At 42.1% G+C, this 54,278-nt stretch overlaps 2 protein-coding genes across 2 annotated transcripts; one reads left to right on the top strand and one right to left on the bottom strand.

Moving 5' to 3' along the window:
* The first annotated feature begins 11,203 nt into the window (after nucleotides 1-11,203).
* Nucleotides 11,204-13,528, top strand: LOC118478596 (piggyBac transposable element-derived protein 4-like). Its single transcript, XM_035972505.1, has 2 exons — nucleotides 11,204-11,916; nucleotides 12,376-13,528. The coding sequence occupies exons 1-2, from the start codon at nucleotides 11,204-11,206 to the stop codon at nucleotides 13,526-13,528; spliced, it is 1,866 nt and encodes a 621-aa protein (XP_035828398.1).
* Nucleotides 13,529-27,555: 14,027 nt separating this feature from the next.
* LOC101850911 (uncharacterized protein SYNPCC7002_A1628-like) lies at nucleotides 27,556-47,607 on the bottom strand. The gene is made up of 8 exons (XM_035972504.1): nucleotides 47,596-47,607; nucleotides 45,289-45,503; nucleotides 42,585-42,676; nucleotides 35,014-35,207; nucleotides 32,659-32,787; nucleotides 31,927-32,065; nucleotides 31,027-31,169; nucleotides 27,556-29,049 (listed from the first exon to the last, which is right to left on the bottom strand). Exons 1-8 carry the CDS (start codon nucleotides 47,605-47,607, stop codon nucleotides 29,026-29,028), a joined length of 948 nt encoding a protein of 315 aa, XP_035828397.1. The 3' UTR covers nucleotides 27,556-29,025.
* Nucleotides 47,608-54,278: the final 6,671 nt, after the last annotated feature.

The raw sequence follows: 54,278 nt of genomic DNA, 5'->3' as shown, positions 1-54,278 counted from the left end.
CCCCCCACAAAAAACTGCATAATTATGAGAGTATCGCGTAAACTTGAATTTTACGTGCGTAATGTTATAATTCAATTACACAGACCCGGTGTGAAAATACCCTTCTGAAATCATCACTTTGAGACATTCGTGTGATTTAGCAGCTTCTGTAAGTCTTAAGACTACAACTACAATGCAAATGTCAGCAGAATGAAAGGCAAATATGCCATGTACATATTGCGTGGTCCTTGCATAATCTGCATTGGACACTTTCTGACAAAGAATTTAATTAACTTCTGGCCCCTGTATTCACCTGCACCATAACATTAACACACGGCCACATAAAGATCGTTCTCAATGTGACCAATAAATTTTTTATTACGTCTCGTCTAAGGGGACGTAATCATGAAATTGGACAAGAGCACTTAGTTATTTCCCTTTACACGTCACGTGTAAATTTTGTGGTACATGTCCAACAGTGCTTGTCAACAACCTTTTCACTTTTCATAACCGCCCGCTTTTGCCATCATAAGTCTTCCAGAGCCTATAACACAAAGTACTCAGGCTATAAAGGAAGAGGCAGACCCCGTAAAAGATGATAGATTGAGGGAGTCCAGGGAAACCGTGACAAATTATAATTAATATCCCAATGGAAAGAGCTGCAGAGACGGTCCTCCGTAGAAAACTTGATCTCCCATTGACACTTAGCAACAGGAAGAAAAAGTTTTAAAAAGTAAGATTCAGAAAGTAAAATTTCCGTACCGCCCCCAAGTATAAGGTCATATGAGCGCCAGAAGATTAGAGGGGAGGGGTTACAAGAGAATAACAAACATAAAACAAGAAGAAGGGGAGAAAAGGACGACGATAGATGTTTGATAAGAAAGAAGGAGCAAACCACGCCAGAGCACCTGCTAACCACCAAGTGCTAGGAAAAAGTAAAGCAGACGGACAGAACCAACAGAGGGAAGAAAAGAAACAGGACCCACCAACGAAACCCTCCACCCGCCCACTTACTGAACTTAAACAAACAAACAAATAAAAAAAATGAGTTTTACAGTACGTGCAACACAAATGATTCATATTATAATAAGTACCAAACATTTGACGTGTGAAAACTAGAGTAACATAAAAAAAAAAGAAAAGGAGAAGTAAGGACGATAGTTTATCTATCTAAATAGGAAAGAAAGAGGAAACCATACACGAGATAACCCATCAACCACGAACAAAAAAGGGGGAAAATGGAAAACTCACACGAATAAAACAAAGGTACTCAAATGATGAAAAGCTTTGAACATATGTTTTATTTTATTTATTTATCCTTATACATGTACATGAAAGACACCTCCCTATATCATAACATAACAGCAGAGCGCAAATTAATGCATTTCATGATTGGACATTGCAGAGTCTGAAACTTATCTCACATATCACCACACTTGAAAAAAAATAACAAACATAATTCATGTTCTTCAAGCATGTCCAATTTTTACAATCATTTTTTTTTTAATTTCCAAAAAAGAACACACAAACAATTAGGCTACAGACACGCGTGCGCGCCTATACACACACGCACACACATAAACACAAGATTTCATAATGGCCATTGGCCTTTACAATAAATTGTAAATACCATTTTTAACAATATTTAGCCCAGCATGTATCCTGGCTGGGCTGATGTACTGGAGGATTGTCATGCTACTGTTTGGAGAAAAAAAAAAGACATATTTATTTCCTAATCAGTCTTCTAATACAAAAAGACGAATCCCGGTTCTTTCCTCCTTCAGGATACTTCCCGACAAAGTCAGTCTTGTTGGCTTTAGAGTAATCGACGTCAATAACGTCTGGCAGACTCATTTGTCGTCAGATCAATTCAGTGTTTATTAAAACCCTCTTCATCATCAGTGACAAAGGCAAAAATAGTTAAATTAATGTTATTAAGAAGACAAAAAGAGACAAAGTGAAATTGGTGGAAAATTGTAGTCATTTTTGCAAGAACCAGTCTTTGCAACACCAAAAGCACTTTGTCAGTTTCAAGGACAAAATGTCTGCTCGGAAATTCAATGGGCTCAATCAGAAAGAAAACATTTGAGATCTGATTTCTAATTAAGAAAAAAAAGCAAGTGCTAAAGAGTCAAGACGCTTTATAAAAGACTCAGTCTGAAAAAGAAATGCTAGCTTTTCAGAGTAAGTTTCTCAAAGAAGATACAGACAGGTTGATTGAAGGGAAAAAACCTCACAAATTAGAGAGACTAGTTGAAAGAAGAATTAGCCAAAAGAAAAATGATCAGAAAATCAAAAGTCATTCAAGTATTTGATATTCAGAACAGTTTGGCAGCATCAAAACGAATGGAGGAGGAGCTAAAACAAAGTTAAAAAATTAATCTTTTGTCTTGAAAAAGATCTTGAAGAAAAATTAAATATCAAGATGACAAAGAAAAGTCTTTGAAAGAGCATGAAGCTTCAGTACATAAACTGAAAAAAAGAAAGATGCAGCAGAGGAACTCTCCATTTACACTTCATTAAATATGAACAACTTCAAGCAAGGCGGCAGATTCCTCAGGACATTCCGACTGGTCTGAGAGAATGTTGTTCAGTTCAAGGTGCTTTCTTCACACTCTTTTGGACGGAGGCATTTGCGCTGCAAATCTGCACATACACCAATGAGTAGGCTACTTTGCTGCCATGAAAGAGACTTGTCCATCTCTAGGGAAGAACTGACGTGACCTGGAGCCAGACGAGTTTTACACTTTTCTTGCCTAACTAATGTAGTTAGATAGAACTCCTATACTTGATTCATACTGGAGCACTAAGTCACTAAGACATTGTTTCATGGATTGTGGGCGAGAGGCTTTATGTCTATTATATATATATTAGATACAAGCAGATTCCATAGGGATATTTTAACTTAGCAATCACAGGACACAAGATAGGACAGACAAATTGACAAGAGAGATTTTTGGTGGAATTAATTCAATTCGCAGGAAATGTTAGAAACTCTGAGTGCCTAATGAACATATCAGTATAGATGAGAGGATGGCTGCTACGAAGGGACGTCACAGGTTTAGACAGTATATCAAAGATGAGCCCACAAAGGGAGGATTTAAGTGGTGGCTTTTGGAAGATTCGTCTAATGGATACATATACATGCAATATTGATGTCTCTTTGGGGAAGAGAGATAGTAGTAAGAATGGTCTGGCCTACATTAGTAATTGTTAAAAATTGTAGTGAACATTTGTATGGAATGGATACTTTTTATTCATCTTTCCATCTTTTCAAAGAGTTACTTAGGAAGGTATTGCCACTTGTTGGACCATCATACCTAATTCTGGAGGTTTTCCTCAGTTTAGGAAGAATGTTAAAGAGTTCAACAAAAGTATTTGTGGTCCCAATACGCCCAAAGCCTACCCAAATGAGCATGCGTGTACATGACAGTCATGAGGAAGAGGATCCATCAGCAGAGCGGAAAGCCAGGAAGGGAGGGAAGCCAGGAAGGGAGGGAAGCCAGGAAGGGAGGGAAGCCAGGAAGGGAGGGAAGAGGAAAGGGGTGTCGAAAAAGGGGATGAAAAATTAGGCTTTTTTCGTAAAACTCCAAGAAGTTCATGCAGTTTAATATTGTATTTATATATATATATACGACGGATGGTTATACAGTTTTTCATCCGTGCAATGTTTAAAATGGAATCACGCAGGCGCCACTTCCGCATGCACATGCCTGACAAGCCAACAAAAAGGGAGTTTATCTTTTGTTATATGTTGGCTTGGGGCACATGAGTTTTTTTCAGCAACTTATGTGACAATCAGTAGGGTTTTTTTCCTTTTGTTTTTCATTACTTTTATTTCTTACTTTTCACTAGTTCAACCCGAGGCAGAGAAGAGCGCCTTGTTCTATTTTGAACTGTTTTGGAACGCGGCGTTCTGGACCCACCTCGTCGACCAGACGAACCTGTATGCGGCCCAGGAGAGAGGAAAGGGCCCGCAGCCACCAAAGGGAACTTGGGCAGCTGTGACTACTGCAGTCATGAAAGCTTTCAAGGGTATGGTGAAGTTTCTTATTATTTATTTAGTTAGTAGTAGTAGTATAAGGTTTTACGGCGCTCGCAACTGCTAAGGTCATATGAGCGCGCGAAACACAAGTTGTTCACCTCTGCGAAAGTTCACTTCACGACTGGTAACTAATTTACTTTAAAATGCTAAAAAGTTAAAAATATTCAAATTCGGTGTAAATACATTTGTGATCTAAAACAACTTTTAAGTAACATTAAAAATTTTAAATAATATCAGATTCACTTTACAACTCGCCATAAAGGCCAATGGCCTTTATAAAATTTAAAATTCTGCTGGGAACAATGACGGAGAAAATATCCTGCAATTTCTTGCATTTATAATATTTCCTTCGGATCTCTCCAAAGTCTAGACATTCTGTTAAAATGTGTCTAATGGTAAAATCTGTGTCGCATCCGACACAGAACGGCTTCTCCTCTCCCTGTAGGAGGTATTTGTGAGTCAGGGCCGTGTGTCCGATTTAGTTAGTTAATTTTAGTGAATGAGCAATTTCAATATTACATTGCAAGATTTTGTATTGATTTTACAATAGACGCCATTCCCTGTGATGTCGTCGTCATGGATTTTCTTCATATTTATTTGCATTGTTGCTGATAATTCCATTTTGACACAAAATTTATCCAGGGATGCCACTCAACTTTTTTGAAAATAGCTGAAAGTCCACGCCCCACAGTCACGCTAACATATGAATATCAATTTGAAACCCCAATTTCTTTTTTTTAAAACTATATATTTTATCTCGATCTCAAAAACGGGATAGCGGATCAGGATCAAAATACCGGAGGTACCGGAAAAAAGCGGAAAAGTGGCATCCCTGTTTATCTTTCATAGACAGCTGAACATTTATACATCATGAATACTATTTTGTACAGGGCTTTGATTCTCCATGGGAGTTCTCCGGCTGCCGAGACGGGCCAACTACTGGAGAGGAAAGAAACCCCTCTTGAAGGCGGAGTTTGGTCGTATGATGTCGCGCGACAGATTCGAACAGATTTGGCGGTACCTCCACCTGAGCGACAACACAGCTCCACCGTCCAATCCACCAGACAAGCTAAGGAAAGTGAGATGGCTCATCAAGACCCTCAACACCCAGTTCAGCGCAGTCTACAAGCCGAGTGGAGTTGCAAGTGTGGATGAGTCCATGGTCAAATTTAAGTGACGGCTTGGATTCCGCTAGTACGTGCCGGCAAAACCAACGAAATGGGGCATCAAGTTGTGGGCTCTCTGTGAGAGCACAACAGGATACCTCCACAGGTAGGACATTCAAAAACTTTTTTTTTCTCACAAAATTGAACCAAATGTTTATGTTTCCATGTTCCATCACCTTTTTATCGTAAACGTAATTTGAAATTTTTTAACACTCTTTTTTTTGGTGTAAAGTAAAGCAAAATACACACTTACATCATACCAAATTTATTCTAAAGAAATTCTCACTTTGTTAAAAAAAAAAAAAGAAAGTGTAACAGGAACAAATGGCAAGTATAAGGAATGCATTTCATTTCAAGTATTTTGCTCGCAGCGGTGAAACTTTTAGCGGCTGCACCACAGACACCAGTATTTCATTTTAAGTATTTTGCTCGCAGCGGTGAAACTTTTAGCGGCTGCACCACAGACACCAGTCCAGACTTGTCATTTTTACTTTGCACATGCAATATATGCAATGCTTTTCTTTCTTTTTCCTTTCAAGATTCAGCGTCTACTGGGAAAGGAGAAGGGAGAGGGGACACAGGAGGACAGGCGGAAGGGGCTGGCGTACAACGTCGTCATGGACCTCGTAAGGCCCTATTTTGACACCAGTAAGTATATTGCAAAAAAAAACTGCAGGTCCTGTGTAGCATTTTTGCCATTGTTTTCGTGAATTTTGACCGTCAACATGGATCAGTACGCAGAAATGATAAATTCTGCCAAGAAATGTGGGATGAAAGACGATGAAGCGAATCACCTCTTGAATGACTACTTCACGACTACAGCTGACGATGAAGATGACGAGTGCGATTTTCATTCTTCTTGTAAAGGGATGGACAGTGAAGACGAGGATGGTAGTAGTAGTAGTAGTATAGGGTTTTACGGCGCTCGCAACTGCTGCGGTCATATGAGCGTGCGAAACACAAGTTGTTTACTTTTGCAAAAGTTCACTGCACGATGATGGGAGGTAAGCAACTATGATGCCATTTCAAGGATTATGGTTTTATACAATGTTTTCAATCACTTTCATTAAGATCTAGATCTAGATGTCTAAATCTAGTCTCTGTGAATCTAGGATAATTCTAGATCTAGATAGGTGTCTAGTTCTACATTCTTTACGTGATATGGACTCATGGTTCCTTTTCACTCTTTTCATGCAGGCTACAGACTTGTGTCTGGGTGGACTTTTTTAAGGACGACGCCGAGCAAAGACAACCCTGCACCAAGGAGGACTCGTAAAGGTATAATCGTTGTTGTTTTTTCTTGTTGTTTTCCTTTATGTCCCGGTGCAGGGCTCTGTCCCCTCCACACCACCCCGCCGTCTGGGAAGTGCCGAGAGGCGGTCCCATAAGACCAAGACAAGACCGGACCGCCACCACCACCACCTCCCGAGATGCCTCACAAGACAGACTGTCGGTTTGACGATGATCCTGACCCACACCCCACCGGGACCCTAACAGTCACCCTCACTGGCCGGTACTCCGCCACCATCCCCGCCGCCACTATCATGCAGAAAATAAACGAAACACACCCCGACCTGCGGCTCAAAAAACATTACCAACTACAGGAATCGTACACCATCTACCTTGAGCCGCAGACAGGGTCGGACTTCCAGCGTTTACACTCAACGGTCCTGAACGAGGTGGCGGAGGGGACGGACGCCCTCCTCCAAATCACCGGCCGTGAGAGGAGGAAGATATACCTCCAATGGGTCCCGGTGACTTTCTCTGAAGAAAATATCAAGCGAGTCGTCAGGACCTTCGCCAAACCAAACTCCCAAATAGACTTCCTCCCTAGACGATACGGTTCGGACGACCGTCACACCATCCTAGCGGAGGCCGACCCCGACGACGTCCCGCACTACGTGAGGATCTCAGGCTGCGGGCCGGACCCGCTCAATATAATGGTCACCCTCCCCGGACGTCGCATAGCCTGCCTACACTGCGCCCGAGTGGACCATTATTCAAATAAACGACGACACTCCTGCCACCAAGACCGCCCCCACCACCACGGAACCCGCGACCTATGCTGACCGACTAAAAGGACGACGCCCCACCACCACAAGACCGCCACAAGCAACGACAGCCGACACCCCTGCCACCACTGTGACCACCGACACCACCAACGCTCCAACCACCGAACACGAGGTTTGTATACATTTTGATTGGAAGTGTTGCTCTGACCTCTTGTGCCCCCCTCTCAGTATTTCTACGTTTATGCTTGGTAAATAATACTTCAGTATCAATATATAATCGCAAGTAGACCAACAAAAATTGCGTGGAATCAATGCCAATGCCCTTCCAATGACACTAGATCTAGATTTAATGTCGGTAAGTGACATCGACTGGAAAGAAACTATAAAGAGACAAAGCAAAGCTAGATCTAGTGAACATACGCAGAATAGCCTATGACACCCACACTGTGATTGTCAGAACTAGATTCTAGAGTGAATGAGTGTAATGATATGGGACATAATCCATCACAGTTGCTTGTCCACTACATTATCAGTTGTTTCCCTTTCATTGTAAACACTCCATGAGCAGTTTTCACATTGTCTTGAGATTCATGGCTTCTGAGAGCATAGGGTCTGGGGTGTATATAAAGCTGTCTTTGTGTCTCTAGTTTTTTGTGTTATTGGAGAGATGAATAATTGAGAATTACGGGCCCATGAGACTAGGGGGCGCTGGGTGGGCCGAACAGAGTTGCCGCCCCGTGACACTAGGGGCGCTGAAACATGGGTATAAAGGCGAGGCGGGAATTCTGTGCGCCCCTTCTGATCCGTCTCAGTTCTGCTAGAGACCAGAGTGGCCGACGTTGTCGTAGCTGCCGGCGAAGTGACCTCTGAGGGCCTGTCGACGCGATCTAAGCCGGCCAGCGCAGGCGCGTCACCACCTTGCAGATCCTCACATCTTCTCCTACCAGTGAGTTGACGCCAGTCGGTAAGTACAGTCTTTCTACCTCGCAGTCACATTTTGGGGGGTCATTTGACTGGTGAAGTGAACCTTGCTACATGGTGTCAGAAGTGAGTGAGTGAGACAGAACAACCACACAAGAGTAGGATATAACGTGGAGAAACCTCACGGTAAGAAACATGAAACCACCAGTTAATTTCCACTTTCATGAACCGATAGCATGGGCTTCGTGGAGACAAACTTTTCTTAGTTGATGAAGAAAAGTGAAGAAGTCCAAGAACTGTGCCGGACGGAACAAGAATCAGTTCTTGTTGCAGTAGGCCTACCTCGTCTGGCGAGTTCTGACTGGCCAGCACTCATCGGTGAGTCTGCACTTTTTGCCCCCGGGACACCATGATCACGACGGCGGTCCTCCCAGTCTGGTGAGTATTGAGCCATTATTACCCACTCATTTGTTCTTATCGTTTTTCAACAGCAGCCATGATCTTCAAGACGAGTCTAAAGTACACCGACCGGCCAGAGCTGATACGACACGAGGCAAACACTTACATAGTCAAGCTAACCGGAAAGGGTGCGGGACGCATCAGGAACCCACAGATAATAGACGAAGTAACGACCAGGTATGGACTGCAAGAGCGAGAAGTGGTAAGCATATATAGAAACCCAACGTCTTTCAATATATATCTCACATTTGTCGACTCAGTACCAGAATCACTACTTCATGACACACAATTCCAAATAGATACCTACACACACGCATATATCCAAAAATTAACTAGGGAAAAAAAAAATTGTACCTGTCGTGGGTGCCCCCATCCTTCCCACCAGATGTGGTGGAAGACATACTTCACACATTCCTAGACAAAAACAAACCAATCAAAATCTTACCACAAAAACTCAATCCGACGCCACAGTGTCAATTCCCTCCGGGAATTCCAGTCAGTGGTGGAGAGTTCTACCAGGAAAGGAATGTTCCCACCTACGACAGGCAAGCCTTTTTCAAGCCGTGGTCCAGGTCCTTTCCTGGTATCAAGAAACTCCAGCACTTTTTTATTTCAGGAGAGAAGCCAGGATATGTGACAGCAAGGAGGAGTGTGGAGGGTGAGGTGGCGGAGAGGTTGGTGTTGAACCCTGTCATTACGGCTTCCGGTGCGACTCTTCCTCCTGTGTTGTGTTCGCCAGGGCTCTCCAGGGACAGACCACCCTTGGACTTTTCAATTTGCTTAGAGTATTTCCTTGGGCCAGTCCTCACCTTTTCCAACACCACCCACCCCTTCTTGCTTTCAGCAGATTTACAAGTCTTCATGGACAATTTTTACTCCAGTTGTTTACTCATGGAGGATCTGGTGGGCAAGGGGATACAGCCAGCTGACAACATCCGAGCAAACAGGAGAGGCCTGTCCACTGAAATGCTGCCCAGAGCCCTCCAGTTGCAGAAGCATCAGTACAGAGTGGGGCAATTCAACGACCTGACCTTCTGCAACTGGATGGATACCAAGAATGTCCTGGTGCTTTCAAATTTCCATTCGCCGATGGACACCGGAACTGTCATGAGACGGAAAGGAAATTCGAACCAGCGGGCCGTCACTGTACCGAGATGCCTTTCTGACCACCTGCAGCACATGACAGGCGTTGATCTAATGGATCAGATGGTTGGATACTACATCATCAACCACAGGTACGTCTTTTCCAATTTTGGTCAACTTCGTTCCAATTTCCAAAAAATATTTTCATGTGCCTTTTGAAATTTCACATTACAGGTTATAGTTAGACTTCATTCCACTAAATTTACTTCACAGCTCCTGACAAAAAATGATCCCAAGATTTTACTTTCTTTTTTTTCGTGTTTTTTTTTCTTTCTTTCTTGTAGTTCTTGTAAATTGTGTTTTTCCTTTCAGATGAGCTGCTTTCACTTCAACTTCGTTCCAAAAAATTACTTTCTTGGGCCCTTTGAATATTTCACGTTACAAGTTTTATTTCAACTTCATTTCACCGCATTCATTTCCCAGATCAACAAAATGGTGGAGACGGCTATTTTTTTATTTAGCGACAGTGTCCTCCCACAACGCCTTTGTAGTTGCCAAGGCAAGCAACAACAGACGCTGCTGGTCCGGATTTCAGGACTTCAGAGGACATTGCTTCATAACTCATCGGAGGAACAACAAGCAGCAGGGAAGCACCGCAGACACCGCAGACTTCCGCAGCTGGGTCCGGTACTTCTTCTCACACCTTCCGGGTGCTTTACAGAAATAAAAGGAAGCGCACCACCAACTTCGGGTGCCTGTAGTGTGCCCAGCCTGTACACGAAAAGTGCTTCTTCACTCACGTCCGATATCCGGATGGCGGAGGCTAACCGTGTGTGATGTCATGCCCTGTAGACATTGGTGTGTGCATATATAGTGTATATATGTTTGTGCATTCAGAAAGGATTATATTTGGCATTCGCGGAGCGGCAGATAAGGTAAGGGAATTTGCTAAGCTTATTTTCTTTTTCCTTTTCTAATTTATTTATTCCCCAGGAGAAGATTGCAAAGCTGCAAGTGTACTTTACTAGGGCTGTGAAGAGTGTTGCCGGCAGCCGGGTTGCAGGTGACGACATCTGTTTCACTGGAGCCTCGGAGGAGGACATCAAAGTGATGGCCGAGGCCATCGAGGCGTCGTATTTCCACTGTTGTTTCCACAGATGATTTTCCAAAACAAATGTGTCCTGAGGGACCCGACTCCTGGTGCTTCTACAACAGGGCTCAAGCCAGGGACGAACCAGTCCCTGAGCACAAGAAGCACCAGACATGTTTTTTAACACTTTGCTGTCTCATCTCGCCGTACGGCGAGCCGGAAGTATTTCCGTTCGAGGCGCTTCTCGCCGATCGGCGATTGTGTACCATAACAACGGGATCGCGATGACTAGAACTACAATGTCGTTCATTGTAGTGACCTCCCTTTCGTGACATGCGCACTTAATCTAAAGAGTGTTTACTTCCTTTTGTTTCGCAATAGTTAGCAGGAAATTTAGCGTCACTCGGCCACTTTTCTTCGAGTTTTCGAGCAGTGAACACGTACGAGAATGAGCGACTCTACTTCTAGATCTGGATCTACGGTATTTCGCCAGGACAGTGACTCAGGGCAGTCTGCTCCCGATAATGCCAGCGATATTTCTTGGCTTAGTTGGGATGGAAACAACGTACAAGCGCTTGAATCGGAAGAGTCTGCTAGTCCTAGATCTACGACATCTTCGTCTGACGAGCAGCAGCCGAGCACGTCTGTCGCTCGTAGATCTAAATCTAGTTCTACTCGCACGACCACAGCCACAGCTCCTCGTCCAAGTGCTAGGCCTAGGGCTAGGCCACAACCAATCCCTGCGACAGCAAACACCTTCAACTTCGATTTATTCGACGCAGGGGACCGTTATGTGAATGACTGGCTACCAGACTTTAGCCAGCAGCCAGGACTGTTGGTGGACACTGAAAATTTCAGGTGTGTTGATTTTTTCAGCTTGTTCTTTTCACCAGCTGTGATTGACCTCCTGGTCACACAGACTAACTCTTATGCTGCCCACTGTCTTGACCCCTTGCCAGCAACCAACTATTACAAAAAGAGGTGGTCTGACACTTACCGCGAGGAGATGCAGGCTTTCATCGGTTTGCAAATCGCCATGGGTCTCAACCCCAAGCCCAGCATCGACGACTACTGGCGTTCGTTCTGGCTCGTCGACATCCACTTCAAGCAAGTGATGTCAAGGCACCGCTACAAGCTGTTGTCGGCCTTTTTTCACTTCAGGTAAGTAGATCTAATAATTCTAGTGAAATACCCTACTGTAAATCTAGATTTAGTAGATCTAGATCAGATCTTTCTAGGCATTCTAGGTTTTACATTAGCTAGGCTATGATAGACTGGATCTACATTCTAGTTCCAGTTTTTATCAAGTGATACATTCACCGCTAGATCTGAGATTAGGTTACCATTATATACTTTTTTATGTAAATGTTCGTCATCCGCTTTTTTTCTCTTTAGTAGGCTACTTAGGCCTAGAGCTAATTATTTTAGATGCAACTGAATGCTGCAGTGGGCTGGCCTTGCCTCCGTTACTTACCATTGTTGATTTGTCTTTCTGTAAATTTTTTAAACTGCTTCACATTGTTCACCTACGAGTTTTGCAAATTTTTTTCACCCTCTTCCCCCCAATACCCCAAAACTTATGCTTGCTGTTTTCACTGATAACTATTTCTTTTTCTCCAGTGATGCTGCACAGCATGTGCCACGGGGGCAAGCTGGGTACAAGCCACTGCAGAAGATCCACAACTTCCTTGACCTCAGCCCGTCCTTTCTGACTGCCTACTATCCTCACCAGCAGGTCAGCATTGATGAAAGCATGGCTAGGTTCAAGGGAAGGTGCCACTTCAGACAGTATATGCCGGACAAGCCAACGAAGCGGGGGTTCAAGTGCTTCTGTCTGTGTGATTCTGTGTCATATTACTGCCTTCGCTTTGTGGTGTACACAGGTAAGGACTTTTCCCCTCTCCCTGACGGCAAAGCCTTTACCAATCACCTGGTCGAGACCCTCCTTGACGGCTACCTGGATAAGAGCCACATTTTGTTTTGCGACAATTTTTACAGCTCTCAGGGGCTCTTCAGGGAGTTGCAGAATAGACAAACGGGTGCTGTTGGCACTGTGGTGGAGACACGGAAGGGCTTTCCGGAGCAGCTGAAAAAAGTGCATCTTCCCCTTCGGAAAGGAGACGATCCCGTCTTCGCCAAAGCTGGCGATCTTGTCGCGACGGCCTGGCATGACACCAAGCGTGTGTGCTTGCTGAGCACCGTTCACAGCAACGGTGTGATGCACAAAAGAATTCGCTGCTCCAAGACTCCCGGAGGATTCCGCGCAGTCCAAAAGCCGATTCTAGCGGAGTCGTACAATAGCTACATGGGTGGGGTGGATCACTTTGATCAGCTCCACAGGAATTACCACTACCCCCACAGGAGCTACAAGTGGTATATGGCCTTGTACCACTACGTGAAAGACATGTGCCTCGTAAATGCACACATACTGTATAAAGCGGACGGTGGAACGGACAGCGTCAAAGACTTTAGGTCATCGGTGATTGATGCGCTAGTCAAGCCGTATATGGGCATGCGTCCGGGTCGACCTCGAGCCCAGCCAAACCCCACTGCCGAACGCTTGTCTGCTGCCCAGCTTGGGCATTTCCCGGCTAAATTCGCCGACGCCAAACACCGCCCTCTGTGCAAAGTTTGTTCGACCATAAAGAAGCGGGCCCAGACAAGGTTTTACTGCCCACAGTGCAACACTGCCTTGTGTGTCGAAAGGGACTGTTTCAGGATTTGGCACACTGCTGCGGACGTCAGGCAGGCGCGGCAGCAGCTGGAGTTGTAGTGCTATTTCTTCACTTGGATCAAGCCCACATATTTGGATTATATTTTGTCACAGTGAGTACATTTAGAATCTTTTGTAGCTACATACACCACAAGCATGCTTTGCAACACTTCAAATTCAAATTTCTCCCATTCATCCACAACTACAATCCGCAATACATGAACATACACATACATATCGTGTTCTCGATGTTGTGCTTTTTTTTTCAGCCTAAGTGTTGTGCTTTCTTTCAGCCTAAATGTTGTGCTTTTGTTGTGGAGACAAAAAATTATATATTTTTTAGTCAGTTTTCATGTAAATATTACATAATTTATTCAAAATAGCCACCTTTGTCAAGTCACAGGATAAAAATGACAGTGAAATTTCAAATATTATTCAATTCTCCAACAGCCCTGCAAGTTCTATAACAGTAGATTATCATGGTATTGAGTAATAAGCCTTTTTGTTAGACACCCCCAATCCCTCTTTTCGGTCCTCCGTTTTCACCTTTTGGGGTACCTTTTTATAATGGCTCTAAATTGCACATCAAAATCATCTAGCCACCTTTATTTGAATTTATTACTGGCCATGGATGTTCAAATCACCTTTTTAGGGCATAATATTGAGGATATGGTGTGTTTGTGCTTTTTGTAGGGGGGGGGGAGTACATTTTTTTGTCAATTTTCAGGTAAATGTTACATAATTTATTCAAAATAGCCATCTTTGTCAAGTCACATGATAAAAATGATTGTGAAATTTCAAATATTATTCAATTCTCCAACAGCCCTGCAAGTTTTATAACAGTAGATTATCATGGTACTGAGTAATAAGCCTTTTTGTGAGACACCCCCAATCACTCTTTTCGGTCCTCCGTTTTCACCTGTTGGGGTACTTTTTTATAATGTCTCTAGATTGCCACAAAAATCACCCAGCCACCTTTATTTGTACTTTTTTGTAACCAGAGATGGTCAAATTGCATTTTTTGGGTATACTTGTGTGGGTATAGTGTGTTTGTGCTTTTCAAGGAGTGAAGGAAGTGACTTTTTCTTGAAATTTCAGGTAAGTGTTACATAATTTATTCAAAATGGCCGCCGTGGTGACATAATTTTAAAAAAAATTTTTCACAACAAGAAACCTCATCCACTTGTGCACCCATCCTGAAAATTTCATGGTGGTAAATGCATATGTAATAGAGCAGTTGACATTTAAGTCAACCCACTTGTTTTCTCCTGCCATCCGCCCATAATGTTTGTGGAGCCAAGGGTTTTTTCACTCTACTGTATGTGGTGGAAAAGTGTTAAACACAACTGTCGCTTCCTATGTAAGGCTGGTATACGACCACATGACAGACCCGAAGCTACTTGCGGGCTGCATGATGGGTAAAACCCAAAACAATAATGAGGCTTTCCACAGCCAGATATGGCTTCGGTGCCCTAAGCACATTTTTGTGGACAGGGACCGGGTTGAGACTGTCACTGCCATGGCAGTGTGTGAATGGAACCGGGGTACCCACAACTGGATGTGGAACCTTCGGCTTGAAATTTCTAATTGCAGTATTCTTTTGGGGAAAAAGGGGGATGAGGAAAGAATTAAAATCTCTGACACATATGACAAGTCAAAGGCTGAAAAGCGAGCTGCAAAAAGAACTGCAGCTGCAAAGGAAAATAACCTCCCTGAAGCCCTTGAGGTTGAAACGTTTGGATCTGCTTCATATGCACCCGGGGCTTCGGTATTCTAAATTTTGTGTCAGAGATTTTCATTCTTTTTTTAATGTAAGTTTACTTTGTTCTTGTTTGTTTGTTGTATTTTGTAAAAATAGTCTGTCTCCAGTAGTGTTTTTTTTTTACTCTAGTAGTAACATTTTACATTTATTTTCAGCAATTTTCTTTTTACACAACTTATATGAGGTATACATCATAACTTTGATATTTCTGGTGCTCTCATTGGCTCGCTCTAAAACAAATAACCGCAAGTGTCTATAATCAGACCTGCCATTCTATGAAATCTAAAAATCAGGATTCTAGAGTAAAAAAATCAGGATCTGGTGAAAAAAATCGGGATCAACGGCAAATCAGTCATAAAGGATACTGGGGAAGGGGGGGGGAGGGGTCCTGGTTCCCTTTTATGAGGCAAGTATGCAAGAGAAAACTTTTGCAGGAAGAAGTTCACGTTTGGGCCTCTAAATAGAGGGAAAACTGAAAGACAGCATTACTCGAGTCGGAGTTCGATAGACTGGGGTAGCGCAGGTTGCAGTAAAACAAACTTTCGTCGTCTTGAAAATAGCTGACATATAACTCTAATCATCCCTCTAAAAGCCCACGTTTTCATACAGTAACAACGTTTGACTTCCATCGCATATACACTCAAGGCACCCCCCCCCCCTCCCCCCGAAAAAAAGATTGTGCCAAGGTTGTTCGTTTATTTCTTTTTTCTTATTCCTTCATCCTCAATTAGATTCTACATGTATCACGGCACGCACTTTACGCCCAAGTGTAAAAAAAAAAATCACACGCACTACTCACACGTACGAGGCCATGTCACGTGTTGCAAATGAGCGTTTGAAAGTTCCACTGACAGGTCGGATGGGCCCGACTAACCAGAACGAAGCTTGCTTTTAAAGCAACGGCAGAACAACGAATAGCTTATTCTTAGGCCCATGTCATAATTGTTACAGTAATCAGGACATCATCGGACAATTCTGGTTTATAAAAGCGAAAGTAGATCTTGAGCGTATCCATGTCGGAATTCAAAATCGATACTACGTCAGTTCTAGTTGAAATAACGTGCGTGAGTCATCTGCTAGATTCGGCATAGATGTTTCAGAAAGTAGCGTTCCAAGTGCCTGACGATAAAAAATCCAATCGGTGCTTCCAAGCAAAAGAGATTGCAGAACTTTTTATATTTTTATACCTAGAATCGGACGCAACAGACGCAACGACAAAAAATCAGGATACTGGCGATCGAAATCGGGAAAATCGGGATGCTTGAGATTTGGGGCAAAAAATCGGGATATCCTGATTAAATCGGGATAAGTGGCAGGTCTGCTATAATTAGCACCGGAAACCTCCGAGGGGTGATGTCAATACCAATAATACCGAAAACACATCCGCGCATGCGCACAGCTATACTTTTTGTCACATCCGTAAAAGCGCCGTAAAACCTTATACTATACATACATACATCCGTAAAGAAGAAGACGCTGTGCAGCCCCCCTATCTGCCAGTTCGTTTTCTGCGTGTCACGCGGACGGACTGTTTCACTTCGCTTGTGAAAATCTTTGCGCAAAGTGTATTGTTTTACAACAATGGCATCTTTCCATGACGATGTGAGTGAGGGTAGTGATGTTGAGGTTGTAGGGTTCAGCGACAGCGACGGGGGTGATGTGATGAACGGAGCTGTCAACTTGCCTGAGGCGCGCGGCGGTAGTGTTGGTCATCCCAACGATCCTATTGACCGCGTACAACAAGGTGACGACGACTGGTTTCTCGGGATGTTCGATGACACAGTGAAAGTCGACGCTATTTTTCAAGACAAGTGGACGACCACGAATCTACAGCCACGAACTGCTCGTGAATTCAGAAGTATGTAGTATGTAGCGCCATAGAATTATAATTCTTTCCTCGCTTCTTACTGTTTAACTGCCTACTGTATTTGTATCTCTGTACATGACCATTGATTGCATGCTTGGGTTTGTTTATATATTATTTAGAAAGAAAGCATCATGTGATTCTCTGATTTGTGAATGATTACATTATGGGAAAAACTTGTATTGTTCGAGATTTTGACCGAGATTTTTTTATATACGAGTCCTGATTGTATTACAATTAGGCGTTATTGTTACTTTTAGTATTAGGCTATGAACAATTGGGAGGTCTCTTCCAAAATCGGAAAGAAAAGCTCTCAGCACTTGTTGTGCTGTAATAGTTGTAACTGTTGCACGCTGAAGGGGTAAATTTGATTCGTACACTATTGATTTGTAGTTTATGATATTATTCTATTGAAGATCTCCGTCTGCCTCCTCGGACGAGTATCCCTCTCTGTCACTCAGCCTAACCTAATTTTGTCAGCGAGGACGAAATACATTTATAATAAATCAGTATCCAAACTTAAACGAGAACACTTATCTATGTAATTGATACAATACGTAAATATTATTTCGTATTTTCTAGGACCTTCTGGACCTACGGTTTTAGAGCCAAACAAGGAGCCTGTGGACTACTTCAACAGGATGTGGACCGAAACCTTCTGGGAGCATCTTGTTACGGAGACGAATCGGTATGCTGAGCCGGAGCAAGCAAAGGGACCCCAGCCTCCAAAGACCAAGTGGAAGCCAGTCGATGCCAACACCATGAAAGCTTTCATGGGTGAGTAATTTTTCTTTCATTTTTTTAAAAATCTGAAAAATGTTATTGTATTGCATTTTATTTTTGTATTTGTTTACTTGTTTGGGGAGGGGGAGGGTGTATGATATTATTTCTTTCTTCAACTTTACCTAATTCTATCAATATATATACATTCATAAAATACTTTCATTTTTACACAGGCCTTTGCTTCTTCGTGGGCGTAATGCGCCTACCACGCCGGACGGACTACTGGAGGCAGAAAAAGTCCCTCTTGCAGACTCAGCCGGACCGACTACTGGAGGCAGAAAAAGTCCCTCTTGCAGACTCAGCCGGACCGACTACTGGAGGCAGAAAAAGTCCCTCTTGCAGACTCAGCCGGACCGACTACTGGAGGCAGAAAAAGTCCCTCTTGCAGACTCAGCCGGACCGACTACTGGAGGCAGAAAAAGTCCCTCTTGCAGACTCAATTCGGGAGTATCATGTCCAGAGACCGGTTCACTGCGATATGGCGCTTCCTTCACCTGCACAACAATGACAGCGTCCTGGAAGGCAACACGGACAAGCTCGTCGAGGTCCGATGGATGATAGAGACCCTCAACGATAACTTCTATGTCGTCTACAAGCCGAATGGGGTTGTCTCGATCGACGAGAGCATGGTCAAGTTCAAGGGCCGATTGTCATTCCGACAGCACTTGCCCTCCAAACCTGTCAAGTGGGGGATCAGGGTGTGGGCCGTGTGTCAAAGCACTACTGAATATCTTTTTCAGAAAGTTATTTTTTACCCCTCGCGATCATTTTTTTTATACAAAAAATTTCAGTGTGAACAACTTTATCTTTTTATTTTCAATGTAAAAAATCATTGCTATCTTTTTCTTTCATTTGGACAAAATTTTCACAGGTTGACTTTTCTAGTTGAAAAATTATGGTAAAACTTTCCTCTTATTTCCTCTCTTTCAAGATTCAGGGTGCACACCGGCAAGGAGGACAGCTTGGAGCCCCTTCTTCGAGAAGAGGGCAAGGGAAACGGTCTCGCCCACAACCTTGTGAGCAAATTCTATCACAGCGGTCAGAATCGGGCTAAAGTTCATTAGCATTTTTCATCTCCAATATAATGTGTTTCATTTTCCCCCAGGGACAATTCATTTTATTTTTCAGCTGAAATTTATAGGAAACATTTTCAATATTTTTTTTCCCTTCAACATCATAGTTGACCCTCTTGGACAATAGTAAGCAATGTGTTCTCCTCCAAATCACCGGCCGTGAGAGGAGAAAGATATACCTCCAATGGGTCCCGGTGACTTTCTCTGAAGAAAATATCAAGCGAGTCGTCAGGACCTTCGCCAAACCAAACTCCCAAATAGACTTCCTCCCTAGACGATACGGTTCGAACGACCGTCACACCATCCTAGCGGAGGCCGACCCCGGCGACATTCCGCACTATGTGAGGATCTCGGGCTGCGGGCCGGACCCGCTCAATATAATGGTCACCCTCCCCGGACACCGCATAGCCTGCCTACACTGCGCCCGAGTGGATCATTATTCAAATAAATGTCCGGCCCGCAGAACCGACAACGACGACACTCCCGCCACCAAGACTGCCCCCACCACCACGGAACCCGCGACCTATGCTGACCGACTAAAAGGACGACGCCCCACCACCACAAGACCGCCATAAGCAACGACAGCCGACACCCCTGCCACCACTGTGACCACCGACACCACCAACGCTCCAACCACCGATACCCCGACACCAGCAAGCAAGCCCACCATCAGCCTGACTGCCTCTGCCACCCCAAACACCGCCTCCATCGACCAACACAAATCTCCCGTCAAGACCCCCAAAAAGACCCAGCCCCCTACAAAGACGCAGACAAGGACCCTTCCCCCCACCTTCTATAACACCCCTTCCCCCCCTTGAGGAAGGTATGACCAAATTGTCCCAAATCCCGAACTGGGCAGAGGAGGCAGAAAATAACCCCATATATGACAGTGACAGTGAAAGCGACAGTAGTGGAAGACGACTGACGATAGACACCGACCCTGAACAGGACAGACTGACGATAGACACCGACCCTGAACAGGACAGACTAACGAAACCCAAAAAATCAAACCTCCCCCTAAAAAGACAAAATTCTCTCGACACAGTTACCCAAAATCTTAACGACCACAGAACAGAAAAGAAGAAAAAGACAGAAAAACTTTCCACCCGACGGACAAACCCCTCTCCCAGACGACACTGACAATGACAACTCAACGACAAATTTTTCAACTTATCTTATTATTCCCTCTTTTTTCTTATAGAACACAGGATGGCAGGAGTGAGAGTGCTTTCCTTGAACACAAGAGGGATGCGTGGTAAGTTGCCCCAACTGAAAAACCTCATACACACACACAAACCAGACTTTCTCCTTTTACAAGAAACAAACATCCGCGACAGATACACCACACAAAAACTAACACACGAGCTGGGCCTAGCAACGGGGGTGTTCGGCCTGGGCCCCTACTGTCGCAGAACAGCTATCCTCCAAACTTCCGACAAATACACAATTATAGCGTGATGTCAAGGGACATGACTCTTATCTTTACTGTGGGAACTAGATAATTAGGGGAGTAGCACGCCCTTGGATGACGTCAAGAGCTTAGCGCGAAAAATAGAGACATCGTCTGAGAGATTCACGGACACAGTCAGTCGAACTCAGGACCACGACGAGACAACACCTACCTTGGACGGGGGCCCCCTGACAGACCCGACGCACCGGACCGCCAGGTAACTTTACATTATAGGCTAGAACACACAGCGGACAACACAACAGGCCGATACACAATAGCCACCATCAAAAGCAACACAGATAGATCTACATACACACTTGCCAACATATACGCGCCAGCACAAGCACGCACACGACCCACGTTTTACGACACACTAGCCGCAACACTAGCCTCAACAAAACACAAACTTATAATAGGGGGGGATTTCAACATAACACTAGAAGAGAGGGATATAGTGGGTACAGACATAGGAAAAAACAGACTGGGCAGAAGAGAACTACAGAACATCATAGACACACACAGATTAGAGGACAGCTACAGGGAGGTGCACAAGAACAATGCAACAAACCCAACACACCGACACACATTCTATAACAGAGCAGCCAGAATAGATAGATTCTACACAGACCAAACACTCAAAGTCACACAATGCACACACATAAACAGCACACTCCAATTCACAGACCACAAAGCAGTTTTAGTGACAATAGGACCCGGAGTACACACACAAAAAAACCATCACCTCATTGGAAATTCAACAACAGTTTACTAGAAAATGAAGATTTTGTACAAGCAGCCACAAACACGATCACTCTCTACACACAACCACTCCCCACCAACAACACTCGCGAGTCCTGGGACATGATGAAAGACGCAATCAAAACAGTTAGTATCATCATGGCCAAGAGAATCAACACACGCAGACGACACCGAGAACACTCACTAGAACAAACACTAAAAACAGCAGAAGAAGAAGGAACACTACAAGAACCACAGAACTTGGAATTACAAACAGAACTAGAGGAAATTAGACAACACAGATACAGAGGGGCGCAAATACGCACAAGATTCACAGACATACCAGATGAAAAACCCACACAACAGTACCTATCACTAGAACAATCTATACAGAAAAACAGACACATAGAAAAAATCATAGACGCACAAGGCAACACACAAACAGACCCACACACAATAGCTCACGCATTTCAAAATTACTACGCCACACTGTACACCGAAGAACACACCGACCAGGCGATACAAGACGAGTACGCGAAATACACCGCACAACTGACAGACCAACAACAACAAACACTTGACACAGACACACAACCATCAGACCTTCGGGACGCTCTCAACACAATGAAAAAAAATACTTCTCCCGGCCCCGACGGCTTAACCGTGGAATTCTATCAAGCTTTTTTCCCCATTTTGGCCCCCTTCTTTATGGCAATGATAAAAGAAAGTTTTGAGCTAGGATCCCTGCCCGAGTCTCAAAATCTTTCCTATATATCCCTCATTCCCAAAGACTCGGGCTCCCCTCTAGAAATGAAAAATTACCGACCAATATCCCTCCTAAATGTAGATTACAAAATTCTTTCCAAATCCCTCTGCAACAAGTTGAGACCGTTTATGAAGGATCTGATACACCCTGACCAAACCAGCGCAGTACACAGTAGAACAATACAAGAACACAATCACACACTTAGGGACATCATATCATACACCGAAGACAAGCAGCTACACACATGTATTCTATCATTAGACCAGACTAAGGCTTTCGACAGAGTATCACACTCCTTCTTAAATAAAATTTTAAAAACCTGTAATGTCGGTCCCCAATTTCGTAAATGGATACAATTTTTTTACAAAAACCCACAATCCGCAGTTCTAGTAAACCAAACTCTGTCGGACGTCTTCCGTCTGGGCCGCTCGGTACGACAGGGCGACTCCCTGAGTCAACTCCTGTATGTACTAACTTTAGAACCACTCCTAAACAAAATACGGCAGGACGACAGAATCAAAGGAATCAAACTCCCGGGAGGGGGGAAACAAAAACTTATAGCATTTGCAGACGACACCAACTTCTTTCCGAGCACCCTAAAATCTTCAAAACTAATCCTAGAACACTTTCGGCACTTTGGTAAAGGAAGCGAGTCACAAATAAACGAGACAAAAACACAGGTCACGGCTGTCTAAATCGCCCCAAAACCGCCAGTTTAGTTACCGGGCAAGGGTTTCCCGCCGACCACCCCGAGACGGTAATAAATCAGCTGTCAGCCGTGCAAGGTACCGTGACGGCAGCGGCACTCCCGGCGTGCCTCGGCCGTGCCCAGGAAACTTGATTCCAGTCATTTTCGATTAATTTGATCCCCAATATCTCCCGATCTAAAGATGCGATGTCTCCATGTGGGGTCTCATTTTAAAGGGCTACTTCAACCCGACAAGACGATATAATTTTCTCTTGTGTGCGTTCACTAGTGTTAATCCTGCTTGCTGAGAAATGCACTCTATCCTTTATTACTTTTAAAGCAACTTGCATCTATTTATTTTTATTTAAAGTCATTTTTCTCAATAATTGAGCCCACAATTAAATTTTTTCTCCTTGATTACTCTTGAGAAAATAGTACTGAGTTACATGAGGAAAAGAGAACATTGTACGTATTCTCTGTGATTCATAGTGACCGATTTTGTGTAGACCTTGGAGTGTGAAAGTACCCCATCCTCGTTCCCCTTGTTTGGATTTCTTCTGCTTTTTTGCTGTGGAGTATTGGAACATTAATATTCCTAATGGAGTGCCATGATGAAGCGTCCCATGTTCGGTATATTCATGAACTTTGTTGAACATGTGGTGGTAGAAGTCTATCAGGAAAACAGAAATTGCAAAAGAGAAAAGCGTACAAATGCATTGACTTTGCACACGATATCTTGTTGGTATTTGGGGTTACGATAGCAGTTGATGAAAGGAGTAAACATTCTTTGACCATATGTTATGCCTGTACCAACAAGATAAAGCGCAGTAGGACCCATTCGTTTGAGAGAACTATAATAAACGCAAGAAAAGCAGCTGAAACCTCCTCAAATTTGTGGACAGCTTTTCGGTCTGATATACGCGCTAGTGACTGTTCGATATGCACACACTATCATCGCACATCAATGGGGAGCAAGAACACTCCAATAGAATTAGTAACAACGAAAACATCGGAAGCTACAAAAACAACACATTCACCACATAGATCTTCGTTTGAAGACTCGGCAAACACAACAAGTAACTCAACTGCAGAGCGATCTACACACACAGAGGACAATACTAGTCATGAAGAAAGACAGGACGAAGACATCGCATCTCTCGATACTAGCGCTGCATCATCAACCACAGGCCACAGTGAGTTTGAGCTTCAACTCCCCCCTATTGCTACATCCACGCCATCCAAACCTACACAGCTAATGGTAGATAGCAACACTTCAAGTCTCCCTATTGCTACATCCACGCCATCCAAACCTACACAGCTAATTGTAGATAGCAGCACTTCTTCAGCATTTAAACACGACAAACTCTTCTCTGTCTCTAGAGATCTCCCCAACGCGACCACTAACAAAAGAAGAAAAAAACTTAATACTCATTTAGTTAGGAGAAAATTAAAAAATTCAAGTACCAATACGATTCAGTGCAAAACAAGAGGACAACCCATAGTACTCACAAAACTTATAAAGGCCAGAAAAGAAACATCAAGGATCATAATTTTCTGTGATTCTGCATTCAAGCTTCAATATCTTTGCTTTGACGGAGCGTACAATGATGCCACCACGTGAGTGTTTACTTTATCCTATTTTCATCATATTTCCTTAATTTTGTCAAAATCAAAAGCAAAGATCATGTTCAATTTTTATTTAAAACATCAGACCCCTTTACAACTTTGCATAATTGCTATACAGTTTTATGGCATCCGTATGTCTGCAACAGTACCCAGTACAGTTTCACGATCGCTTCTACGTGCCCACACTATATTGATCGTTCAGTGTGTGTGATTTTCTGTGAGATCACTAGAATAGTTTTTGTTTACAGTCTCAGTTTATATGCTTAAAAAACATCGTGTGAAAAGAAAACAACGGTAACTCGGCATCGGCAGTGAACCGGCGGCGCTGACCCGGTGACCGCGGTCACAGAGTATCGGGTTACGGGGAGTGCCGCGGGCTGGCGGTTTGACTAAGTTGGCGGTCGGTAACAGCCGTGAGGTACTAGCGTTAGGGAAATGGAAATCAACAAGTGGAGAACCGCTTCATGCACACCTTGTGCAAGAAATTAAGATTTTTGGAATTCACTATAAGAAAAGTAGAAATCAAAACCCCCAAAACTCGTGGACGAAGTTGGTAGACAAAATACAGAAACGCCTAAATCAACTTTATTACAAACAAACTTCAATTTTCGGCCGTAGCTTACTTGTAAACACCCTCGTCCTGCCGCAAATAAATTACCTCACGCAGACACTAGACCCGCCACAACAAATCATTAACAACATCAACACACACATCCGACAATTTATCTTCAAAAGCACACCTAGACACATCAGACACACAACACTAATACAAGACAAACACAAGGGGGAGGGGTGAGCCTACACGACATACGGACAAAAATCCAAGCATACAGACTCCAGTACATGAAAAAAGTCATAGCGGACAAAAATAAATACAAAATAGCTCACTACTACCTCGGCCCACGCCTCAGTAAACATACACCGTTAGACAACACAATACCACACTACTTCGGCACATTACCAACATTTCACAAAAACGCACTAGCCACACTGAGACAACACGGTGAGCTAAACAAGACCACTCACAACACAAAAACCACATACAAGGCTCTCGTCCTCCAAAAAGCAACAGCCTTATACGAACAAATACTCAGGGGAAGAAGATATGCTCTTATCGACTTTTCGGAATCCTTTAAAAACCTCTTTATTAAATGCACCACCCCCCTTCAGAAACAAACCATCTACCGTATCCTTTACTCGGTCACTCCGACATCGGAGGGACAGAGTAAACGGATCAACAAAATTATCCCCTGCAGAACATGTAAGAAAAATATTCAAGAAACAGAAGAGCATGTCTTCTTCTCATGCCCACACATACAACCCATCAAACAAGCACTTACAAAAATGTTAGCCGCACCGCACAACACACCAGTAGATATATATAAAGCAATTTTTCTCAACATAATACCAACAGAAGACAACGATACACACACAGTCAAACTACACATCCTAGCACTATACAGGGACACGGCATGGCAAACCCGCCTACAGACAACTTTCAACAACACCCACCACACACCCACCACCATCATGCACATGTACACACACAAACTTACACACTCATTAACCAAACACAACCAGTGGGCAACTTTTGAGCGAATGACGAGCTGAGCTGTGGATGGAGAGACAGTGTGAGTGAAAGAACGGGCGAAAGGGAATGTAAGAGTGCATCCACAGGCGACGATCAACTAACAACGACACCAACCCTCTGGCCTGGTCCACAGCTCACGAACGAAAGAAAAGATTGGTTTTTTTGTCCATGGTACGCAGGGTGAAAGGGAATGAATGAAATTTCCTGTGTGTGTGCCTGGGGGAGGGGGGGGGTGTGTGAAAGTCATGCGGACGGGGATGAGCCGCGGGAGAGAACACGGGAATTGAATGGAATGAGTGAAAGAGAGGGACGACTCATGAGCCCTGGAGTGAATGGATCCTGTGTTTCTATTTTTGTATTGTTACAATAAAGGCTGAAATAAAGCCCAAAAAACAAACAAACACAAACACACACTCCTCACTCCCCATTTACACACTCACCACTACACACAGACACACCCACACATACACATGCATACACACACACACACACACACACACACACAAAAAAAAAAAAAAAGTAATGTGTTCTACTCTCCTAACCCTCTGCCGGGGCTATTTCACTACAGGTCTCACTGTCTACATGGACAATTTTTACACGAGCTGCACCCTGATGACGGACTTGCAAGTGAGAGGAATTCAGGCAGCTGGTACAGTTCGTGCTAACCGGAAAGGCCTGCCCACTATTCTCCTGCCCAAGACTGCGAGGTTGGAGAAGCACCAGTACCGAGTGGCCCAGTACAACGAGCTGAGTTTTTGTAACTGGATGGACACCAAGAACGTCATGGTGCTGTCCAACTTCCACTCTCCTGAGGCTAAAGGAACGGTGAATCGACGCTCAGGGCACCCACAGCATTGAAGAGTGGAGGTGCCGGCTATGCTCTCAGACTATCAGAGGCATATGAAGGGAGTAGACCTCATGGACCAGATGGTGGGGTAGTACTTACTGAACCACAGGTACGTACTATGATGTAATGTGAATATATTGGAAATACTATTTGCCACACTATTTTATGGATGACAATATGATCCTATTTTCACTTCACAGCGTACTTTTTTAGATATCCAATAATAGTAATCTCGCAGAGGGACATTTGTAGTGTTGTTCAGATCGACCAACTGTTTTGATATTGTTTTCATGCGTAACATTTTCCTTCACAGCCATCTTTGTTTTCTCCTGTATGAAAAGTAGCCTTTCACTCCCACCCCTCTGTTCCTCCCTTTTCTGTCTATACATCAGGTCGAAGAAATGGAGGCGAAGGCTATTTTTTTATCTTGCGATGGTGTCTGCCCTCAGCGCTTACAGACTTCGGCAAGCATGCAACCCTGGCCGGAAGTACTCTGGGTTTCAGGACTTCATCAAGGATCTTGCCGAAGGCCTAATTGGAAACTTCACCAGCGACAGGGACCCCGACACGCCAGGCTCTTCCGGCAACAACCATGATGTGGTGAACCTGTACGGTACCAAGAGAAAGGTATGCCATGTTTGTCGGGAGAATAATCCAGGGCAAAGGGCCGAAGCCATCAATTTTGTTGCAGGCAGTGCAACAAGCCAGTCCACGAGAAGTGCGCACGGGCACACACCGAGATGCAGACCAGCCGCCCTTGATGACATCCGAGAAGGAAGGATTCAGCACCCGGACCCACAACAAGGAGGATCAGCCGAAGAAGATAAGTGCCCAGTGTAATTTTTTTGTATTCAAGATTGTCGGGGTTTTTTTTTAAATTGTGTCTGTGCTTTTGTGGGTTATTGTGTTTTCACTATTGTATTGATGACAATATGATCCTATTTTCACTTCACACCGTACTTTTTAGATATCCGATAAAAGTAATCTTGCTGAGGGACATTTGTAGCTTTGTTCAGATCGATTAGTTGTTTTTATATAATTTACATGCGTAACATTTACCTTCACAGCCATCTTTGTTTTCTCATGTACGAAAAGTAACCTTTCACTCCCTCCCCACCTTTCGTCTATTTTCCGTCTATATTTCAGGTCGAAAAAATTGCTTTTTTTTTTGTTTTGATTATTGTGTTTTCATTTTGGATGTGAATTGTGAGTAAGCATCCACGGGTAAGTAGGGCCTGTTTTTATTATTCAACGTAATGACGTAATGACGTGTGACATATTAACATTTTATTTGTTGAGGGTTTTTTTGTGTAATAAATCCTAACAGTTATTCAAAATCTATGTATTGTGGAAACAGTTCATATTCAGTATGTATGCATTGAAAAAAGGAAATATTGTCATTGTTTCATGGTTTGAGGGGTCGTTCCTGTATGTCGAAAATGCGTTTCAAACAGATTCAGTCATTTTTGAAAATCTCAAATCCATACACTTCACTGAGCAAGAAAATGATAAACTTCGTAAACTTTGATTTGTACACGACTTTTTACAGCAGAAATGTATGAAGTTATGGCAGCCAAATGAATTTGTCAGGGTTGTTGAAAGAATGGTAAGGAATAAAGGCAGGTGCGGTTTCCGACAGTACATCAAAGACAAGTCTACGAAATAGGATATGAAACTTTAGGTAGTGACAGACTCTGAAACTGGTTATACTCATGACAGGAGTAAGAAATGACAGCAAAAAGTGCGATATCTTGAAAACTAATAAAGCTTTTTTGATCATTTCAAAAACAAGATTATCTGTGGACATTCCAGAATAAGAAAATGTAATAAAATGGACACCCCCCCCCCACCCCCCCAAAGTGCAATCTCGTCCCTTTTTGCAGAAAGCTTTACAATATAGCTTTTCTGTTGACACATCCTTTAGTAGTCATTCCATTTGGTCAACATGCCCAAAAATCATCTATTTAAAACAAGTACAAATAAAAATTCTTTAAAAATCACAACCTAAATCCCTGAGAGCCTTGACCCAATACAAACTGTATACCAGAAGTTGGAACATCCAATACTACAAGGACATTTTCCGCCCACATATTCTACAAAAAGGGACTCAAACATTCGAACTGACAAAGTAACTGTTGACCTGAAAGTGAAGCAGCGAACAGTCTTGTCTGATGAATGGTGAAGCAGCGTGCAGGCCCATCAGATGCACGGTGAGGCAGCGACAAGGTCTGTCAGATGCATGATGAAACAGCATGAAGGTCCGTCAAGACGTAAGGTGAACAGCATGAAGATCCGTCAAGACGCATGGTGTAACAGCATGAAGGCTGGTTGGACGGTGTCAAATGTTACCAAAAACAAAGTGGCACTTTTCACAGCTGTCTATCCATCCAAACCTGAAAACAAAAATAATAATAAGGCAACCTGTCTGAAAGTTTCTTCAATTCCAAACAAAAACAGAAGCATGGCATGATGAAGAGAGCAATTACGATTTTCTAGTGCACAGAAAACAATAGGCCACACACATAACAATTGGGAGGAAGGGAAAGAAGGAGGACCACCTGATAGCTGCCAATTTTTCAAAACTTAACTAAAAAAAAAAAAATCTACATTGCGCAGCAAGTCAAAATGGTGCGCATTCGACAAGTAGACAAGAAACCACCCCCTCCCCGAACCCTTCACAAGCATTTTTCTACATGAAATGAATTTGAACTATTCCAAGCAGACCTGCAACATTTACAAAAGAGTTTCCTTCGCTTTATAATTCCCAAATCCTGATTTGATAGTTCATAAATTTTCTTCAGCATTAGATGGTCTGAGGAGGAGCAATATCAGAAATTGGAGAAAACGTATTCCCTGATACAAAAATCTTATTTACATACTCAGACCCTCAAAATTCTACTATGTATATTGTATGGGTTTCTTTTTAATGCACTATTTGGCAGCTATGCAACATTAATTTCTCACACCCCATTACGGAGATGTGGGAAAAATTTTTTAGCAAGGCACTGAAATATTATGCCAAAAGCAACCTTTTTAGAGGGCATTAATAATAGTAATAATAATAGCATTTGTATAGCGCATATCCCCGCTCAACAGCAGGCTCTATGCGCTTTACACTATATTATTACCCCAGCAGACCATAGAACACTCCGAAACATTCTCAGCTTCCCGGGAAGCATACAGTGCCAGCAGCCGATTAAGCGCTCAAACACTAACAAACTGACAAGATCCTCAAACACTAACAAACTGACAAGATCTTTCGCTGTCTATAGCCGGGTACCCATTCCCACCTGGGTGAAGTGAGGAAAATTCGTGTGAAGTGCCTTTCCCAAGGACACAACGTCGGGCCCCTGATGGGATTCGAACCCACGACCTTACGGTTGCGAGTCCGAGAACCTACAGGACAAGCACTAAAAATAAAGGTAAGTACTGAAAGTAACGCTTTCAGGGCAATAAGAAATCAGTTATTAGTGAGATGCTGAGCAATCTGAGGTCCCATAGACTGTTGAGTTGGCTGTGCTGAGCCAGATGGCTAAAGGTTCCTTTTCAGGGTGTTTGTAGGAGAGGCTGAGGAAGCTAAAAATGCCTACAACTCAAATTCCATAATTTTGAGCCGAATTTGTACTAGTAGCCATCGTTTCTCCGAGAATCTGGGTGGTTGGCGGGTGCTCTAGTGTGGTTTGCACCTTCTTTTCTATCAAATGTCTACCATCCTTATTCTCCTCCTCCTCCTTTTTTGTGTTTGTTACTCTTTTGTAATACCTCTGACTGTTGGTACTGCATGACTTAATTGTGTTGCAAGTACTGTAACATTCTTAGTAAAACTAAAAGAAATCATTTTTTTTTGTGTGTTTGTTTTTTTTACAGTAGAGGGTTTTACGGTGCTCGCAACTGCATAAGGTCATATGAGCGCCAAGGGGTGGGTGTTAACAGAGAAGTCTTTACAGGGAATCAGACTTAGACTACTCACCTCTATAGCTTCAACAGCACAAGGTCTGCTTCGACTATCAAGGCAACCCGGAAATAGCAGGTGTCACAAGAGAGTGACAAACATACAAAAGAAGTAGAGGAAAATGACAATAGTAAGGATCAGGAAAGAAAAAAACAGCAGTTCTCTGTTGTAGATCAGGCACAGTTATGAGCGTGACAAGAGTCAGCCCATTTACAATTTTACTGTGCTTGAACGAGAAATGTCCCCCCTTTGGGAATGGCCTAAAGACACAACAGTCAGTCTGTGGCACTGCCCCAGGGGGTAAAAATCAGTTTACAAACCATTGACAGAGGATGGTTGGGGGTCGCACTGCTATGGTTTGCTCCCTCTTTCCTCCCACCAGTAAACATCTTACACTGTAGAAACTCATTGACATTACCTTACTGGCTGCTCTGTGGACTATTGTGTGTCTCTTCCCTAAAGTCTCCAGGCTGCGAGAGTAACCACCTCCAATCACAGTGGCAACGGGAATGCCCTGACTGATCAAGAAATCAATCACGTACTTGTCTCTCTTGTACAGACCTGAAAGGAAAGACAAGAAAATTGGTATTCTTGTTTTACTATTCGACTTTTAAAATTTTTTCAATGTTGGTGTTTTAAGCTCTCATCGACACACTTTAGAAATTTCTTTAATAAAATTATCAACCAAAGACATTGACATCTGTTTTCTAAATGAGACATATATTTACCAATTTCTAACTTTTGCAGTTTGTGTCACAGCTATCTGAATATTAACATTAACAGTTAATTTTATACCCTTGTTCCTCGGAATTTCAGTTTCACATTTTGTACCAATTCCCATATTTTTGCAACCGAAATTCAGTGCTGTCATAGTTATTTACATAGCATTACCACAATTTTTATAAAAACAAGTAGAATTAATATTAACTGACCAAGAACACAACCATAAATATTCCAACAGCAAACTGCTTTTTACTTTGGGAAAAAACAGTCCATTTTAACTTTAAAACATGATATGGTTGTTGTATGTATCGGAAATTAGGGGTAGTTTAGAGAAAATTGCTATATATAGAGGATTAAAGAAGGGGAAACAGAACCAAAATATTGATGAACTACAACAACCTATTCAATTTTAAAGTCCACGATTGGAATGAGCTGAAAATTAGTCATTTATGTATTTCAGGATCAGGACAACGAAATAGAAAATGAAAAAATTAAAGTTGGAATCCAATACTTACAGATAAATGTAAATAACCCATTGGGTGTGTGGCAAAGTTGCTTTTGAACGTCCCAACAAGGTGGCAAACATAAAGCCTACCTGTATCTGTCAGATCCAACCTTCCGAGTTCGTCATCCTTGTGAGGGTCTATTCCAGCGTCATAGATGACCAGGTCAGGATTGAAAGTGTCTACCACATAAGGTAAGACATCGTGTACCTCATGGAGATATTCCTCATCCTTAGAAGACAATAAATTAAATTCATTCATGAAAAAAAAGAGAGCAATTATTGTAGTCTGAGGATAAATTGTATAAAAGGCTCACACTACCTTTTCATAGTCATTTGCACCCCCAACATCACTTCACAATAAATCCCTTGTTTTGGGTGTTTATTGTTCCCAAACGTAGTTTTGAACCAAAAAGTAGGTCTAACTGGGGAGTCACCATCATAAGAAAAAGTCATGTTCCACTAGGAACAGATTACTAGGATTTATAGTACAAGGGAATACTACATCATGATTAAGGTGAGGCGAAAAAGCAGCATGAGGAGCTGACCACGAAAGAGCATATATCGACTAATCATCATCTGTTAGTGTGCGCCCAAATAAGATCTACACAATTTTTTAAAAAACCAAAATAACAACAATACATAAAAATACAGTCCAACTTGCCAAAGACGGCAACCCATGGCATTATCAAGGAGAATAGTGGTCATGAATCTGTCATGGAACCTTTCAGGTCAGCAGAGATAACCTACCTCCAAATACCATAACAACCCATCTTAAGCAGACAAGTACGTACATTGATAGGAACACACTTTGAAGTAAAGCACCTGGGCATGATCCCTGAGGCTAACGTCCAAGTCACTGCTTTGTTTGGTGAAGGGGAAATTACTGCCACAGTGCATGGACAGGGTGAAAATATTCTCAGCGTGCTGTAGAATGGATGCAGTGCCATCACCCTGAGGATGTAAAGAGACTTAATGAGACTGAACGAAAAAAAAGTTACATTCTGATTTTTGTCTTAGTACGAGATCTCACTCTCAGTACTTGCAACACAACTCCGTCATGATAAGTTTCAAAGATCACAGGCGTTACTCGTTACAAGAGAGTAACATACAAAGAAAGGAAGGAAGAGAGATACAGTCAACAGATGGGTGAGATGTTTACTTTTGGTGAGCACTTTACGACACTTGAAACTGCATATAGTCATATGAGCGTGCCAGACATATTATACATTTTCAGTTTGGCATGAATTAATTTTTAATGTTGTCCGGCTGCCAGCCAAAGCCTACTTTTATCAAGTTTGGACTGCCAAGGGGTCTTTAACGTGGCGTAATTTGCACAAGGGGGGGACCTCCCAAGATTTTTTCGTCCTTATCAGAGATGGCTCACTCGGTGTTCGATCTGACCTACCTTAAGATCATGGGTGTAGCTGAAAAACGTAACACAGCCGAAATTTCCAGGAAACACATTTGGGCAATTACTACAACATTCGGCAATTTGAACAGGGTCGAAAGTTTGTTTCATTAATTCCATTCTACAGCTTTTGTAATGGCAATTCTTTCCAATTACTTCCAAATTATGGTTTCAACAGCCGAAAAAAGTATGTCGTAAATGATTTAATAAGACTTTCTAAGGATTACCAATAAAAAACAACAAAATCTTGACCAAGAGAAAATAAAAGATCAAAAGACTACCTGTTACTAATGATGCGCATAATGAAAAGGTAAAGGACAATGAAACACCAAAAATGCACATTATAAAACTTAAAACTTCTCCAAAATATGGCCTAGAATGCTAATCACGTAAAAAAAATAATTTTTTTTTAATGACTTGGAAAGACTCTTTTGCTCACTTTTCGGAGCACACCCTGCATGTCTTGACTATTGAAGTTATCAGACTGTCTTCGAAAAATTCTGGGTGGCAATGAATGAAAACTAAACAGGTCTTTATTTTTCCCAATCAAGATTGCCCAACTTCGATACTATATATATCCCAGGAGCACTTCCACCATAAGTGCTCTTGTTTGTTCCAACAAAACACTCACAGAACAGGGCCAACCAAACAAATACCCAAAAATTCGACAGACAAAATAACTATCAACCGTCAGATCTGGTTTTTCAAATATTGGGGAGCTTATAATTTTAAAATTACAATTTGCCAGGGCAATATATATATTTATTTTCAGCTGAGAAGGATAGGCCTAGTTCGAAGTACTTAAGCGAAGAGACCACAAAAACACTGGTAACATCTCTTATCCTATCTAGATTAGACTATTGTAACTCACTCCTAGCAGGTCTGAACAACAAATATTTGAATCGTTTACAAGTAATTCAAAACAATGCCGCTAGACTGATAACAAGATCTAAAAAACGAGACCATGTCACTCCATTATTAAAAGAACTGCATTGGCTCCCTGTAAAAGAACGAATAATATTTAAAATCTGCGTCATGTGTTTCAAATGTGTAAATAAAACTGCTCCTTTTTATCTGCAAGAACTTATCAGTATATATAAACCAGGGAGAAACCTAAGATCATCGAACGATAACACCCTACTTGTGACACCTGTAAAATCATACAAATCATATGGAGAGAGATCTTTCTCATATCTTGGTCCATTTATGTGGAACAGATTACCCATGAAACTAAGACAAATAAGAACACTTGATAGCTTCAAAAGACATCTTAAACATTTTCTGTTCCTACAGGCCTATCCTTCATAAGCTTTTAACGTTAGCTTTCATTATATTTGTTCTTTTCCTATGTCTGGATGAAAATAGTCTGTGTGTGTGTGTGTGTGTGTGTGTGTGTGTGTGTGTGTGTGTGTGTGTGTGTGTGTGTATGTGTGTGTGTGTGTGTGCATTAATGTATATTGCGTGAGAAGAAAGGAAGTAGTAAGAAAGGTTTTTGAAAAATGGGTATTCCAATGTAAAGCGCATTGAGCTACTTTTTTTGGAAATGCGCTCTATAAATGTTATATATTATTATTATTATATATATATATATATATATATATATATATACAGATTAAAAATTTTAATAATCATTAATCTCAAATTCAAATTGGCATTCCTGAGTACCAGTGAAGTAAGATTCCTGGGTCATTCCCAGGCCCAATCACCCTGAAAACCTTTCAGCACCTAGGCAGGGCCAAAAACTACGGTACCAAAATTAAAATGTTTACCTGATGCACGTCCAGATCCACGATGAGGACTTTTCTGGCCAGCTTTTTCTTCAGCATTACAGTAGCAGCCACAGCCATGTCGTTGATGAGGCAGTAGCCTGAGCCGTGGGCTGCAAAGGCATGATGCGTCCCGCCTCCAGTGCTGCATGCTAGACCTCGTACTAGTGCTAGGTGACAGGCGAGGATCGTGCCTCCTGAAAAAGTTAGTGTGTATGAAAAATTACAAATTGGGTTTTTCTCATGGGAAGATCACATTTGCTGTTGCTGTACTCATCTTTCATTTTTATAGTTATCTCAACGTCCCTACTCCATAGTAAGTAAGTGGAGTTAAAGAATTCTTACAAAAAATCAGAGCACCACATGCCAGATGGCACAGTGTCTGTGACAACTTTTAGTTTAGTTTAGTAGAGGTTTTACGGTGCTCGCAACTGCAAAGGTCATATGAGTTGAGCACCAGGAGATTAGAGCTGTTACAAGAGAGTAACAAACATAAAAAAGAATAAAAGGGGAGATATAATAAGGACGATAGATGTTTGATAGGAAAGAAGAAGCAAACCACACCAGAGCACCCGCCAACCACCCACTGTGACAATTTTTAAATCAACAACAAAATACAAACGAAGTGTATACAGACCCGGTAACCGGGAACAAAGTCACGAAGTACACAGACCTGGTAGGGGAAATCTTTTGTGATTTCGGAAAGTTTAAACACCCAGACCCGGTAGAGTGTGTGTTTGTGTGTGAGTGAGTGAGTGAGTGAGTGAGGGAGGGAGGGAGGGAGAGGGAGAGGGAGAGAGAGAGGGAGAGAGAGGGAGAGAGAGAGAGAGAGAGAGAGAGAGAGAGAGAGAGAGAGAGAGAGAGAGAGAGAGAGAGAGCAGGGGAAGTGCTAGCAATCACATGCCCAGTTGACAGGAGGGAATGAGAGAAAGAGTAGGTACCAGAAACTAAATTTTCAAAGTAGCTGTATGCCAATTTTTCCATTTGAAAGGCCTCCACTGAGCATTTTGGTGCAATTCTTTAACCTCTCAGTCAATTTTAAAGAAAATGGTAGTTGTTTAAAATTTGATCAAATTTGTTAACTTCAGTCATTGGCTGCAACCCCATGTTTGACAGATAATAAAAGAGTACCAAGAGCACTAAACTACTAAACATCTCCACATTAACAGAGCACAATCACTATAACAAGTATATGGAGTCTAATTTTTCGCAAGACTGTGAGATAATTTACAAATCAGTATTTTATCGCCTCAAACACGATGATCTGTCGTTATTTCGACAAAAACACAGAGCGTTGACCCGGCCGGCGCCGCACCGGGCCCCTCGGCGAGCGAGTCGACTCCAGACTGTAGTGTTGCGGGGTCACATGCTTTCCGACTCTTGCGGAAGGATTGATGCAAGATAATTCCAAGCTAATTACTTTATTCTAATCGGCAATAAACTGATCTTTTAATTAATACCTTTATTGAGCCCGTATTTTGCATATTTCATGTAAAAAATGATCTTTGAAATTTTTAACGGTATTTTTAAAGGCTTTCTATTTAAACGCCATATAAGTTTAAAGCAAACACCCCCACCTTTTGGCAAAGGCTCATCTAGATCAAGATCTAGGCTATTTTACAACGGTGAACGCACACCGGGTGAGAATACCCAAAAGACTCGCCTGCAGAGGTGGCCTTCAGAGACGTAGGCCTCTCTACACTACACTTCGGTGTAAAACCAACACGGGCAATTCTAGAAGTAGAAGAACGTACACAAACTCAAGCAGAAATTCATTTTATATCGGGGAACATAAATCCGGGAGACGGGGGGCAGGAAAAGCCGTCTTTATTCGGACAAGTCCAAATAACATTTTTTCATGTATAAAAAATTCTTATTCGGACTCGAGTCCGAATATGAAAAAATGTTATTCGGACTCGGATCCGGAAAAAAGGAAACTGTCTTCGTTCTATAGATCAAACGTTCAGTGCTTCCAATTTTCCGCCATTTTTAAGTTCCCCCCACACCTTATCTGCTGATCCAATGCCCGCCGTTTCATCATTGATACGCCCCCCCACCCCCCCATGTTTCCCATTTTCTTTGTTGTAGAAAAAGGTAAAGGAAGAGGCTAGCCGTACTTAATGACGGCTAGACTGGCAGTCTAGCCGTACTTATTCTTATGATAGCTAGACTCACCATTTACGAAAAATAGGCCTACTGAATTGTAAATATACATTTTTAGTGTGCAGTACCTAAAGTATTTGTATTTGAGACGAAACCAGGTGCCTTATTAATGACAGTGCATGTATTTTAAACCTCCTGTTTTCTAATGTTAATAGGGCCTAAGATAAGTACGGCTAGACTTCTTGTCTTGCCGTACTTAAGTGCGGGTAGACAGCCAGGCTAGCCGTACTTAAGGACGGCTAGACTGTCAGTCTAGCCGTACTTAATATTGATGGCTAATTGTAAATGAAATTTTTAGTTTGCAATGCCTAAAGTATTTGTATTTCAGACAAAACCAAAAGGTGCCTTACTGACTTGCATGTATTTGAACCTGAATAATTAACTTAAAGATCTAGATCTGAGACCTGTGTACTTAACAGGCTTGAGTCGATAGGGCCAAACCTAGATCTAAGTACGGCTAGCCGCCACTTCGAAAGGTAAAATTGAAGATTATTAGCAGACCACCTGGCACCTGCACATTATAAATTATGAGCTGTGTAAAAAAAAAAGACTGATTCGTTCAAATACACAATCACAAGCCTGTGTCATCTCGATTGTTTCCCAAGAAAAAGTTGTGTTGCTGTGTAGAGCTGAGCATACGGCAACTTTTTATTCCATAGACCAGCGCACAATTCATTACATAGATCTACGTCAAGCCTAGATTAGCTTATTATTGTAATAATGATCAGTTGCCGGGAGAATAAAGACTGACGTGTATGCGACGTTCAACACCCGGACCGATAATGCCCCCACCCCCCTCCCCGATACACGAACACAGCCACCACACGTGTGCAGGCCGCCCATCCGACCCCGACACACGCTAACGAGCCATCTTTAATTGCTTCTGATGACCTCTTGACTTTGACAAATAAACATTTATTAGAAGCGATATATAACTTTTCAGGCCTCAAATTCATCATAAGATAAAAACTCGACTCCTGCACAAAACGCCTTTTTGCCCGAAGTGATCCCGGTCTACCCAGCCTGAGGCGAGTCACGAGTGAGGCAGGACAGGAAGCCGGAGTCACGAGTCACAGGAAGTCGGAAGTGATGTCATGCTGGACAAGAATCAGAGTCCGAATAACATTTTTTCATATATTCGGACTCGAGTCCTAGTATAGACTCTAGATCTAGAGACTCTAGTCTAGTCTAGAATCTAGATCTAGATCTAAATCTAGCTAGATTTCTAGATCTAACTAGACTCTAGATCTAGTCGGCGCTTTTTCGGTAGTTCCCACCCCGCATTTGTTATTCGCCGGTTTTGGCCCCAAGCCAAGAGTAGGGGGGTTTCAGGGGGGCTTGCCCCCCTGACCGAATAAAAACAAGGTGGGGGGTTTCAGGGGGGCATGCCCCCCTGAATTTTACCACAATTTAATGTTTTGCAGTTGTTAGGTTTGACATCTTAGCTTGCCGCGAATCAAACGTATATAGATCTAGATCTTCTAGATGTAGGTCAGGCTCTATCAAATAAGGGGGGTGGGAACTACCGAAAAAGCGCCGTCACTTCGTTGCGGAAATGAAGACTGGAAGCCCTGTCTAAAGACATTTGCAATTGGGGAGGACTTCCGTAAATGAGCGACCACTATGAGACAGTGACAGAGCAGAATTGAGGGCTTGGGGTAAGGGTAGGGGTAGGAGTAGGAGTAATCATCTAGATCTAGAAATCTAGTAAAGGTAGGGGTAGGGGTAGGGTTTTGTTTGATGGGGTGGTCGCTCGTTACGGAAGTCCTTCCTGCAATTGCAATCTTCATCCATTCTAGATATATTAATACTAATAATACACACGTTTCGTCACGACAGATCTAGATTATCATTCTTCTGGTCTCTGGTCAACATGCCGTCATGCCGGGAAGAGCACCGCTGCTGCGAAATAAGGAAGCGTCTGGGCGTCTGAAGCCGCGAAATAAACGTCAAATTTCAAAATGGCGCCCGGCATCCGGAAATGCCTCGGACTTTTCCTTTTCTATGAATCGCCTTCTTCGTTGAGGAATTTTTTTTTTTTGGCGGACGTACGCGTGCCTAACAACAAAGATAGTACATAGGTTCTTTACTAACAACTCCCCCCCCCCCCCCCCCCCATTTTCCGGTGAACCAATAAAAAATGGTGAAAATAATATGGGTAGGCTAAATTTTTACTTCCAGACCCGCACACAGACACACCGTTTTGGGGGCTAAACTGCCATAATTTTTGTTGCAAAACAAACATAGGCCTGGGGCCACTAAAACCTTTGCAAATCAATTGTCATTTAAAAAAGGAAAAGGCTTAAAATGACGGCAAGACTGCAAGGGTAGCCGATGACGGCTAGCTGTACTTAATGACGGCTAGCCGGCTGGGCTAGCTATACTCAATACTATTGCTAGACTAACAAACAGCAAAAAATAGGCCAAGGCCACCTGAATTGTACATAAATTTTAAGTTCACAAATCTTAAGTAGAATAATTTGTATTTGAGACGAAACCAAAACTAAGGTGTCTCACTGACAGTGCATGTAGTTAAAACCTGAATAGACCTAATGTACTCAGCAGGTTTTTTAAATAGAAATCTAAGGCCTAAAATAAATACGCTAGCAGCTAGACGGTTAGGCTAGCCGAGGTCGGGCAGACTGGCAGGCTAGCTGTACCTAATAATGATGGCTGAATTGTAAATAAAATTTTATTTTGCAATAGGCCTACCTAAATTATTTGTATTTCAGACGAAACCAAAAGGCGCCTTACTAACATGCATGTATTATAAACCTGAATAATTACTAGATCTAATGAGACCTGTGTACACAACAAGTTTCGGTCCCTATAGGGCCTATTATAATTACCTATATCTAGTCTAAGTACGGCTAGACTGACAGGCTAGCGCCGTACTTAAGTATGCCTTAAGTGCGCCATACTTAAGTATGCCTTAAGTGCGCCATACTTAAGTATGCCTTAAGTGCGCCATACTTAAGTATGCCTTAAGTGCGCCATACTTAAGTATGCCTTAAGTGCGCCATACTTAAGTATGCCTTAAGTGCGCCATACTTAAGTATGCCTTAAGTGCGCCATACTTAAGTATGCCTTAAGTGCGCCATACTTAAGTATGCCTTAAGTGCGCCATACTTAAGTATGCCTTAAGTGCGCCATACTTAAGTATGCCTTAAGTGCGCCATACTTAAGTATGCCTTAAGTGCGCCATACTTAAGTATGCCTTAAGTGCGCCATACTTATGTATGCCTTAAGTGCGCCATACTTAAGTATGCCTTAAGTGCGCCATACTTAAGTATGCCTTAAGTGCGCCATACTTAAGTATGCCTTAAGTGCGCCATACTTAAGTATGCCTTAAGTGCGCCATACTTAAGTATGCCTTAAGTGCGCCATACTTAAGTATGCCTTAAGTGCGCCATACTTAAGTATGCCTTAAGTGCGCCATACTTAAGTATGCCTTAAGTGCGCCATACTTAAGTATGCCTTAAGTGCGCCATACTTAAGTATGCCTTAAGTGCGCCATACTTAAGTATGCCTTAAGTGCGCCATACTTAAGTATGCCTTAAGTGCGCCATACTTAAGTATGCCTTAAGTGCGCCATACTTAAGTATGCCTTAAGTGCGCCATACTTAAGTATGCCTTAAGTGCGCCATACTTAAGTATGCCTTAAGTGCGCCATACTTAAGTATGCCTTAAGTGCGCCATACTTAAGTATGCCTTAAGTGCGCCATACTTAAGTATGCCTTAAGTGCGCCATACTTAAGTATGCCTTAAGTGCGCCATACTTAAGTACAGCTAGCCACTTTGTTCAAAGAAAGAAAATACCAAACTTAATATTGCCATAACATCAAATTATAGAGACATATTCTAGGGAGGCATGCCCCCCTGAAACCCCTTAATTCCTTTTAGATGCCCCCTGAAACCCCCTAAATTCTATTTAGTTTTAGATACCCCTCTGAAACCCCCCATGTTGTTAAAAACAAGTCAAATATAATATTACTATCCAATTGATCTGAAAGTGATCTAGTTCGTATAAAAAATCCATTTATAATTTATCTCATAAACTAATAATTTGCAATGGATATAAAGACAAAGTCCAAATTCACGTAAAGCAGATAAAAAGGAACAAAAGAAGTGTTTTGGAATATATATATATATCTGAACATGAGAAGGGTCCATGAGTAAAAAAAATATCTGCTACTCTATTAAAAAAAATATTTTCGTTATAGATAGAATCTAGATCACTTGTAAATTCAATGAGAGGCCTATAACCACAAAAACATCATAGGCCTACGCAAATTAACTCTTTCACGGTGGGTTCCTCACCTAGAACTGGCCTTATCTATGACCTACTTTCTGATTCTGCCTACCCTCAGACAGTTCAACTTTCAATTTTAGCCACATGTACACGTATTATTATAGGCAAATAAAGGGGGAAATAATGACCTATCTCAACATGTTGCTCAAAATGATTATGCTTCAGCCTGAGATATGTAATTTTGATTAATAAAATGTGTCCCGACGCGTTGGAATCGGGCGCTCGTCAATTTTTGGGCATATGGAGTTATTGGCATCATCTTAAAAGTTGTTTATTTGCCTTGCTTTTGATGAAAAAAAGATCTATCTATCTTGAATAGAAGTTGAGGTACTATTTAACAATTGCAGTAGGTGCGGTCACCTGGTTTCAAGAGTGAATTTAGCAAGAAAAGGGCCGTCAAAGTTTGGTGACTTCCATAAAGTCTCAAGAGTCCTTGAGTCTGCAAATTTACATTTTCGTGCCTTAATGTGTGTTTTTGAACAGACATACAGGGGGCTGAGCCATAAAACAAAAATTCTTTAAAAATCTCCACTCCAAACAGGGCGAAAAATGCTGATTTCTTTGATTCCATTACTTTGACGAGTGCCTGATTTCACCATGCTGCCTCACAAGTACAAAAGTAGGACCGGTTTTGAAACAGAAAGTGAAGAGCTGTGAAACATGGATCATGGTCCAGCATTGGGAGTAACACAAGCTGTGAAACACGGTTCGCAGTAGTGAAAGAGTTATGGACAACACAGAGAGAGCAATGGAAAGGAAGATGCAGGGCAGAAGAATACAAAATTAAATAAAGTACACACAAAAATACAAAAGAAAACACAGGTGACAGATATCCTCAAATTTATAGTATACTCCAACAAAAATGGAAATGGGCTGGGTACATCAGTAGAATGAAAGGTAACAGATGGACAAAAAAAAGATCAAGAAGAAGACCAGAAAGGTGGTAGATGACGGCAGACAATGGACGGGTAAAACCTGGAAACAGAGAACAGCTGATAGAACATAACGGAGGTCATAGTATAGTTGGAGGGCTACATTCTGCAATGGATGAACAACACCTAAAAAGAGGGAAAGTAATTCTCTGAGAATTTCATCTCACCTGTTTCATGCCTGCACCTTGACACAATGCCAGGAGACCACTCAACACCACTCACTCTCTGCTCCTTCTTAGATGTTAAACCATTGAAAAACCTTTCAAAGAGAAAGAAAGAAAGGAGGTTAATATTATTATGTAAAACTATCAACTAAAGTTAAAGAAAGTGACAATAGAGCTTCAGAGGCATTGTTAAGTTCAAAATAATAAGATTGATATTGCCAAATTTCAAAGTACAGTCAAACCTGCCCTGACGGGCACCTTTATAAGACGGCCACCTGTACAAACGGCCACTTTCCATTTCCCCCCTTGCGTTTTTTCTATATAATTTAACTGTGTAAAACGGGCACTGTCCAACGCGGCCCCGGCCACCATATTTTAACACACAACCCCTATCAAACTAAGCAATAACCCCTGTCTAAGACAGCCACCTTAGTGACTCCATTAAGTTTTGTCATAAATTGTGCACTGGCCCTTGGCGTTGTGGACGAGCCGTCATAATTCAATCACCTGTCGTTGTTGTTAAGTAGCCCCTTCAACCGATAATGTTGCGTAGGCCCCTCCCACTGTTGACCAATGGGTACCAATTCTCAGCTGCTCGTGAGGTAAGCGTGTGGATCCCTCATAACCCATAAGCCCCACCCAGAACTCATACACAAATCGTAAATGAGATGAGTGGTTACTGTTTACCCAGTCCGTAACAAAGTAACAAAGGACGTCAACATGAACTTGTTACAGAAGCGTCCCTCGTTCTCCGAGTGGTGGCGACCCATGTGTTTGTTTTAACATGGCACTCTGTCTTCCTTGTCTGATGCATTTCGTTTTATTGTCACCATTGTGTAAAATCAGCGACAAAATAAAAATTACAAACGAAATACAAACCAACATCAACAACACCAACAAAGACAACAACAATGGGGCTACTTTCGATTGGGGCCTCAGATGGGAATGGTTTGTTTTCTTTAGCTTCATCAGTCCTGCCTAAGATGCCCACCTGTCTTATACGGCCACTTTTTTCCTTGACAATGGGTGGCCGTCTTACACAGGTTTGACTGTATAAAACACCAACACAGCGAAAAGACTTCTGCACCCCACCAATTTCACCATAGGCGCGCTATACTGTATAATAACAGGGAATGGTGAACCCAACTCAAACAATACTGCCAAGCATTGTTCAGAAAAGAAATAACACAGTAAAATTCCTTGTCGTGGAACCCACAAGGAAAACGAAAGAAGGGAAGACCAAAGATGACATGGAGGCGAGCGGTACAAGCTGAAATTGAAAAAAACGGGGACATCATGGAAACTGATAGAAAAGGATGCGTGCTCCACTGGGAGTTAAAAAAGGGCAAGAGAGAGAGAGAGAAAATTTATTGTCACTGGAGAGTGTTGCACTGTAACAACCACCTATTGTTTGAGTTTGTCATTTTTGTTCTTTCATGAAAAATGATGAGACACAATGTATTTCAAGTTATAACATTACATAATTGTAATACATGTAGAGTCTATCATGTATTATAAATTACCATTTCTCAATAACTGTTTGTAATAGAACATTAAAAAGAATATTCTTTTCCAACTCTTTCGTTGTTAGAAGGCAAGCAATACAGATAATATCAATCTCTCCCTCTAGCCCTTTTATTAAACCCCCAGTGGAGCATAGAGGCCATCAACATTTTTCCAGCGAAGCCTGTCTTGTACATCCTTTTCTAGCTGTTTCTATGATGTCCCTGCCTTTTCCATTTCCACTTGTACCACTTGCCTCCATGTCATCTTTGGTCTTCCTTTCTTACGTTTTCCTTGTGGATTCCACGTCGAAGCCTGTCTGATGATGCTTGCCAATCCATTTCCATTACTTCACCTGTATGTCTTCCTTTACTGGCCTTTGACTTGTTCTTTCCCACAGTTGAGCATTTGTGACTCGGTCGTACCACTTGATCCCCACTATCCTTCTTAGACATTCATTTATGAAGCTATGCAGTTTCCTTGCTGCTGATGGTGTGATCCTCTATGTCTCTGAACCATACAGTAGAAGTCTTCAGTTTGGTGTTCAATCCCAGTTCCTTAAACATCCATATTCCTGAGGATGATGAATGCCGCTCTTGCCTTTTGGATTCTGACCTTGATGTCTTCGTCTGCTCCCCCTGCCTTGTTGATGACACTTCCCGGGTAGGTGAAGGATTCAACATCTGCCAATGGTGCCCCTTGCAGTGTGATAGGAACGTCAGCTACATTCATTCAAAGAACTTTCGTTTTATCCGTATGAATATGAAGTCCAACACTACAGGAGAAGGTTCTGAGGCCATCTGTCTTCAGTTGCATCTGGGCTCAATTATGAGAAAGAAGTGCCAAGTCGTCGGCAAAGTCCAAGTCTTCCAACTGAGTGGAAAAGGTCCACTGAATGCCACCGCGTTGTCCCGAAGTTGTCTGTCTCATTATCCAATCCACTGCTAATAAAAAGAGAAAAGGCGATAGCGGGCATCCCTGTCTCACTCCCGTTTTCACTTCAAATGAGTCTGTCCGCTGCCCTCCAAGCAAGACACGGCAGCTCATTCCTTCATACATCTTCTTGATCAAACTCACGAACTTGTCAGATATTCCGTAGTGGTGCGTGAGAGCTTCCATATATTGAGTCCCTACCCAAAGGCAAATATAAACGTAAAGCAACCATTACACAACAAAATCAAAGTCACATAGATGATAGTTTTACCTGTGGATGTAGTCAGGGTGATGTACCAACTGGCACTCCTCCTGGGTGACTTCTCTAGGCTCAAGGACTTGCTTCATAGAGATGATGCCATCTGATCGAAGGTACCGCAGAACAGCATGGAATTTACGCATGCAGAAGCGGTGCTTGAGAGGGAAGTCGCACACATACTTGCTATGGTGTACAATGGGGAGTCCTGGAGATTTGTGCTGCTTCACCTTTTCGGCAAAAAGAAATGGAAATGGGAAGCCATGATAATTTTTTTGGTCATGATTTGATATCACTACGCAAAAAGGCAAAATTCTTTTCGTTTGTTGCAGTGAGAAGCCTACACAATGTCACTAATGGTCATATAGTGCTGGGAAAAAGTAAGATAAACCAAAAGAAACAACAGAGGGAAAGTAAACCTTTAAAGAAGTAGGATCTGTGGTGTCGGCCTGCATAAACTGTGCGTGACCGAAACCCATCAAAAGTTGGCCCTCTGAATTTTTTGCTACCTTTATATTATTAATATTAAGCTAGTTCACTCGCCTCGTTAGTTTGGACTTGGAGCTACCCAGCTTACTAACAGTAAGTAAAAGATTTTTTCTAGGTTGACTATAGATTCTAGGTCTAAAAAAAACAAACTAAGCCAGCTTTTTTACTCGACTTCCGTTTTTGTTTCCGATTAGAAGTCAAGTAGATCAATGGAGTAAGGCCAGGACCACTTCTCCCGAGTGCTACTCTTAAAGGGCTGGTGGGGCACCTAGAAATCTTGTTTTCGGGTCAAATTTTGCAAATTGGGGTTAATATAATATATAATACCTGGACATTTCCTGAACAACATTCAGAAACATATCCTTGCTACATCCTAAAGCTGTGATTTCTTGTCAGGTTTTTCTGCGAAGGCACATGTTTTCCTGTCTTTTCTTACCTTTTTTTATCAAGTTTATCGGCTGTTTTCTCACAATTCTATTTTTTTACACATTATCCCATTTTTCTGCTCTGTTTCTGTTCAATTTCAATGTAACTTTCGCAGGATACCACCAACATCTAGCTCTAAATTTTGGCTGGTTGAATTTTTTATTTATGGGCTTTGAAAGCATGAATTTTCCATTTTTTTTCACTTTTTTTACAACATCCCAATTGTAAGTGTGATAAAATAAAAACTAAATATATTTAAAAATCCAACTACCTAAATTTAAGAGCTATACATATTTACTGTTGGCATACCAAATTGGAAGTGCATTGGTCTATTGGTTGATAAGGGAATAAAATGGGATTGAAAAAGGTATACAAAATCCAATATGGCCATCGTTTCCATAGCAGCCGATTCACAATACACATTTTGAACTATTGATTTAAAATCCACAATGACAATAGCACACGATGTCCAACAGAAAATATGGGTACTCTAAGCCTTGTAATAGCCAAAATAGACCTCAGGTGCCCCACCAGCCCTTGCAACCCACCTTTGTTGTGTAATCAAGTAGACCCAAACTGTCCAAATGGTCACTTCCTCCACTGCTTGAGGTTGAGGAGTGCCTGTGACCATAAAAGTTTGCTGAGCACACGAGCTCGGCCCCGTTCAGTAGTCTTCTACCACCAAATGATAAATTATGTAATTTCTGTAAGAGTAAGACCATAGCTGACGATGTACACACTTCTTGCCGAGAGCACTTTGGCAAAGCGCAACTGCTGGGCTTTGACTCGGTCTTGACTCAAAGTAAGAATCTATATCTAGTAAAGTAGATGTAGGTCGTAAATACTTCACATTGCCTCTTCAAGATTAGATTTCTAGGCCTAGCACACCAGAAAAAAATACTAAATTTCCACAAGATGCCTCAGGCCATAGACACAGATCAGAGGTTGTCGAGTTGTTGTTGATGAATGAAAGCGAAAGGTGAAAGTCAAAGGGCATGCCAGATTTCTTCGCAGTTTGAACTTCAACCAATTATATTTTGCCCTATTGTCAAATGAATTTTATCCTCGTAACTCAGCAATCCTTTACGAAGCAAAAAAAATAAAATAAATAACCGACAATGTAGACTAGTTATTATTGTTTTTACTATTATTTCTTATAAACTATTGTCTAGAGGCAGCAGACAAACTGACTAACGTCATTACCTATGATGAGAGACAGGTTGACAAGTTGTCACCAAACTACGGGCCAGATCCGAATCGCGAGGTTGGTTCATTTGGCCGTGCGCGGGGATAATTATAATATACAAATATATGATAATAATATAATGAAAGACGACCTTGGGGCGGGGGGGGGGGGGGGGGTTGTGTGCTCGGGAATTGGCTATCATAATAGTTTTGAATCATTACCGTGATCTCCATAGTGTAAATTTTTTAAAATTATTACGTCAAAAATGTCATTAATCTTTTATTTTTCGGTTGATTTTCTTTTTTCCAGGGGAAAGGGGGGGGGGGGGTGATCCTTTTCCCTTCTTGTTTTGTGAGAGTGAGAGTTTATGATATAACTTTTTACTGTCTATTACAACATTAAGCCTTCTTGATTTGATGACTGTAAGATATGTATACACGTACATTGATCGATGCCCATATAACATGTAGGCCAGGCACGGGCGTGCAGCGCCGCCCAAAAATGTTTAATGTTCTATTTCGTAAAACACCCACAATAATAAAATAAAAGAAGCCAGAAACAAACAATAGCCAAATATTATTATATCAAAACAAGGCCCTCACTGGCGCCATAACTGTCATTTCTGTGTCTATAGCGCCGTAAACATATTACTATGCTATGCCAAAGTCCACGTGTTTTACCTAAACATAATAGTTTTTTAATAGGATATTCAACAGTTTAACCTGACCTATAAATCGTTCTTGGGGATAACCCAAGCAATGACGACACTCGTAGCGAGTTTGGCGGTACATTAATATTAATAAAACGGCACATCTCAAATGTGCTCCTGCCGAGGAGTGCCAAAACATAGCCCACAATAGGCAGTCTAAAAATAAACGCGAAAGACCGTACGCTATTCTTTGCCAATATTATGTCAGCCCAAGAGCAATCCAGCGGAGTGCTCAAGTGAATTGTGATTGCTTCATTGTCTAGATCTTGCCTTTATTTTAAATGACTCTGTGACGTTGAACCTGAGGGAGGTGAACGTGACGGTCCTATGACTATGAGTTAGTGCCTTTGAATGGTTTTGTAGTGGAACAGTGAAATTAAGTTATTACTTGAGTGTACAGTTGCAATACATGATGAACGAAATCGGTGTTTAGCTAACAAACAAATTTAGTACTATAAATCAAAGCGACAAGTAAAAAGAATGAAAGTAAAAATACAAGGTCCTCCTTCACCAACCCAAAGACCCTAAAATTATACACCGTCTCATTTACTATGCCCTTGACTATCTTCAGCATGCGAAAGCTTAATTGTGCACGTCCACTTTTTATCCCCACGAGCCACCCCTGATGTAGGCCTACATATTTTATGCAGGCCGACACCAACCGTGACGGAGACACCTGAGTCGGGTTTTCGATACGGGAAACTCATCAATCCTTTGAGGGCTGCATTGCTCTGCAGGCAACAACTCACTTAGCCCATGATTTCTTCTTTGTCGTCTAGGCGTCACCTAATCCTAGCCTTCACCTCTCTCCCTTTTTCTAATTGTTCTAAACCAGTCAGTCCTCTAGATCTACATTATAACATCCTTGCGATCCGTCACCCGCTGGCTGCGCTAGATCTAGGCCTAGTGAAGACTAGGCAGACTGCGGGGATGGTTTAAGCTCGTCGCACCGCTTGCGGTAGTCTCTGCTGGGAGCAAGCAAAAGTTATTTTTATCACGGTAGAGAAATCTAGGTATCGTTCTTCCCGCACAAGAAGAAAGGTGCATGAAACTGAAACTGCTCTTCGAAGGACCGATTTGAGGCAAGCTAAATATTTGATCCACGTTTCCGCGAGCCTATCTACAACACTAGTAGAGTCAACGGTAATTCAAGGAAGAATATGGGTATCCAAACTGTTGCTCTCCCCCTGTAATCATAATATTGTGTTGCAAGTCCTTGTGTTGCACGAAGTAATTAGAAATCTTTAAATCTTCTCAGACTGTGAGCACAGTGAGTTGTTATTATTGTTTCACTTTATATCGCAGCTTTTACTTTTACATGTATACAGTTTCACCTAGAATCAGTTGTAAATATCCATAGATATCGTAGATTACGGGATATCCTGCAGATTCTAATTGACTTTCTCAAAAAATCTTAATAGTAGCCCTACTAAGCCTATTACTCATTTGCTCACTTTCCAGTTATGCACTCCCTTGTCTGCAACCCATGCGACGCCACAGACAGAGTACAAGTGCATGTGTCCCTGTCTTTGTGCTGGGGTGCTGTATCCCTCTCTGTCCTGGTTGGACGTGACAGTCAGGACCAAAGCAGCCAGCCCCAATAATGATCAAACTTGAGCAAATTAAATTTGAATTATTGCGATTTAAGATAAAGTCAGGAAAAAACTAATTACCTACCTTCAATGATTTGAAAAAACCAACCCCGAAAACATTTAAATATATACAAAAATATGGCCTGTATAACTGAAAAGCTGACCATAGCCTACGCTTGCATAATTATTTATTGTTTCCTATCAACAGGTGTTTGTGTGGAGGTTGGAGGGGGAGGGGGAGGGGGTGGTTAGGGCGATAAGGACATTTAAGCTGGAGCAGAGCGCAAAGGGTTTATTAATTTTGTATCGTGAGGACTGTTACAAAGTGCAACAATTTACCTTTTTACCGATAACATAAATTATTACGGAGTTACGTCCCCTGCCCAAATTGATTTTACCAATGATAGTACATAACAAGATGGGCCACTTCTCTCTTTGAGCCAATTAAAAAAGTGTCCTCAAAATTTGGTGGCGCCCTCTTCACAAAAGCGCACTCTTTGCGAACAGAGTTACCCTACTTGAGTTTTAAAAAATCAAAGTGAAACTAGCAAGTTTTGGGATAAATTTCGGAAGAACGCTTTTTTTAAATGGTTACACTGACAAAAAACCTCTTCCGGAGGAAAGGGTGATGGTTTTCTTTGTTTAATTTGACTTTAGAATGAAAGGCGAGATGTCATTAAAATTTTAAAAAACTAAAACTCCGCACTAAACGTACCCGAACTGCTGATGAACAGCAGTCGATCTGCGCACGCAAGGAGGTGCTATTCCTATTCTTTTTCTGGAAAAACGAAAGAGAGCTTCAAAACAGACTGCAGCGCCATCTGAAGCAAAGAGCATACTTCCTGCGGACACTTTTTAGGCTGAGTGGCCCATCTTGTTATGTACTATCATTGATTTTACTCGAACTCGAAGCCTTGGTTAGAGTCGATTTGATTATTTTGGAATGAGGCGGCGGGGGGTTCTTCTAATTCATCATTTAATGATCGATTGCCTACTGTAATGTAACTGAATGCTCATGTTTCAAATCGTCATTCTTTTCTAGACATTTAGGTAGCTAATTTAAATGCATGCTTAATTGTAGCTATATTTAGGGGCTAACTTTGTAATGCTTAAAATGCTAGCGTTTATGTATTATTTCAAACTTAACTTGCTGCAACAAAGACCTACGGCTTGAAAGAGTTAAATCGATGAATTTTATTATTGCTCATTATATGACCTTTAACCTACTGTTCTACTGGGATACCGTATTAACCTGCCTTTATATACCTAATTGCATATTCGATTTCCCGTATTTGCGTATCATTTCTTCATAGTCGAATCTGCCTTTTACGGACACCTGTCCAAGATGGAAACCTGTCCTAACGGAATCTCCCTGCCTCCTTCGTTGATACTTTACTTTTATTTTTTCATCCTTTGTTCCCGTGAAGCGTTGAGGGGAGATACAGTTTTCTACGGTAGGCCAGCTCTGCAGCTCTATCAATTGAGATAATATTATAATTTCTTATGGTTTCCTTAACTCCTCCAATTTATATTTTGCGTGGTCTACCTCTTCCTTTATGGCTTGAGTACTCGGTGTTAAAGGCACAAGAGGCTGGCTTGCTAAGTGACATTTCTAATACGGGGTGCCCAGTACTTTGCCGTGCGACTCAGTCACCTGAACATTTTGAGTCAGCGAGTCGGGCAATGGCCACCCCGTATGACACTGCCATTGACAGGTGGCTGAACCGTTTTAAGCTGACATTCCATATGCCCGAAAAACCGATGCGAACTTCGGGTGCGAATTTCGCTTGCGTATTATTTTTTTCGCACCAACGTTTTTGTCATTGGGTGAATCCATATACCGGAATTTCGCATGGCCGAGTCCGAAATTCGCATGCGAAGATTTTGTTTCGCACGAGGGAGCGAAACTTTTTTCTTCGCATGCGAATTCTTCGTGAAGTGGGCGGGGCTTATTTCCCGCCAAATCTACTTCAAAGGAACGAAGTAGCATGGAAGCACTAGGTAAGTGGGGAAAACGTCGAAATGTTGATTTCCTTGGTTCGAGAGAGAAGTATTAAAACCAAGACTGAAAAGAAGTGTTTATTTTCAAGGTGGCTGTCATTTGCATGGCAACCACTTTTTTTTTAGTTTGTGGGAAACTTTCGGGAGTCTATGTAATCTATCTATGTTATCATTTATCGTTTAAATCATGTAATAACTAAAAATAGCATTTCACTTACACCCCCCCCCCCTCCTTAATTAAATGCACTTGAATACAACTTCTAACATACATTAATTATAACTTAAGATTGCTGTCTGTGCCGCAGCCACATCAGCCAGCGCTGTCCGTGATAGGACCGAAGCTTCGAAAAGAAAACGACCCAAGAAAGCAAAGCTTTTGAAGGAAGGACCATCATCAAGTCTGGACAAAGCAATTTAAAGCCTGCTTTCGTAGGAACAGGAGTTCTAACAGCAAAATTCTCTTGTTTTCAACGTAGAGTGCTTGCTCTGACTGAACTGGTGCCGTGATTTCAGTCAGATGACGGATGCGAATTTCGCGTATATGGAAGGAGGGCTCTTTTTTCAACGCACCCGAATTTCGTACACGAAATTCGCACCCGAAGTTCGCATCGGTTTTTCGGGCATATGGATTGTCAGCTTTAGTCTGTGTTTCTATGAAATGTGAGGCAGCGTGGTGGAATCATGCTCTCGTCAAAATAATGAAGTCGAAGAAAACAGCAGTTTTCTCCCTGCTTACCAATTTTTATCAAATTTTTGTTTTTTCGCTCAACATCTTTTTGTGCCTATTTACAAACATATTCCTTTGAGGATTTCACCCAAAACGTTGATTAAAGGCACAGAAATATAAATTTACAGTTTTCATGGACTCTCCAGCTTTGGAATTTACCAAGCTTTGACAGCCATTTTCTCGATAATTTTATCTCTTAAATAAGTTGACCCCACTTCCTTCAATCCAAAAAAATCTCCACTTCTATTGAAGATGGATGGGTAACTTGTTCATTGAAAGCAAGACAAATGAACAAGCTTTAAGATGATACCATAACTCAATATGCCCAAAAAATTGACGAGAGCCTGATTCCACCACGCTGCCTCTCAAATGCAGGCAGGACTCCCCGGAAATGGAAAGTTCCTCCCCTTCCCCTTGGAGTGCTGCTGTGGAAGAAGGAAAATGCTTTGCCATCTCAACTCGTGATTTAAAATAAAGATAAAATAAGTTTATTGTCCAGATCCTGGCACTTTGGATTGGTGTTTCACCACGTGCACTCTCTCTCTCTCTCTCTCTCTCTCTCTCTCTCTCTCTCTCTCTCTCTCTCTCTCTCTCTCTCTCACACACACACACACACACACACACACACATACACACACACACACTTACACACACACTTACACACACACTCACGCACGCACGCGCGCACACACACACACACACACACACACACACACACACACACACACGCACACACACATGCACACAAACGCAGGCTTTCTGTCACAGGCATAGCATAAAAATGAACAGCGATATAGACAATAATAATCTTAAGCTAGAAATACTACACACTCAGTATACTGACTGTAACCCAATGTTATTCTGGTGCATGCTCTACTCTAAGGTCATACGAATACTTGTAACAAGATGGTTAAGATGGAAAAATTTTGATGGATGATGGTAAAAATGACCTTCTGCATCTTTCTTTGTTACAGATCAGAAGCGTAATCTGTAACAACGGATGTTGGTAAAAATGACTTTTTGTGTCATTCTTTGTTACAGATTACGCTTCTGATCTGTAACAAAGAATGACACAAAAAGTCATTTTTACCATCATCCGTCACAATTCTTCCATCTTAACCATCTTGTTACAAGTTTTTGAAGCAAAGCCAAAGACCTGCTTATAACCTCCCTGAGCAAAACTCCCAAGTTTGGTTCCGGCACAAGGACCTTAACAACCCTCCTTGCTCCAGCAAATGTAATCTTTACTTGACTCCGCGAGCTGAAGATGTCGTGAAGAATGGCGGCTTTTTGGGGGGTAGTCGTTATTCAGTCTATGTGAGTGTGAGCCCCGAGGGGTGCAGGCGGTCGGGATTCTGTGGGTATGAAATTTCACCATTGTTTGTGAAAGTGATCGAGCGGTGCTCCAGCATAGAAACTTTCTTTTATAACCAGAGGTGGGAATTAACCTCTTCACTGCTATGTAGACGTACATAGTACTGCAACTTTTTCTCCAGTTGATTTATATGGGACGTTCTAGGAAATGCTGCAATTTCGATTTGTGCTGTTGTTGATTCTTAAATAAGTGAAAAGGTATCACGGCTTTGATGAAACTCTCTCCAAAACTACCATCTTATTCTTATGTGCAAGTAGATAGATACATGTATGTCTTAGCAATGAAAGGGTTCAATTAATGTTGCTAGTTCTAGTACCTGCCTTCCAAAGTGTACGGCCAGCCGAGGGAAACGTTCCTCGAATCAGGAGTGGCAGTGGCTGGTGGTGCTTATTGCACATTGGGGGGAGCTAGGGATGGAAACAAAGGAGACGTTCTATCAATTCTGTTGTTTTGGGGGTTTTTTGCTGGGTTTTTTTTTGTTTGATTTGTTTTGTTTTGTT

Source organism: Aplysia californica, unplaced genomic scaffold (assembly GCF_000002075.1).
Source record: "Aplysia californica isolate F4 #8 unplaced genomic scaffold, AplCal3.0 scaffold00717, whole genome shotgun sequence".
Taxonomy (NCBI): domain Eukaryota; kingdom Metazoa; phylum Mollusca; class Gastropoda; order Aplysiida; family Aplysiidae; genus Aplysia; species Aplysia californica.
Note: the sequence above shows the minus strand (reverse complement) of the source record. Positions and strands in the feature narration are given on the sequence as shown.

What these genes read in the sequence shown, in the direction of transcription:
- LOC101850911 (XM_035972504.1), bottom strand. An exon ending in AAGGTGCAGGCATGAAACAG is followed by an intron (nt 35,208 to 42,584) that starts GTGAGATGAAAT and finishes TAACTTTTTCAG; the next exon opens with GAGGCACGATCCTCGCCTGT. An exon ending in TGGATCTGGACGTGCATCAG is followed by an intron (nt 32,788 to 35,013) that starts GTAAACATTTTA and finishes TTACATCCTCAG; the next exon opens with GGTGATGGCACTGCATCCAT.
- LOC118478596 (XM_035972505.1), top strand. Translation starts at nt 11,204, where the DNA reads ATGAGCGACTCTACTTCTAGATCTGGATCTACGGTATTTCGCCAGGAC. An exon ending in TCGGCCTTTTTTCACTTCAG is followed by an intron (nt 11,917 to 12,375) that starts GTAAGTAGATCT and finishes CTTTTTCTCCAG; the next exon opens with TGATGCTGCACAGCATGTGC.